The 72,089-nt window shown below is 39.1% G+C and overlaps 2 pseudogenes; one reads left to right on the top strand and one right to left on the bottom strand.

Moving 5' to 3' along the window:
• Positions 1 to 8,838: 8,838 nt before the first annotated feature.
• Positions 8,839 to 8,956, bottom strand: LOC137501128 (5S ribosomal RNA; annotated as a pseudogene).
• A 49,571-nt stretch (positions 8,957 to 58,527) lies between these two features.
• LOC136874699 (uncharacterized) lies at positions 58,528 to 60,781 on the top strand (annotated as a pseudogene).
• The last annotated feature ends 11,308 nt before the right edge of the window (positions 60,782 to 72,089 follow it).

Genomic DNA, 72,089 nt, shown 5'->3' with positions numbered 1-72,089 from the left:
ATCATGAGATTCTAAGCCCATAGACCAGCGTCGGCAGTGGGGAAATACAAGGACTTCAGCCTTAGAACGTGTGATTGAGGACCCTAGAACTTCGACATGAAGACAACAAAATAAGTTAAGTCGACAACGTCTTATTTATATCTGTTCTATGTAGCTCTTTATTTCTACCCTTAATCTTTCTTTAGATTTGGTCTATAATATCTAGTTGATTTATTTTTCATGGTGTTTCACTGGTTATTTCTTATATGTGAGATAGGACTTGTAGCTTAATTTGCATACTTGCTTGATTCATGACCACGTGTTGTTGAATTCGAAGATGATGGATCAGTTGAAGTTATCCATGTGTTATCAGAGCCATTCTTTCTCATTGTACGAATTTCATGATGATAGTGATTTAATCTGTGTTAGATGAATTTATCGAGGTAATATTTTCCCAATATTTTTAGCATTTTCATGATAAATTGGATTTTTACTCGTACCTCGTGGTTACGATAGCATGTCATCAGGATATTAATTCCGAATCGAGTGTATGGATTTATTTAGAGTACATGCGTTGTGGAATATGATGACTAATGGATTATTTAATCATCGAGACAAATTTAATGAGGGGGCCGATGACCTTCGAAGTTAGGCCCCTTTAAACAAGAAGCATCAATATCATCATCAAATTTAATGAGGATAAGACTTGTTTTGGGACGATAACAGGTTCTTATAATTTTCCTGACTACACATTGCGTGATAAGTGGTGATAAGTGGTTACGATGAGTTATTGTCGTTATTATGATGTACCGTACGTGTAATTTATGTGGAATTGGTACGCGCGATAGGAGTCTTTATGATATTGGATTTTCACGTGTTAATGTAGTGATATTTTTATACATGATGTTGATCACGGTATAATGGAAATACTTAATCTTCGAGATTATACGAGGTGTAGTTAATGTAGTAATGTCTTCTGATGATAAGGATAAGTCCATGTTGATCGGTGTACTCCATAATTCAGGATAATATCCTAATAATGCTCATGAAAGTCAGTAATTCTAAGTTTAAGGTACGTGTAAAACTTTATGAAGGACCCTAGGTCTGGAAAATAGATCCTCAATTGAATATCCTAATAATGTTACAGTTCGGAACCAGGCGAGCTCACTTTTCGATGTCATATTTCGTACTCACGTGGAGACTTTACCTTTTAATATTTTGAAACGAGCTAATGGGAGAGTGGTGATATTGATTAATACCCGAATGTGACGTGTAGATATTGTAGATATTTCTTTCTTTGGTATTTTTCCGTAGCTAGTCGTAGATTTAGAGATTTTCTAGTGTTAAGACATTTATTTTCTGTGCATTTGTGTTGTGGTGATGGGTGACACTTTGATGGTGTTAATTCATTGTGTGGACAGGATTTCCACGTTGAGGAAATATTTGTTTATTTATTTATTTTTCCGAGGAGTCATGATGCTAATTTTTGTTCGTATAATGACCAAGAGATAATACGTTTTGTTGTTAGTTCTCACGAGGAGATAAGTGGGAAGACGTGAACAGATATACTCGAAGTCTCGAATTAACTTTCAGAAAACAAAGGCAAATTCAAAGTTTCATTTAGATGTTAATAAAATTTTGATGAACAGAATTTCACTAATATTTTGTCAAAGTAGTAAACTTACTAATCTTGGATATTTTCTCTTATACATTTCATTAAAATTTAATGCATTTTTCCAGATTGTTCGTGGAATTCTACGCAAGAACTCATTTTTCAAATATATTAAATTTTAAATTATTAAATGAATATTTTCAAACAGAAAAAATAAAGTTATATTCAACACTCTGTTAGAGTAGTATGGAAACTAAGTTACGTGTACCATCCCATTTGTTAGTATTTTTTGTCATATCAAGATCAGTAGTAAATTAACGTAACGTAGCGATCATTTTTCATCATCATAGATGTCAGGATGGCAATTTTTTTATTTTATTTGAATAAAAGTGTGATATATTCTCTATACTTAAAACATTCTTATTTGCCGAACCTTATGTCAATCCTGCCACTTGCATTTAGTAAGTCAGCAGCCCTGTCGAACTGAGCACCCCTGGGGTGTCTCTTGTACACCGGCAGACCTAGTACGGGGACAGTATGTATGTATGTATGTATGTATGTATGTATGTATGTATGTATGTATGTATGTATGTACTGACATCACGAGAGAAGAGAATTTACTGAAAATCGGTATGTAAAGTCGCGGAATAAGGCACTACAATCTAGGCTATAAATAACTTTATTCACGCTGAGTAAAATCGTAGTACAGGGCAAAGCCTAAAATTAAATTCTCAAATATTTATGTTTATAGTAGTCCTATCGATAAATACTACATAACTAAAGTTATATAGAGTTAAATTTCCGCTTGTTTTTATCTTGTACTCTTTCCCCGTACAGTAACAGGAACGTCTGTACTTAAGCTTTATCGAAGAGCATGGGTCGACGCCAGGGCGCGTACGGTCCATGCTAGCAATCACAGAGAGAAGGGTATTTGAATTTTGAAATTTTTAAGTTTAAGTCTTTTTTTATTCAAGTTAGACAAGAAACATATCACCTTTTACAGATGTGAAGAATGGATTTAAGAAAGTCCAAACAGTGGTTGGAAGCGACGCTGTCTCTGGCGTCGGCGATATCCCACGTCGCCGGACTCCATCCCCCTCACCATGCATCACCCCTCAGCACCATGGCACCACGTTATCCCACGGCGGTTGACAGGTCTTGAAGGTTCGAAGAGGATCGGGATCGAACCCGAGAGTCTGACGCCTAATGATCGATTACGTGCAATGTGGAATTATTGATTTAGCATTTAATTACATTTCGGTCCCGTGAAGGAAGTAAGGAAGTGTATAGGCATAGCACAGAATGTCAATGAGATCTGATACGACACTTCTTTACTGCACTGCACAAATTGGCGAATTACTACCTTCACTGAATATTACTACTCAACACAGTTCGTAGAATTCACAAGTTCGACAGTTCATAACGAAAGAAGAAGATTAACACAGTTCAACATAAATGAAATTATTGTCGTTCGATGCACTATTCTAGTACGCCAAGCCTACTTAGCGAACTCAGTTCAAAAACCTCGAGTCTATTCTGTCACTGAGGCGAAGTTACATGAATATAAACTATGTTATTAAAGCACAATTTTTTCGAAATTAATTCTTTCACTAGGGCACAGTTTTATGAAAATTAATTCTGTTATTAAAGCATAATTTTTATGAAGGCACAGTCTCATATAAATTAAAGGCATGATTATAACGTGATCAGCATGGTTCGAAGGAAAGAAATTAACACTGTCCACTAAATAAACGACACGGTCTTTATAAATTATTATGATACAGTATGATGCACAGATACTGATTTAGGCTAACTGAACTAGCTCGTTTTATACCCGTAGTCCGGGCATCGTGGCTCCTGATTCGTTAATCTTCTACTTTCGCTGTGACGTTCCTGTTTCAGTACCGACTATGATAATATAATTATTCATGCATTTAGACTTTTGTTACTGAGTCCATATAAACGCGAATCATTGCTAACATGGAAATATTTTTTATCGTGTTAACTGGCGATTTTTTCATGATTGTCTTAAGGTGTAAAACTAAGTGTTCATCGGTCCGTATCGACAAGGAAAAATGTGACAATAATTATAAAAAACGAGAAAAATCGAGAAGGAGCGGTCGCTTGGGGAATAAGACTAGAGCGTGTCATGAAGGAAGGACTCGCTCACATTAGATGCCCTAATATCCCAGAGTCGGAAGAAAACTGAATGTGATGGCCTGAAATATCGAGAGCTCATAAAACTGATGCACAATAACATTACACTGACCATTGTTGTGATGTGATTTCTCACCTCTGTTGCCACTCATCTCCGATAGATGGAATTACTGCTGCGTCCCGAGTGAATCGGCATGCCTGAATATTGGCGGGAAGTATCTTTGCACATTGTATATGATTGTCCACTCGACGACGGGTACTGAAGATGGTACCTTTTAAAAACCACCAAATTTTGGTTAATATTTTGCTCCACTTGTTAATTCAACTCATGAGGGTTTTAAACATACATTCATTCAAACATTTTTCGTAAGATATCTGTGATACATACACTGCTATCCTCAAATGCAAGGATCATATGTATCAAATATATAATTATGTAATGATTCATACTCCATTATAGCACCCTACAGATCCTTATCTACAAAACATGATAAGACGATTATATATATCCCCCGAATAAACACGCGATAATCGATATCTGTATCTGAATACATCGTATAACTAATCTGGTAAAGACTAAATTAACGCAATGTGCAAAAGCGGATTCCTTCACTACATAAATATTCCCACAAGCATAACAATTCACACCAAAACATGTATAGATCATATTTATTTAAAAGCTCTCTGTAGCAGTATTGAGAACTCGCATCAGTAAGCCTGATCCAGTATTTCTCTTAATTTACGAGACAGAGGAAAGATAATCAATATTGAATGACGCGCTGGTGTCCACCATCCAATAAGCAAAGTTTTAAAAAGAACGAAAAGATGAACACTGGATTACGAGAATACAAGAAGCCGATGTGAATGTGGCCGCAGGCAAATATATTTATCATGATCATAAAATATATTTATTATTATTATATTTATTTATATATAATACTAGCATATGTACCCGTCCTTCGCATGGAAATTGGTAATAGATTCAGGTTCCTTTATGAATTTATGTGAAGTTATATGCCTGTAATACAGCATGTTAAGCAACATGCCCAAAGGATGGGGTAAGCTGCTAAAGCCTTGGGATATTACCGGAGAGGGCGCTGGAGGGTCAGGTGTTTCGAAAGCGGCATTACTAATAAAAATAGTGGAGGATGTTGTGGATTGCCTACAGTATTGGCTATCTGTTCAGATGGGGCAGAAGCTTGTTGTTGCTGAGCAGGTTCCTCACTATCAGAAGACTTATTCGGGTCCTCTTACGTACTCATAGTTAATGGAGCAACACAGTCACTCTTCCCAGTAACAAACCCAGGTAACAACTGGTTCACCTTACTGGACAGCTCGGAAATATGTTGACAAAAGGAATGTTCTTCACTAAGCTTAAGAGACAACAGATACCCCACTCTATTACAAAAATGAAACATACTAGCCTGGGCACGTTTAACTTGGATACCGGAGGGCTCACCTCCATAAAAGAAACTCACAACAAATGCAATGTAAGCAGTATTTTTGGTGATCGCGGATAAAGTCTCACCAACTTCCTTCTCTCCACAAACAGGAATACAAATAGGTAACTCTAAAGAATCTTTGAGTCTAGACGCATCTGTCGCAACCATGCCACCAGACTGAAACTTTCTAATAGCTAATTCATAAATGATCTCTTCCTTGCGCAAATAGAAATGCGCAAGAACCTATCTAGGGCCAGACGTAATGAAATAAACGTTGAAAAACGTTTGAAAAATCGGAAAATCGAAAAAAATCTAGTGTTCAAATCCAAATGTTTGAAAATACCGTCGAAAGGGGCTTTGTACAGGCCCATTCAACCACGTTGTGCTACCACTTGTTAAGACAATACCGTGGCTCGCAGTGGGATGAGAAGCGTGAAAGTTGAATGGCTGGACAAGAAATTAACTAGAGCAGAATTGACACAACACTTTTTAGGTTTTATTTCTATCCTTTTTTTCTAGTTTAGAATTTGCAAAATAGAAAATCTGATTAAGTAACAACAATATTAATGAGCTGGTGACCTCTAACAATATAGGGGACTTGAAGTCCAAACGTCAGGTACAGAACTTGAGATAATTATCAATTTGTTGAGTTATATAGGAAAGAGCCTTATTGCTCTTGACAGGAACAATATTCTACAATAGCATCTTTTGCTCAGATCATTTACACAACACAGGGATCTGCGCTCCAAGTATACCAGAGTCCCCCCTCGCAAAGGGATTAGTTTATTATTGCGCACTTCAACTCCGCTTTATAACCTATCATTGGCCACAGTTAGAGTATTTGTTCACTGCTGCCCCGATGTGAACTTATCTATTGCTCAACAGTTATCCAGTTCACTGTTCTCAAAGGGAACTAACAACAGAAGCAATTACCGAATAAACAGGGGCATGATTGCCCATACTAAATGGCAAGGAAAGGGTTTTTAACAAGGCAAAAACAAAATGCAAGGAGGCAAATCCCCTGAATTCCTTCTAGAAATAATAAAAAATGCTAATTGGGCTCATGGCTCAAAGATACGGAAGCTAGTCCTATACTACACCAGGGTCACTGAATGAGAAACGTCAATGTCAAATGCGTTTTCTGAAATTTAGAGGTTTTAAAACTTTAGTAACCCCATGCCAAGTTAGATGGGAACCAACGGAGGGTAATCAATATTTTCTCCCTTACATTACATATTTCCCAGTAGGGAATAGAACAGAGTTCACAGGCTTCCAAAAACTTCTACATTGAAATCACCAAATTTAGAAATTTATATTAAATTAAACAGGTTGAAACCTTCCCCTCAAGCTATCTGCAGGAGCTATTACTTATCTATGAACATTCTGCCCCTACCTAGAGTGGCTGGGCCTTCCTCACGCAGGCCGCGCCCCTGCCTCCCTGCACTCAAATTACTGGAACAATTAAGACAATACGGCTCAAAGCGCCCTGCTTTTATAGTACTTTCAGGGGAAGTTTCCAGAACTCTTTACTGAGGGGCTGGTTTTAATTGGCTTAAGAGGATACATTAAAAATCTGATAGGTTGATTACAATTAAAGGGGACCAGAAGAAATGTTGACAACTTCGGTACATAAAAATACAATCCTAAGAACCAGGTTAACAAACAACAAAAATACAAATTTCTTTATAAAATCATTAGAGTTTATCCTGTTAGAGGGAGCAATTAAACCTATGGTAGAGACATCTAACAGTTGAAGACCAAAGGATCTTGTAGTAGACCAGTTCAAGTTTGTTTAGATAGATGGCCTTAGAGAAAGCGCGAAGTTTAACCGGCAGGGGAAGATGTACCACCAGTACTCAAAACCCGATCGTTGGCTGCAAGAATAAACCAGATACTCACGTTTCATAATATCTGTATTTAAAAGTTTTCTTTCAAACAGCACTTTTGTCAGAATTCGCTAATTATCTTGATACATTTTTATAGAATTACAGAAAGTATCCTGATTCTGTTTCACTCCACTTTTAGCATAGTAGTCCCTGATAATATTATTCATAAACCAAAAATAATGGCAATCGTATGGTTTAAAATGTCTTCTCTTGGAACTACATCATCTTCACAATTCTCACTTACAGTTCCAAGAGCAGACCAAAGAAACGCAACTAAAACTGTGCGTACACTCATGAAATTTTTCTGTGCCGTTACCATAAATTTTATTTTCGTCATTGCATGAAATGAATTTGTTTTAGTTTTAGTTTGGATGCTATGGAAAAATAAGCCTAAATATTGTGTCTGGGACACAATTCACGTTCTCGCTTCTTATTATCTTCTGCTAATCTGCGACAATTTGCGCCACTTACCGTAATCGTTTTCGACCACCCTTGTTGTGTACGTAACATGAAGAAATCTTCACAAAACTCTCAAAAAATGAATAAAAATGGCCTTCACTTTCATGGACTTCTCCGAAAGTCTTGGTATTATGGGAAATTAGCGCACTTCCCGTTGCGATGTAAGATCTGGGCCTTTTATCATCTGACCATCGTAGCGACCGGTCCCCTCGTGGGAAAACCTGGTCTCAAGGTAAGCACTGTTTCTACGTTTATTCCGGATTTCAGCTTCATTCAAACGTAATAATTTCTTTTTCTTACACAGGAGTTTATCCTCGAGATTCACGTCCACAATCTACATTTAATGTTATTTTCTCCAATAAAAGTATCTTTATTTTTACTGACACACAGATAAATGTTCGAGAAAAGTCTTTTGCTTACGCAACAGGAAGCGTACTTCCAGAACTGCACATGAAGGTACACACCGTTTCACAAATTTTGACAACAAAATAATACAAAAATATTAAATTCACAGAAAAATGATAATTTAGATACAACTTATAGAAAGAGTTTCTAAAACAGAATTCACTCATGTCCAATATTTTTGTTATTGACTCAGATTTTCTATTTTTAAATTTTTAAACTTGAAAGAAAAGGAAAGAAATATAACTTTAAAATGTGTTGTGTTAAGTTCTGCTCTTGTTAATTTTTGTCCACCGATTAAATCCCATGCTTCTCATCCCACTGCGAACCCCGATACTGCCTAAACAAATGGTAGCACAGCGTGATTGAATGGGACTGGACAAAGCCCCTTTTGACGGTATTATCTAAAATTTGGATTTTTCGGTTGTCCGATTTTTCAAATTTTTTCAAAATTTATTTCATGATGTCTGGCTCTAGAGAGGTTCTTGCTCCTTGCTATTTGCGCAAGGAAGAGATCATTTATGAATTAGCTATTAGAAAGGTTCAGTCTGGTGGCATGGTTGCGATAGATGCGTCTAGACTCAAAGATTTTTTAGAGTTACCTTTTTGTATTCCTGTTTGTAAAGAGAAGGAAGTTCGTGAGGCCTTATCCACGATCACCACCAATATTGCTTATCCTGCATCTGCAGTGAGGTTTTTTTTTATGGAGGTGAGCCCTCTGGTAACCACGTTAAACGTGTTTAGAGCAGTCGGTTTCATTTATATTACACAGTGGGGCATCTGTTGTCTTTTAAGCATAGTGAAGAACATTCCTTGTGTCAACATATTTCCGAGCTGTCCGGTGAGGTGAACCAGTTGTTACCTGGGTTTGTTACTGGCAAGAGTGACTATGTTGCCCCATTAACTATGAGTACGGTGTTCCCAAGCGGTCACCCATCCAAGTACTGACCACGCCCAATGTTGCTTAACTGCGGTGATCGGACGAGAACCGGTGTATTCAACATGGTATGGCCGTTGGCAACTATGAGTACGGAAGAGGACCCGAATAAGTCTTCTGTTAGTGGGGAATCTGTTGAGCAACAACGGTCTTCTGCCCCATCTGAAGAGATAGCCAATACTGTAGGCAATCAACAGCATTTTACACCATTTTTTGATTAGTAATGCCGCTTTCGAACGACCTCACCCTCCGGTAATATCCCCAGGATTTATCAGTTCACCCCGACCTTAGCATGTTGCTTAACACGCTGTATTAAATGTTTGAATACAGGCATGCAACTCGCATAAATTCATAAAGGAATCGTGAATCTATTACCAGTTTCCGTGCGAAGTACGGGTACATATGCTAGTCTTCAATATATTTTATGATCATGATAAATTTGCCTGTGGCCACATCGTAATCCAGTGTTAAACTTCTTGTTCTTTTTAAAATTTTTCTTATTGGCTGCTGAACACTTGCGCGCCATTCCATATTGATTCTCTTCCCTTTGTCTCGTAAACTAGGAGAAATACTGTATAGTGCTTACTGATGCAGAGTGGGTGTGCAATTAAGTGATCTATACATGTTTTGGAGTGAAATGTTATGTTTTTGGGAATATTAATATAATGAAGGAATGTAGTTTTGCACATTACGTTAGTTTAGTATTTACGACATTAGTTACACAGCGTATTCAGATACATATGTCTATTATTGCGTGTTTATTCGGGGGATATGTATAGTCGTCTTATCTAATTTTGTACATGAGGATCTGTAGATTGCTAAAATGGGGTGTGAATCATACATAATTATATATTTGATACATATGGTCCTTTCATTTGAGGATAGCAGTGTATGTATCACAGATATCTTATCGTAAATGTTTGAATGAATGTAGGTTTAAAACCCTCATGAGTTAAATTAACAAGTGGAGCAAATTGTTAATTAGAATTTGGTGGTTTTTAAAATGTACCATCTTCAGTACCCGTCGTCGAGTAGACAATCATATACAATGTACAAAGCAACTTCCCGCCAATATTCAGGCATGCCGTTTCACTCGGGACGCAGCAGTAATGCTATCTATCGGAGATGAGCGGAAGAGACAAATCACATCACAACAAAAATGTAATGTTATTGTGCATCAGTTTTATGAGCTCTCGATATTTCAGGTCATCACATTCAGTTTTCTTCCGACTCTGGGATATTATGGCATCCAATGTGAGGGAGTCCTTCCTTCAAGACTCCCTCTTGTCTTATTCACCAAGCGACCGCTCCTTCACGACTTTTTCTAATTTTTTATAATGATTGTCATATTTTCCTTGTCGATACGGACCGATGAACACACAGCTTTACACATTAAGGCAAACATGAAAAGAAATCGCCAGTTAACGTGATTAAAAGTTATTTCCATGTTAGCAATGCTTGGCGTTTATGTGGACAAAGCAACAAAAGTCTAAATTCATGAACTCTATTATCATAGTCGGTTATGAAACGGGAATGTCACAGCAAAAGTAGAAGATTGACGAATCAGAAGCCACGATGCTCGGACTGCGGGTATAAAAGTAGCTAAACAGATTTCACACTGAGAACCAGTCGTGGTGTAAACATGAGCACGTGATTGCGTGAACGTTTATTGGTTTGTGCTGCCGCGGGATTCCTACGCGGACAGATAAAACTAGTTCGTAAGCCACATCATGGCTAATGCGATCCTACACGCAAAATGTCCGAAATGTAATTCTTCGAATAATTTAAGTCAGAAATATATACAAAAAACTATTTGTATTGATTGTTTTTCAATATTAACAAGCATTTCGAATTCAGGAGCGCCTGGGTGTATGCACTCATGCTTGACCCGCCATTTCCTAAGCTGTGAGGTAGGGAAGCGAGCAGATACAGTGAGTTAGACATTAGTTGCTCTTGTGCAATACCCATTGCCGAGTTGAATTCATTAAGCATCGCAAAGTGACGAAAAGACAATTGTATTGTATGTGTTTCATAAATGTTGTGAAAATACCAGGCTTTAGCTTTAAAGGATATTGCGATATTGATATCCGAGTTCACTGGTCTTTCGGAGTGGAAAATTCCGCGCGCAGCGAACGGCTGCACCAAAGATTCTTAACAACACCACCGGAAAAATCGATGAAGCGCCGACTAGGAAGGAGTCCATCCTTTATCATATTCTGATGGGGTAAAATACTGCACTTTTTATTGTTAAAGATTGTCTTTTCTATGCTATAAGTTCCCCTCTAGAATTGTATTTTATTGACATATTAAATGTTGTCATTGATTTGTATTTACGTTTCCAGATCAAATCTAATTTTCTTTTCTGATACGGTAAATATCCAGATATCATTTGCCATTCCACTGTTGATTATTTGTAGCGGACAGTGATTATAATTTGTCTCGTAATCCGCATCACAACTGTGTGTCAACTACATGTTGACATCAGTGGTATCTGGCAACAGTCTGTGCAGAACTAACTCTGATGTAATCGCCGCAATTAAGTGATGTAACAACAGTTCCAAGACAACCCACGTTCTTCCTGCCATGCGCTCGGGAGTAGACCAGTGATTCTCCAATCAGAGTTCAGAAGGCGGGTGGATATATACACAATATTCTTTCTTTACATATGGTTCGGGTCTCTCGGTGATGGCAGAATAGTTGAGTTAGCTTAAATCAGTGTCTGTGTGTATTTCCGGTTGCCAAGGTGTGCGGGCCAGCTGTGGAAGATATCGGTTAGAGATCGTTACTGTGTTCGGCAGACTGCCAATGGTAGTTGTGTTTACGGAAAGTACAAGTGTTCGCGTCTATTGAGGTACAAAATTCTAAGTGTAGGAAGTGGAAACTTTGAACTCTATTTTTTGCGAGATAGGAAGTGATGCAATATTTTGAGTCGTCAACAGCTGATAGACTTGTGTATTAAAACTTTGAACAGTTCGAGTAATTAACTTTCTTGAAAACAGGACTAGAGTCTCGGAGTGAATAATCATAAATTATCAACTTGCATAAATTGGGCGAACTCACCACATAATAGTTTATCGTCGTATTATTGTACATATTCAGGGAACTGATAGTTCAGTTACAAATGAGACCATTTGACTCATATCAATCTTTTGCAACGAACAGTGTCATAATAATTTCTGATCCGGGAGATAGTAGGTTCGAATCCCACTATCGGCAGCCCTGAAGATGGTTTTCCGTGGTTTCCCATTTTCACACCAGGCAAATGCTGGGGCTGTACCTTAATTAAGGCCACGGCCGCTTCCTTCCACCTCCTAGGCCTTTCCTATCCCATCGTCGCCATAAGACCTATCTGAGTCGGTGCGACGTAAAGCCCCTAGCAAAAAAAAATAATTTCTGAAGACTGTGTCGTTTATTTGGTGGACAGTGTTAATTTTTTTCCTTCGAACTATGCTGATCACGTTATAATCATGTCTTTTATTTTCATGAGACAGTGCCTTAGTGACAGAATAACTTGAGGTTTTTGAACTGTGTTCGCTAATTAGGCTTTGCGCACTAGAACGGTGCATCGAACGACAATCATTTAATTTATGATCAACGGTGTTAATCTCCTACTTTCGTTATGAACAGCCGAACTTGTGAATTCTAAGAACTGTGTTGAGTAGTAATATTCAGTGAAGGTACTAATTCGCAAAACGTGTTGCACCAGATCTCATTGCATTCTGTGCGCTTCCTATAGACTTCTTTACTCCCTTCATGAGACCGAAGTGTAATTCAATGCTAAATTAACAATTCCACATTGCACGTAATCGATCATCAGGCGTCAGACTCTCGGGTTCAATCCCGATCCTCGTCGGACCTTCAAAACCTGTCAACCGTCGTGGGATAACGTGTTGCCATGGTTCTGAGGAGTCATACAGACTCAAAGATACTTTAGTGTAACCTATTTGTATTCCTGTTTATGGAGGGAAGATTGTTGGTGAGGCTTTATCCACGATCACCACCTTTATTGCTTATCTTGCATATGCTGTGATTTTGACCATGTTAAACGTGTTCAGACAAGTCTGTTACACTTTTGTAATAGAGTGGGGGATCTTTCGTTCCTTAAGCTTAGTGAGGAACATTCAAGTATGGCTGACTCCTTGTATCAACACATTTCCGAGCTGTCCAGTCAGGTGAACCAGTTGTTACTGGGAATAGTGACTGTGTTGCTCCATTAACTATGAGGACCCGAATAAGTCTTCTGATAGTAGGGAATCTGTTGACCAACAACAACGTTCTGCCCCATATGAGCAGATAGACGGTACTGTAGGCAATCCACAGCATTTTCCACCCTTTTTTTATTTAGTAATGCCACCTCGAACCACCTCACCTTCCAGCGCATTCTCCGGTAAGTTCCTAAGGCTTTAGCAGCTTACCCCGTCCTTAGGCATGTTGTTTAACATGCCGTATTAAATGTTTGAACACAGGCATGGGACTGTGCATACATTCGTAAAGGAATCGTGAATCTATTATACAATTCCTGCGAAGTACGGGTACATATGCTAGTGTTCAATATATTTTATGATCTTGATAAATTTGCCTGTGACCACATTCACATCAGCTTCTTGTATTCGCGTAATCCACTGTTCATCTTTTTTTCTTTTTTAAAATTTTTCTTATTGGCTGCTGAACACTTGCACGCCATTCAATATTGATTCTCTTCCCTTTGCTCGTAAACGAATATAAATACTGCATCGTGTTTTACTGATGCAGAGTGGGTGTACAATAAATGTGATCTATACATGTTTTGGAGTGAATTCTTATGCTTGTGGGAATATTTATATAATGAAGGAATCCAGTTTCGCACATTACGCTACTTTAGTATTTACCAAATTAGCTATACGGTGTATCGAGATGCATATGTCTATTATCGCGTGTTTGTTCGGGGGATGTGTATGATTGTCTTATCAAGTTTTGTAGATGAGGATCTGTAGAGTGCTAAAATGGAGTATGAATCATTACATAATTATATATTTGATACGTATGGTCCTTGCATTTGTGGATAGCAGTGTATGTATCACAGATATCTTACCGTAAATGAGTTGAATTAACAAGTGGAGCAAATTGTTAATTAAAATTTGGTGGTTTTTAAAAGGTACCATGGGCGAGTTGGCCGTGTGCGTAGAGGCGCGCGGCTGTGAGCTTGCTTCTGGGAGATCGTGGGCTCGAGCCCCACGGTCGGCAGCCCTGAAGATGGTTTTCCGTGGTTTCCCATTTTCACACCAGACAAATGCTGGGGCTGTACCTTAATTAAGGCCACGGCCGCTTCCTTCCAACTCCTAGGCCTTTCCTGTCCCATCGTCGCCATAAGACCTATCTGTGTCGGTGCGACGTAAAGCAACTAGCAAAAAAAAAAAAAAAAAAGGTACCATCGGCAGTACCCGTCGTCGAGTAAACAATCATATGCAATGTGCAAAGCTACTTCCCAGCAATATTCAGGCATGCCGTTTCACTCGGGACGCAGCAGTAATACCATCTATCGGAGATGAGCCGAAGAGACAAATCACATCATAACAAAAATGTAATGTTATTGTGCATCAGTTTTATGAGCTCTCGATATTTCAGGCCATCACATTTAATTTTCCTCCGACTCTGGGATATTAGGGCATCTAATGTGAGGGAGTCTTTCCTTCATGACTCGCTCTTGTCTTATTCTCCAAGCGACCGCTCCTTCACGATGTTTTCTCACTTTTTATAATCATTGTCACTTTTTCCTTGTCGATACGGACCGATGAACACACAGTTTTACACACTAAGGCAAAATGAAAAGAAATCGCCAGTTAACGTGATCATAAGTTATTTCCATGCTTGGGGTTTATGTGGACAAAGTAACAAAAATCTAGATTCATGAATTCTATTATCATAGTCGGTTCTGAAACGGGAATGTCACAGCGAAAGTAGAAGATTGACGAATCAGGAGCCACGATGCCCGGACTACGGGTATAGAAGGAGCTAAACAGAGTTCACCCAGATAACCAGTCGTGGTGTAAAGATGAGCACGTATTTGCGTTAACGTTTCTTGGTTTGTGCTGCTGTGGCCCGCCTACACGGACAGATAAAACTAGTTTGGTAGCCACATCATGGCTAATGCGATCCTACACGCATAATGTCCGAAATGTAATTCCTCAATTAATTTAAGTCAGAAATATATACAAAAAACTATTTGTATTCATTCTTTTTTCAAAGTAAACAAGGATTTCAAATTAAAGAGCGTCAGGGACGCATGCGCTCATGATTGACCCGCCTTAGTAGCATAATTTATTTGGTAAAATCTGGGGTTTAATAACAGAATTTATTTTCATGAGAATGTGCCTTAGTGACAGAATAACTTGAGGTTTTTGAACTGTGTTCGCTAAGTAGGCTTTGCGCACTAGAACGGTGCATCGAGCGACAAAGGGTACAGATCTCTGCACATGGTTATGTGGGTGTTTAGGGGTTGTAGTAAGGATGTAAAAGAGAGGGCATATAAGTCTCTGATAAGACCCCAACTAGAGTATGGTTCCAGTGCATGGGACCCTCACCAGGATTACCTGACTCAAGAACTGGAAAAAATTCAAAGAAAAGCAGCTCGATTTGTTCTGGGTAATTTCTGACAAAAGAGTAGCGTTACAAAAATGTTGCAAAGTTTGGGTTGGAAAGAATTAAGAGAAAGAAGAAGAGCTGCTCGACTAAGTGGTATGTTCCGAGCTGTCAGCGGAGAGACGGCGTGGAATGACATTAGTAGACGAATAAGTTTGAATGGCGTTTATAAAAGTAGGAAAGATCACAATATGAAGATAAAGTTGGAATTCAAGAGGACAAACTGGGGCAAATATTCTTTTATGGGAAGGGGAGTTAGGGATTGGAATAACTTACCAAGGGAGACGTTCAATAAATTTCCAATTTCTTTGAAATCATTTAGGAAAAGGCTAGGAAAGCAACAGATAGGGAATCTGCCACCTGGGCGACTGTCCTGAATGCAGATCAGTATTGATTGATTGATTGATTGATTGATTGATTGATTGATTGATTGATTGATTGATTGATTGATTGATTGACAATCATTTAATTTATGTTCAACAGTGTTAATCTCCTACTTTCGTTATGAACTGTCGAACTTGTAAATTCTACGAACTGTGTTGAGTAGTAATATTCAGTGAAGGTACTAATTCGCAAAACGTGTCGCACCTGATCTCATTGCATTCTGTGCGCTTCCTATAGACTTCTTTACTCCCTTCATGCGACCGAAGTGTAATTAAATGCTATAATAATTTTAATTTCGTTTGGCTATTTCTAGCCGAGTGCAGCCCTTGTAAGGGAGACCCATGAGGGTGGGCGGCATCTGCCATGTGTAGGTAACTGCGTGTAATTGTGATGGAGGATAGTGTTATGTGTGGTGTGAGACTTGCAGGGATGTTGAGGACTGCATAAACACCCAGCCCCCGGGCCATTGGAATTAACCAATGAAGGTTAAAATCCCTGACCCGGCCGGGAATCGAACCCGGGACCCTCTGAACCGAAAGCCAGTACGCTGACCGTTCAGCCAACGAATCGGACTAATTAAATGCTAAATCAATAATTCCACATTGCACGTAATCGATCATCAGGCGTTCAATCCCGATCCCCGTCGGACCTTCAAAACCTGTCAACCGTCGTGCGATAACGTGTTGCCATAGTACTGAGGGGTGATGCAGACTCAAAGATACTTTAGTGTAACCTATTTGTGTTCCTGTTTATGGAGGGAGAAGGTTGGTGAGGCTTTATCGACGATCACCACCAATATTGCTTATCTTGCACCTGCTATGAGTTTTTGACAATGTTAAGCGTGTTCAGACCAGTCTGTTACATTTTTGTAATAAAGTGGGGATCTATTGTCTCTTAAGCTTAGTGAAGAACATTCTAGTATGACTGACTCCTTGTGTCACCGTAGTTCCGAGCTGTCCAGTCAGGTGAACCTGTTGTTACTGGGAATAGTGACTGTGTTGCTCCATTAACTATGAGTACGGAAGTGGACATGAATATGTTTTCTGATAGCGACTTATATGTTGAGCAACAACAGTCTTCTGCCGCATCTGAACAGATAGCCGATACTGTAGGCAATCCACAGCATCTTCCACCGTTTCTTTAATGGTAATGCCGCTTTCGAACCACCTCACCCTCCGGCGCCCTCTCCGGTAATATCCGCAGGCTTTATCAGCTTACCACGTCCTTAGGCATGTTGCTTAACATGCCGTATTAAGTGTTTGAATACAGGTATATAACTTTGCATAAATTCATAAAGGAATCGTGAATATTTTACCAAATTCCATGCGAAGTACGGGTACATATTCTAGTCTTCAATGTATTTTATGATCGTGATAAATTTGCCTGTGGCCTCATTCACATTGCTTCTTGTGCTCTCGTAATCCAGTGTTCATCCTTTTGTTCCTTTTTACATTTATCTTATTGGGAGGTTCAATATTGATTCTCTTTCCTTTGTCTCGTAAACTAAGAGAAATACTGGATCGTGCTTACTGATTAGAGTTCTCAATAGTGCTACAAAGGAGATTTATAATAAATGTTATCTATACATGTTTTGGTGTGGATTGTTATGCTTGTGGGAATATTAATATAGTAAAGAATCCAGTTTTGCACATTACGTTTTTTTAATCCTTACCAGATTAGTTATATGGCGTATTCAGATACCGATGTCTATTATCGCGTGTTTAGTCGGGGGAAATGTATGATCGTCTTATCATGTTTTGTAGATAAGGATCTGTAGAGTGCTATAATGGAGTATGAATCATTACATAATATATATATTTGATACATATGATACTTGCATTTGAGGATAGCAGTGTATGTACCACAGATATCTTATCGTAAATGTTTGAATGAATGTAAGTTTAAAACCCTCATGAGTTGAATTAACAAGTGGAGCAAATTGTTAATTAAAATTTGGTGGTTTTTAAAAGGTATCATCGGCAGTACCCGTCGTCGAGTAGACAATCATATGCAATGTGCAAAGCTACTTCCCAGCAATATTCAGGCATCCCGTTTCACTCGGGACCCAGCAGTAATCCCATCTATCGGAGATGAGTGGCAACAAAAGGGAGAAATTACATCACAACAATGGTCAATGTAATGTTAGTATGCATCAGTTTTGGAAGCTTTCGATATTGTAGACCATCACATTTAATTTTCTTCCGACTCTGGGATATGAGGTCATCTAATGTGAGGGAGTTCCTCCTTCCTTCCTTCCTTCCTTCCTTCCTTCCTTCCTTCCTTCCTTCCTTCATGAATACACCTTGTCTTAATCATCTAGCGACCGCTCCTTTACGATTTTTTCTCATTTTTGATAATCATTGTCACATTTTGTCTTGTCGATACGGACCGATGAACACACAGTTTTACACCTTAAGGCAATCATGAAAAGGAATCACCAGTTAACGTGATTTAAAGTTATTTCCATGTTAGCAATGCTTGGCGTTTATGTGGACAAAGCAACAAAAGTCTAAATTCATGAACTCTATTATCATAGTCGGTTATGAAACGGGAATGTCACAGCAAAAGTAGAAGATTGACGAATCAGAAGCCACGATGCTCGGACTACGGGTATGAAAGTAGCTAAACAGATTTCACACTGAGAACCAGTCGTGGTGTAAATATGAGCACGTGATTGCGTTAACGTTTATTGGTTTGTGCTGCCGCGGGATTCCTACGCGGACAGATAAAACTAGTTCGTTAGCCACATCATGGCTAATGCGATCCTACACGCAAAATGTCCGAAATGTAATTCCTGAAATAATTTAAGTCAGAAAATTATAAAAAACCGATTTGTATGCATTCTTTTTCAATATAAACAAGCATTTGAAATTGAAGACCGCCAGGGAGTCATGCGCTCATGCTTGACCCCCCATTTCTTAACTCTGAGTTTGGGAAGCGAGCAGATACAGTGAGTGAGACATTAATTCTTCTTATGCAATACGGATCACCGAGTTGAGTTCGTTAAGCATCGCAAAGCGACGAAAAGACAATTGTATTGAATGTGATTCATTTTTTTTTTTTAGAAATACCCGGCTTTAGCTTTAGATAATATTGCGAAGTTGATATCCGAGTTCACTGGTGTTTCGGAGTGGAAGATTCATTCCGCGCGCAGCGGAAACGACAACACCTGGGAAATTGATGAAGCGCTGTCTTGGAGGAGTCCGTCCTTTATCACATTCTGATGAGCTTAAGTACTGCACTTTTTTATTGTTTTAATATTACCTTTTTTATGCTATAAGTTCCCATCTGGAATTGTACTTTATTGAAATATTAAATGTGTGACGTTTTACTTACATTCGCTGGTGTCACTGATTTGTATTTAAGTTTCGGCCATAAATTCAGATCAAATCTACTTTTCTTTTCTGATACGGTAAATATCCAGATATCATTCACCATTCCATTGTTGATGATTTCTCGCGGACAATGACTATAATTTGTCTCGTAATCCTCATTATTATTGCATGTAAACTACATGTTGACATCAGTGGTATCCGACAACAGTCTGTGTAAAGCTAAGTCTGATGTAATCGCCGCAATCATGCGAAATAACAGCAGTTCCAAGACAACCCACGTGGTTTTCGCCATGTGCTAGGGAGTAGACCAGTGATTCTCCAATCAGAGTTCAGAAGGCGGGTGGATATATACACAGTATTCTTTCTTTACATATGGTTCGGGTCTCTCGGTGATGGCAGAATAGTTGAGTTACCTTCAAGCAGTATCTGTGTGTATTTCTGGTTGCCAAGGTGTGCGGGCCAGCTGTGGAAGATATCGGTTAGAGATCGTTACTGTGTTCGGCAGACTGCCAACGGTAGTTGTGTTTACGGAAAGTACAAGTGTTCGCGTCTATTGAGGTACAAAATTCTAAGTGTAGTGTACCAGGAAAAGTTTGGGGCGTAAGGCATGAGAAGGATCTCAGGTAGTGGAAGTTGGTTTGGAGCCGGTACAGAGCAGGATAGACTCGCAGGGCGAATAATAGATGGTTATACCTTTTTCAAACAATTTATTAATAATGTTAATTAATTCACCACCCTGCAATGTTGATATAGGATTCAAATAATATGTCGAAATCAATAGGGTTAACGTAAATCTTCTTGAGTGCAATTTGTAAAAATAAATAAATCTCAAAGATCCAATAGTCTTTTGCGAAAACACAAAGTGTCAGTTTTTCACCTAAAGTCTTTCTAAGTATTATGACATGACATGAACACATTTATAATTGAAAATAAGAATTTGAAGTTCTGTTGAGAGTTTCTCAGTTTGTTAGCCTTAAAACTTAGAACACTTGAAACTCCTATTTCTTCTGTGAAGTAGATTTTGAAAATAGATTTATCATTAAAAGAAGATGTTTGAGTAATGATGGAGAACTACAAAGTATCGTCACACGCAGCACTGGGTAAACCACTGTTCAAGATTGGTAAGAGAAAAAATGTCAGTCAGTTTGTGACTACTCACTTATTAAAGAAAATTTGGTTTACAAATACTGATGAGAATCTGGAACATTCCGCGGGTGCGGATGATGACTCGAACTTGAAGTTCCACGAAGAAACCACGTGGACGTCATAGATGAAATGATGTTGAAGGTAGCTGGATCTTGTAGAATTTTCTCAAGATTTCTGCTGCTCGTGGACATGATTTTAACACACGGAACATGCAAGTAGTATTGACAGATGCTATCGTTCACTGTTAAACACAGTCCAATTTGTATGTTAATTTTAGGACGTCAATTGAATGATCACAGTCCTTGTTGCAAAAAAAAACCACTATTTTAAATCGTCACTGAGAACGTCCAACACAGTGCAAATACGTAATATTTCTCATTACCGTCTCTGACCACAGTCTTTGAATCGTCATCCTGACAGATAACACTGATTCTCTAATGTTGATAGAAGTATATTATTTTAGAAAAGGTTGTTAACTTTCACTAAGTTTATCACTGTAACACGCCATGTCCTAATATGGCACATAAATAAAGAGACACAGTCCAAGGATGTGCTATGTTAGAAAATAAGTTCTAGAGTAGTTAGAGTTACTGTACACGACAATTTCTGTTGGTAATTTAATATTGTGTGAAATTAATTAAGTCCACACGTCATGTTCTAGTTTGTGAATGTCCAATATATAACTTCGAACTTCGTACGAGTTATACTTCGAAATGTCTGTAAATTATATCGTAGTCGCGGCACAATAGACTACTTACGGTGTGACGTTCTTTTTCAAATACGATGGCGATTTACTATCTCGTAATTTCGTCTCCGCGAAACATGACGGAAAGTACTGTCTTCGAGACTGCATGAACATACTATGCGAGGGCCAGTCTCCTTACTCATACACATACTATACTGCTAGACTGGACTGCTTGCAATGAACTGAACTCAAATCAACACCACCTGTTAACCTTGACCCAGTGGCATATATAGCTGGCGCTGGGAGGGGTAGTTTCTCTCGGCCATGTGACCGTGAGTGCGTACTTTCTGTTAGATTTTAAATCATTATAACTCAGCAACCATGGGATGGATTAATTTGAAATTCACAGGGATTAATTTTTATGACGTCCGCTACAATTTAGCGTTTGTTCCATTAAAATTGGTACAGGCGTTGAAAACTTGCGAAAAGAAAGATATTTTCGAGAAATATCTCTAGGGGAGGTGAGCTTTGAACGATAGGTGACGTCACTTGACTCCGCCTAGCGTACTCGTGGAGTCTGGTACATACTGGAACATTATTTTACTTAGATGTTCATACGTCGGACGGATCTTATATGCTGGAACAACATTTCTTTTGATAAATATGGACCAGGACCTAGGCTTCCTGGTACAGTAGGAAGTGGAAACTTTGAACTCTCACCAAAATGCAGCAACTGGACCATAAAACAGAGGCACCTCGGATCGTAACCTAGCGGTTTTCGCGGTGGTAAATAATAGAAGAATGAAAGAACAACACTGTTTAATTTCTTTTTTAAAACTAGATTATTTAATTGCTGTGGTTTCAAAACATTAACACATGATAACAGAACAAACCTACATTGACTAGGACGTGCACCTCTAAAACTCTATCGAATGTCGTCAGATAGAAAAGCAGCTTACTTACATACTTGAAGAGCTCAAAACAAGTTAATTAAATAATGCACGTCCACTCCAGTGAAGAAGATAAAAGTAAATTAAAAGAATAAAGCACTTTAGGACCATAGCCCGTATCCATTAAATGCTACCCAGGCATATTGCGGTGGGTAAATGCTCTTATGTAGAGCGACCGCTCTATGCTTGCAAACATCATGGCTCACGACAATGCACTGAACACACGCCACCAAGGCGAGGCACACCATCAGAGCACAGGGCTCGCTAGCGGACCAAGTAAGACTCGCTCTCTAGCCGGCCTGAGATCAGACCAGTAAACAAGAGACATAAAATCAGGGAAGAAAATAAAAGGAAACACATCGTATGTATCGATGGCAGTTACAATTAGCGACCTAAGTTGCACCAAAAAAATTAAAATAGAGTAGGAATAAGATTACAAAGTGATACACATTTCAATGGCGAATTGCCCAGGTCTAAAATGTTGAAGGGAAAGGCTTAAAACGTGTCCCCACTGGGACATCGTTAAGTAGGCTTTGCGCACTAGAACATTGCATCGAACGACAATCATTTGACTTATGTTGAACTGTGTTAATCTTCTTCTTTCGTTATGAACTGTCGAACTTGTGAATTCTACGAACTGTGTTGAGTAGTAATATTCAGTGAAGGTACTAATTCGCAAAACGTGTCGTACCAGATCTCATTGCATTCTGTGCGATTCTTATGGACCTCTTTACTCCCTTCATGGGACCGAAGTGTAATTAAATGCTAAATTAAATCAATAATTCCACATTGCACGTAATCGATCATCAAGCGTCAGACTCTCGGGTTCAATCCCGATCCTCATCGGACCTTCAAAACCTGTCAACCGTCGTGCGATAACGTGTTGCCATAGTACTGAGGGGTGATGCAGACTCAAAGATACTTTAGTGTAACCTATTTGTGTTCCTGTTTATGGAGAGAAGGGGGTTGGTGAGGCTTTATCCACGATCGTCACAAATATTGCTTATCTTGCACCTGCTGTAAGTTTTTGACCATATTAAACGTGTTCAGGATAGTCTGGTGCATTTTTGTAATAGAGTGGGAGATCTGTTGTCCCTTAAGCTTAGTGAGGAACATTCTAGTATGGCTAACTCCTTGTGTCAACATATTTCCGAGGTGAACCAGTTGTACCTGGGTCTGTTAGTGGGAAGAGTGACTATGTTGCCCCATTGACTATGAGTACGGCAGAGGAGACAAATAAGTCTTCTGATTGTGAGGAATCTGTTGAACAACAACAACGTTCTGCCGCACCTGAATAGATAACCGATCCTGTAGGCAAACCACAGCATCTTCCACCGTTTGTTTATTAGTAGCGTAAACTTGGCAAATATGGGCACTAAGGTAATATGGACATATTTAATAAATTGGTCATATTTCACGCGATGGTAGCGAGTAGTAGCATGCTCTCTGCTAGGTTGGTGATCCTGAAGTGTCATAGCTGCTCAGTGTGTTAAAGATTGTTTTCTATTGTGTTAAAATAAGCTGAAAAGAACATGTTTTGAGGAAAGTGAACCAGTATATTCCTACAAAATTGAGCTGTTATAGTAACTCAGTTAAATAAGTTAAAGCACTACGCGCAAAATAGTTCATTTTTCAGGAAATGTTATTACGGGTTGCTTTCAAGGTCAGTGTAGCATATGTTGTAGCGAGTGGATAAGCGCTTGGGAGTTAATTCTTTCCCAGTAATGCCAACTTCTGAAAAGTGTCATTACGGCAAAATGGGCAGTAACATTGTGGATAACATGGGCATCATCAAATTTCATTGTATTTACGTGACACGCTCTGAGTGAGACTTATTATTCTTTATTTTTACCACAATCTTTAAGTTTTATGCTAATCGATTAATATAGGCCTACCCTATAGCATGAAGCTGTTTCACAAAAACTATATATATTTTTCCAGATGAGGATGCAAATTAGGAATGAACGAGCGGATATCCGCCAGAAATGGGATAAAGAGGCTATTTCACGTGCTGTAATAGACGCAAAAATGGCCATTGTAACCAGTTACATCCATCTAGAACTTATAATGTGCCTAGACAAACTTCGCAGCGGTATTTGTCGAAATATGAGCGGACCACGTCCGTTCAGGGACAATCCTAACTTCCTCCACGTTCCCCTATCTCCGCGCCAGTGAGAGCAGTACCTAGCCCTTTTAAGGAAATTAGTCCAGTTCCAGAACTGAAGATGACGACTAGCAACTGGGGAAGACGTAAGTGTTCTGCAAGAGAACTTACTAGTGAAGAAAATCTGGCTTCAGCGCAGGCCCATCGCGGGAAGGAGGTATAGCAGCAAAGCGTAAATCCAGTTCCCTATATTTGTCCTCTACGTAAGGAGAATTATTATGATGAAAATGAAGGGCAGAAGTGAGGAATGCGTAGAGATGGAATGTAATTCTTCCTATTGTGACGAGTGTAGTTAATACAATTGTCAGTATTTATGGCTCAGATAGCTCTCATGTGATTAGTTTTGTTGTATTAATACTTTTTATTTTTATATTACTCACACTTTGGGCCAGTTTTATGTTATTTACATTTAGTAGTACAGTACAAGTGATTATTAGTTGATAATTAAATAATGGTACTTCCTTGGTACCGGTAGCATTTGTTCATGATCCGTGCTTAATTATAATATATATTTAACCCTTTTTCATATATATGTATGTTCAATAGAACCACCTTCTTATAATACAAAATTAATGTAATCATGTCTGTTACTCTAATTATCATTCAAATCTTGTGCCCGTATTCCCAACAAATATGCCCATATTACCTTAAGAGTTTGGCAAATATGGGCAGTTGCAGGGTTTGTTGCGAAGCTGTGCAGTACGTAAACCACTATGGATTGGAGGCTGGTTCAAGCTTTAAAAGAATGGGAATGGTCGTAAGTTTTCAAGGATTTTTTTTACCAGAAAAATGGAAGTTGTTTTAGTGCTCCTTTTTCATGATACATCTTGTGGTGCCCATTTTTGCCAAGTTTACCCTAATGCCGCTTTCGAAACTCCTCACCCTCCGCCGCTCTCTTCGGTAATAACCCAGGGCTTTAGCAGCATACCCCGTCCTTAGGCATGTTGCTTAACATGCCGTATTAAGTGTTTGAATACAGGCATATAACTGCATAAATTCATAAAGTAATCGTGAATCTATTACCAAATTCCGTGCGAAGTACAGGTACATATGCTAGTCTTCAATATATTTTATGATCATGATCAATTTTCTTGTGGCCTCATTCACATCGGTTCCTTGTATTCTCGTAATCCAGTGTTCATCTTTTTATTCTCTTTTAAATTTTGCTTATTGGCTGCTGAACACTAGCGCGTCATTCAATATTGATTCTCTTTCCTTTGTCTCGTAAACTAATATAAATACTGGCTCGTGCTTACTGACGCGAGTTCTCAATACTGCTGCAGAGCGGATTTAAAATAAATGTTATCTATACATGTTTTGGAGTGAATTTTTATGCTTGTGCGATTATCAATATAGTGAAGGAATCCAGTTTTGCACATTACGCTAGTTTAGTCTTTACCACATTAGTTATACTGTGTATCGAGATACATATGTCTATTATCGCGTGTTTGTTCGGGGGATGTGTATGATCGTCTTATCAAGTTGTGTAGATGAGGATCCCTAGACTGCTATAATGGAGTCTGGATCATTACATAATTATATATTTGATACATATGATACTTGCATTTGAGGATAACAGTGTATGTATCACAGATATCTTATGATAAATGTTTGAATGAATGTAGGTTTAAAACCCTCATGAGTTGAATTAACAAGTGGAGTAAAATATTGACTAAAATTTGGTGGTTTTTAAAAGGTACCATCTTCAGTACCCGTCGTCGAGTAGACAATCTTATACAATGTGCAAAGCTACTTCCCGCCAATATTCAGGCATGCCGTTTCACTCGCGACGCAGCAGTAATACCATCTATAAGAGATGAGTGACAACAGAGGTAAGAAATCACATCACAACAATGGTCAATGTAATGTTATTGTGCATTAGGTTTATGAACTCTCGATATTTCAGGCCACATCATTTAGTTTTCGTCCGACTCTGGGATATTAGGGCATCTAATTTGAGGGAGTCCTTCCTTCATGACTCGCTCTTGTTTTATTCTCCAAGCGACCGCTCCTTCACGACTTTTTCATTTTTTATAATCATTGTCACATTTTTCCTGGTCGGTACGGACCAATGAACACATACTTTTACACCTTAAGACAATCATGGAAACAAATCGCCAGTTAACGTGATTAAAAGTTATTTCCATGTTAGCAATGTTTCGCGTTTATATGGCCAAAGCAACAAACGTCTAAATTCATGAATTCTATTCTCATAGTCGGTACTGAAACAGGAATATCACAGTGAAAGTAGAAGATTGACGAATCAGAAGCCTCGATGCCCGGACTACGGGTATAAATTGAGCTAAACAGAGTTCACCCTGAGAACCAGTCGTGGTGTAAACATGAACACGTGATTGCGTTATCGTTTATTGGTTTGTGCTGCCACGGGATTCCTACGCGGACACATGAATCTAGTTCCTTAGCCATATCATGGCTAATGCGGTCCTACATGCAAAGTGTCCGAAATGTAATTCCTCATATAATTTATGTCAGAAAAATACACCAGAAAACTAGTTGTATTCATTGTTTTCCAATATAAACAAGCATTACAAATTGAAGAGCGTCAGGCTTGGCTCACCATTTCTTAAAGGAGAACACAACACAAAAATCAAGTTGCTTCAGAATCAAAGAGTGTATCGGACAGTGTTTAACTATATATTTGCTTTTGCTGTGCGCCGCTCCGCAGGCCGCTGAACTAAGGAAACACGAGTAGCTGTGACGTCACTGCGCTGTAAGCGCTGAGCGAGCCATACAGTTTATTATTGCAGTACGCGCTCAGCCGCTCTTCCGTTTACTTGAAGTGTTGTTTATTATGATTGTGCGGTGACTGTTTATCGAAATGCCTTTCTTTAGTGTGTACGGCTGTAACAACACAACGAGTAGAAACCGAAAGTGTAGAGAGAAATAAATACATTTCGATAAGTTTCCAAATCGAAGTAAGTCGCCTCGAAGGTTTAACAGTTGGGTACAATTTTTCAAGAAGAAACACCTTTCTCCCGGTAAGGGAGCTACTGTGTGCTCAGTGTATTTTAAAAATGCAGACTATGATGAAACGCAACTTTTGAAAATGAAGGTGATGCCTACGGAAAAGCTGCAAAGTCCGAAATTGAAGCCAGGGTCTGTTCCTTCAATAAGATGTCTGGCGTCGACAGATGGAGATACGTATCAGGCAGGAATGCTAATTCATACGGAAGCCGCTTCATAAAATACACTGTGGGAGTACTCGTCAGAAACTAAAAAGAGCAGGGTGGAAAGGTATGAGGCTAAAAGACGAAGGGCGTTTGTTGACACAGTATTAAAGGAAAGTGATAACGATAATGATGTACATGACCTTCAGAATGATATCAGTGAAAATATTTCACCAGACACGAATGTAGTGTAGAAATAGTGTGAGTTAGGAAGTGAAATAGCTACAAAATACTTCGACGTTGCAACTTCCGGCACAGCCTTGAACAGTGACGTAATGGGAGAACAGTTTAATGACAGTTTCTATGAACCAGATGAAAGTGACAGTAAAAGTTATATTAGTGGTACTGATAACGAACACACTCAGGACGATGTACATATTACAGGTTCATATTTCTTTGTAGCGGGGACAAGTTTGCTCACACTCTTTGAAATTTGTTACATTTGTAAAAGTAAATTGAAAAACATTTCACATTACATGGTGAAGGGTGATCTTGAAAGGTGTTGTGCGTAAAAGGTGTTGTGCGTAAAATCACTTTGCAATTGTGGTAATAAAGTCCGTTGGTATTCTCAACCTATGGAAGGAAAGAAACAGGAAGCAATTGCCCTAATATCATCAGCGTTATTGTTGTCAGGCATTCTGTTTGAACCTTTTCGGTCATTCTGCAAGTCCATTTACTTACAAATGATGTCATGAACTGTATATGATAGAATTATTCATAGAGTAACTGGTCCGATAGTGGAGGGTGCATGGGATCAAGAAAGGACTAATGTTATTGGTTAGCCGGAGATGGCCAGTACGATTCTCCAGGCTTTTCAGGCAAATATTTAGTGTATTCACTAATGGATATAAATACAGGCCGCAGAGCTCATTTGGAACTTGTTCAGAGAGTGATGGTAAAAGGTGATCTTGAAAGGGCTGCGTGTGAAATCGCGATGAGGAAGATTGTACAGGAAGAAAATTGTAATATAAAACTCTTCCTTTCCGATAGACACAAAGGAGTAAGGTATTTACTGAGAACGCAGTATCCTGATATTGAACACGAATTTGATGTTTGGCACATATCAAAAAAGTCTAATGAAAAATATCATAAAAATCATCCAGAAGTTCAAGCGTGGAAGGCCAGTATAAATAATCATTTATGGTGGGCAGCACAAGCATGTAATGGAAACAGTTCTGTGTTAATCGATGAATTTACGTCAATTTTGTACCACGTAAAAAATGAGCATAAGTGGTTAGAAAACGGTGAATGGAAATCCTGTGAGCGCGATACATTAACGGAGGAGGAAGAGAGAAATAAAGTGTGGATTAAAGGAAATTCAAGTTCATATGAAGCCTTGAAGAAAATAGTTTTAGACAAATCTTTTTTAAAAGATGTGGAACATATAAAACACTACGTTTACACCGGAAGCCTAGAAAGTTATCACAACCTTCGTTTGAAATACGCGCCTAAAAGAGTTCATTTCTCGTACAGAGACTTAAAGCTGAGCTCAGTGATTGCTGCATTGGACTATAATTGGAACATTAATAAAATGAAAGCTGGTATCAAAACTCAGTACTCAAAATCAACAGAAGCCTGGGTGATAAAACAGAAATATGAGGCGTCAAGCGATGGATGGAAGAAGGCAATAATGAACAAAATAAATCTCTTGCAAACTATCGTAGAGCCTCACCTGAAGATCAAGCAATGGATCTGTCACTGCCTAAAAACATCGCTCCAATACCTCGACCTTCCAATGAGGGCCTGATCAAGAAGCACTTCTCACGATTTCACTCGCAACAATAAATGAGGTACTGTACTTTATGTCAAAATAACACATTATCTATATTTATCATACAAACAAGCTTAGCAAACTCTTACATAATTCTACTGTTTTAATTTCATTTTTTAATTTATAGCTTGAAGCCCACATAGGTGCCATCGGGTTCCGGAAATGTCTTCCTTATGGTGTTGACAACACATGATGGTATGACAACTATGTTCTTTTTACCAATCACAGTCCATGAATTTACCCACGAAGTGAACTGTTAGTAAAAAATAAAACGCCAAGTTCTATTTGATGGATTTAAATTTGTCAGTAAACGTTTCCTTGCCATGTTCCTTGTTTTTAAGCTCATGTTTGTGACGATTTATAGTAGCAACAACGTATTGGTTGATTAAGATTCTTTGACAAGACGTTCAAGGAGAAAAGAGCTGGGACCAATTGGAGGTTAGTGGATGTAATAATAAGAAGAAAAAAGGTTAATCAAAACAGTATATTGTTTCTACAAAGGAAATCAATTTTAAATTTTACAACTCAAAATTTTGTAACCTGACACACAAAAGAAAACACTCATCGTGAATGACGTACATTAGAATAGAATCCCTAGACCATTTACAAGTTATAATATGTGACTAATCAAATGAACATGGTAACCTATAAGCCTTGGAGAATATGGACACAGATTTCCAAAAAAGTAAACAAAGGGAGAAGAAAGGCACGGGAAGGACCAAGGACGGGGATCACAATAATGGGAGTCGCCTGAGTATAAACATTGCCAAATGCAGGAACAGTTTTATGTGATAAGTTGTACCGTCCAGGCCACAAGTTTAATCACTCACCAACTCTTGAAATTGCATATTACTCGATGTTCATTTGTTAAGGAACAATATCACTCATATCAGGCTTAAAAGAAAACCGGCCACAGAAATGAAGATAACTCCAAAATCCATAGGAGAAGAATAATAGTGGTAATTATAAAATAAATACTCTGTTGCTCACCCAATACAGCAAATAAAAGAAGTGGAGCTTCCCAGCAAATACTGGGAAGTCCTCAGACGACCCTCCAACCACACTCGGAATCAGTGCTGGACTGAAGACCGAGTATGTGGGGGAAGCCTTTATACCGCTGCAGAAAGTTCCGGAAAAAAGTACACAAAACGTCGAGAAATATCGGACACTGACGTAGCGGATGACGTAACCCAGAGGAGACTCAGTGTGTAGTCAGCAGTTCACCAGGACGGATGCACGGCGAGGCAGCAGAGAAAGTCCAAGGCCGGTTAGATGAATGAAGTATCGGCGAGTATATGAACATATATGGAGTTCCAGATAACGGTAGCCGAAAATAGGTGAGTTACCGTTACATGTTATGCCTTATCATTGTCAATACTTCACGGTCTAAAATAAGCCTTGTAAACGAGGAATTTCTTGTTTTACACATACATTTCTCAAATATCACTGCTTTTACATTGTCTAATTCACAACAGCATACACTTTCTTCATCCCTATGCTTGATGGTACACTCGTTACATTTACACCAAATTCGCGTGCCGGCACGGCCTGTAGTGTTTAGCATATCCATGTCAAGATCGCTATTTGAATGGACATCAGCAAACGCCGTTCGTTCTGGCTCATATTGATACGGACGAATGATATTTACATCCATTATAGATAAAAATAAGCCCACTAACACTGGCAACAGAAGAACACGGCAGTAGCAGATGGAGTGCGGGAAAAGACTGCGCGAGTTTACTCCCAGCGTCAAGGCTGCCAGGTAGACTCTACAGCGCAGTGACGTCACGACCAGTTACTACTTCCGCACATAACTTGAGAATGGTTGGACAAAGAGGGACCGGATTAACGGCATTGTTATTACATTCCCATAAGACATATTTAGCAATGATTAACGAAATATGCGTTTTTGTGTTGTGTTCTCCTTTAAGCTGTGAGCTTGGGAAGTGATCAGATACAGTGAGTGAGACATTACTTGTTCTTCTGCAGTATCGATCACCGAGTTGAGTTCGTTAAGCATCGCAAAGTGACGAAAAGACAATTGTATTGAATGTGTTTCATATGTTTTGTGAGAAATACCCGGCATTAGCTTTAAAGGGTATTGCGAATTTGACATCCCAGTTCACTGGTGTTTCGGAGTGGAACATTAATTCCGCACGCAGTGAACGACTGCACCAAGGATTGGTAACAATAACAACTGGGAAATCGATGAACTGCGGACTTGGAAGGAGTCCATCCTTTATCAGATTCTAGTGATGTAAAATACTACACATTATTGAAATATTAAATGTGTGTCGTTTTACTTACATGCGCTGTTGTGATTGATTTGTATTAAAGTTTCGGCCATAAATTCAGATCAAATCTACTTTTCTCTTCTGATGCGGCAAATATCCAGATATCATTTGCCATTCCATTCCTGATTATTACTCGCGGACAGTGAGTATAATTTGTCTCGTAATCCCATTCACAGTTGCATGTCATCTACATGTTGATATCAGTGGTATCAGGCAACAGTCTGTGTAGAGCTAACTCTGATGTAATCGCCGCAATTAAGTGATGTAACAACAGTTCCAAGACAACCCACGTTCTTCCTGCCATGCGCTCGGGAGTAGACCAGTGATTCTCCAATCACAGTTCAGAAGGCGGGTGGATATATACACAATATTCTTTCTTTACATATGGTTCGGGTCTCTCGGTGATGGCAGAATAGTTGAGTTAGCTTAAATCAGTATCTGTGTGTATTTCCGGCTGCCATGGTCTGCTGTGGAAAATATCAGTCACAGATCGTTACTGTGTTCGGCAGACTGCCAACGGTAGTTGTGTTTACGGAAAGTAAAAGTGTTCGCGTCTATGGACGTACAATATTCTAAGTGTCGAAGGTGGAAACAGTGAACTCTATTTTTTTGCGAAATAGGAAGTGACATAATACAACAACAGCTGATAGACTTGTGTATTAAAACTCGAACAGTTCAAGTAATTAACTTTCTTGAGTACAGGGCTAAATTCCAGGAGCGATTAATAATATATTATCAACTTGCATAAAGAGGGCGGAATCGCCACGTACTAGTTTATCGTCGTGTTATTGTACATATTCAGGGAAGTGATAGTAATTTATTTTCATAAGACTGTGCATTAGTGACAGAATAGACTTGAGGTTTTTGAACCGTGTTCTCTAAGTAGGCTTTGCGCACTAGACCAGTGCATCGAACGACAATCATTTCATTTATTTTGAACTGTGTTCATCTTCTTCTTTCGTTATGAACTGTCGAACTTGTGAATTCTACGATCTATGTTGAGCATTAATATTCACTGAAGATACTAATTCGCAAAACGTGTAGTGCAGTAAAGAAGTGTCGTACCAGATCTAATTCATATTCTGTGCGACTCCTATACACTTCTTTACTCCCTTCGTGGTACTGAAGTGTAATTAAATGCTAAATCAATAATTCCACATTGCACGTAATCGATCATCAGGCGTCAGACTCTCGGGTTCAATCCCGATCGTCATCGGACCTTCAAAACCTGTCAACCGTCGTGGGATAACGTGTTGCCATAGTACTGAGGGGTGATGCAGATACAAAGGTACTTTAGTGTAACCTATTTGTGTTCCTGTTTACGGAGAGAAGGGGGTTGGTGCGGCTTTATCCACGATCACCACAAATATTGCTTATCTTGCACCTGCTGTGAGTTTTTGACCATGTTAAACGTGTTCAGACCAGTCTGTTGCATTTTTGTAATAGAGTGAGAGATCTGTTGTCTCTTAAGCTAAGTGAAGAACATTCTAGTATGGCTGACTGCTTGAGTCAACATATTTCCGAGCTGTCCAGTCAGGTGACCAGTTGTTACCTGGGTTTGTTAGTGGGAAGTGTCGCTATGTTGCTCCATTCATTATGAATAAGGAAGAGGATCCGAATAAGTCTACAGATAGTGGGGAGTCTGTTGAGCAACAACAACTTTCTGCCGCATCTGAACAGGTAGCCTGTACTGTAGACCTTCCACAACATTCTCCACCATTTTTTAAATTCGTAATGCCGCTTTCGAACCACCTCACCATCTAGCGTCCTCTCCGGTAATATCCCCAGGCTTTAGCAACTTACCCCGTCCTTAGGAATGTTGGTTAACATACTGTATTAAATGTTTGAATACAGCCATGTAACTTTGCATAAATTGGTAAAGGAATCGTGAATCTACTACCAAATTATGTGCGAAGTACGGGTTAATATGCTAGTCTTCAATTTATTTTATGATCATGATAAATTTTCCTGTGGCCTCATTCACATCGACTTTTTGTATTTTCGTAATCCAATGTTGATCTCTCTGTCCTTTTTTTAAATTTTCCTTATTGAGAGGGAGAAACTAGCCCCTCATACATTATTGATTCTCTTCCCTTTGTCTCGTAAACTAATATAAATACTGGATCGTGCTTACTGATGCGAGTTCTCAATACTGCTGCAGAGGGGATTTAAAATAAATGTGATCTATACATGTTTTGGAGTGAATTGTTATGCTCGCGGGATTATTAATATAGTGAAGGAATCCAGTTTTGCACATCACGTTAGTTTAATCTTTACCAGATTAGTTATAGGCGTATTCAGATACAGATGTCTATTATCGCGTGTTTATTCGGGGGATGATTATGACCGTCTTATTAAGTTTTGTAGATGAAGACCCCTAGACTGGTATAATGGAGTCTGAATCATTACATAATTATATATTTGATACATATAATCCTTGCATTTGAGGATAGCAGTATTTGTATCACAGATATCTTATGATAAATGTTTGAATGAATGTAGGTTTAAAACCCTCATGAGTGAATTAACAAGTGGAGCAAAATATTGACTAAAATTTGGTGGTTTTTAAAAGGTACCATCTTCAGTACCCGTCGTCGAGTAGACAATCATATACAATGTGCGAAGATGCTTCCCGCCAATATTCAGGCATGCCGTTTCACTCGGGACGCAGCCGTAATCCAATCTATCGGAGATGAGTGGCAACAAAAGAGTGAAATCACATCACAACAATGGTCAAAGTAATATTATTGTGCATCAGTTTTATGAGCTCTCGATATTTCAGGCCATCACATTTAGTTTTCTTCCGACTCTGCGATATTAGCACATCTAATGTGAGGGAGTCCTTTCTTCACGACTCCCTCTTGTCTTATTCTTCAAGCGACTGCTCCTTCACCATTTTTTCTGATTTTTTATGTTCATTGTCACATATTTCCTTTCCGATACGGACCGATGAACACATAGTTTTACACTTTAAGACAATCAGGAAAAGGAATCACCAGTTAACGTGATTAAAAGTTATTTCCATGTTAGCAATGCTTGGCGTTTATGTGGACAAAGCAACGAAAGTCTAAATTCATGAATTCTAATATCATAGTCGGTTATGAAACGGGAATGTCACAGCAAAAGTAGAAGATTGAGGAATCAGAAGCCACGATGCTCGGATTGCGGGTATAAAAGGAGGTAAACAGATTTCACCCTGAGAACCAGTCGTGGTGTAAACATGAGCACGTGATTGCGTTAACGTTTATTGGCTTGTGCTGCCGTGGGACAACTACGCGCGCACATGAAACTAGTTCCTTAGCCACATCATGGCTAATGCCATCCTACACGCAAAATGTCCAAAATATAATTCTACAAATAATTTAAGTCAGTAAAATATACGAAAAAAGATTTGTATTCATTGTTTTCCAATATAAACAAGCATTTCAAATTGAAGAGTACCAGGGACGCATGCGGTCATGCTCGACCCGCCATTTCTTAAGCTGTGAGCTTGGGAAGCGAGCAGATTCAGTGAGTTGTTCTTGTGCAGTATCGATCACCGTGTTGAGTTCGTTAAACATCGCAAAGTGACGAGAAGAATATTGTATCGAATGTGTTTCATAACATTTCTGAGAAATACCAGGCTTTAGCTTTAAAGGGTATTTGTCATCCGAGTTCACTGGTCTTTCGGAGTGGAACATTAATTCCATGCGCAGCGAACGACTGCACCAAGGATTGGTAACAACAACACCTGGGAATTTGATGAAGCTCTGTCTTGGAAGGAGTCCATCCTTTATCACATTCTGATGAGCTTAAGTACTGCACTTTTTTATTTTTTTAATATTGCCTTTTCTATGCATCTGGAATTGTATTTTATTGAAATATTAAATGTGTGACGTTTTACTTACATTCGCTGTTGTGATTGATTTGTATTTAAGTTTCAGCCATAAATTCAGAACAAATCTACTTTTCTTTTCTGATACGGTAAATATCCAGATATCATTTGCCATTCCATTGTTGATTATTTCTCGCGGACAGTGAGTATAATTTGTCTCGTTTTTCCGCATCACAATTGCGTGTCAACTACATGTTGACATCAGTGGTGTCCGACAACAGTCTGTGCAGAGCTAACTCTGATGTAATCGCCGCAATCAAGCGAAGTAACAGCAGTTCAGAGACAACCCACGTGGTTTTCGCCATGTGCTAGGGAGTAGACCAGTGATTCTCCAATCAGCGTTCAGAACGCGTATGGGTACATAGGCCTACACAATGTTCTTTGTTTACATATGGTTCGGGTCTCTCGGTGATGGCAGAATAGTTGAGTTACCTTAAATCAGTATCTGTGTGTATTTCCGGTTGCCAAGGTGTGCGGGCCAGCTGTGGAAGATATCGGTTAGAGATCGTTACTGTGTTCGCCAGACTGCCAACGGTAGTTGTGTTTACGGAAAGTACAAGTGTTCGCGTCTATGGACGTACAAAATTCTAAGTGTTCTACTCCACCTGCGTCCAAGTCGGAGTGTAGATAATCCTGGTAACATCTCAGGGAAGAAATTTATTTCGTCAATATTCTAATCATTCACCGTAGATTCCGAGGATGATCGCTTGCAAGTCCTCTAAGTATCGCTCACTCAACCAATTCTGCCGGTGGACATCGCCATTCGACATTCAATGTGAATAATCATTACCACAAATGGTTATATTACCTTATCGCTATATACCTTATCCTATTTTCAAAAATAATAATTCCAACTTGTTATTATACTAATTTGTTAGCATGATAATCGGAAGAAAAATAGGAATAAATTGTTATAAAATGAGAAAAGAACAAGATGCTTCATACAGAATCAAACATATTTTACATTTCTGTCTGACAATGACATAATTGAAATGGAGTCAACTCTTTTACACTTACTCATTCATTCAATACTGAACTTAGTTTTGTTGAATTATTTAACATCATCTTGTGGCATCCAAACCACGATTCCACTCCTCTGTCGAAAAATTTAAGTTTAATGATGTGAATAGGATGCCTTACTGAAAATATAATTCTCGCAAATTGATTAGTTTCCACGTAAATTCATTCATACTTGATATTTCTGTTGTCCCTATACAAGATCTTCATCTTTATTTTTTCATTGTGGAGAAATGTTCATACTTGGTCTCTTATGACTTTATATGATTTGGGAGATCCAAAATATTCGATACGTTTCCTTAATATGGTTAAAGATTGTTGCCATACCATCAAAAATATTGTTAAAAGTGAAATATTTATATATTTCTCTTATGTTAACTCATTTGCAATACTAGCAATTAAACAAGATAAATATACCTTTCATTAATCTTCCACTAGTATAGTAAACGTAAGGATGTGCCAAGTATTCATATATTATTCTACCATCAGTTATAGTTTAAATTTTTCATATTCCGCCGTGCCATTAATTCGAATTATCTCAATCTACTGTTTCCTTGGGAAAGAATGATCCTAAATACGTAGATAACTCTTGACATAAATCCTTATATCTTCACTATTAAGGATACGGAGGCTAACAACTACTCATATTCTGTCATAATGTGTCTCAGAATGACATAGAATCAGCTGGTCTCTTGCTAATGACTCTTCTCAACATGAACCTAGCCCTATAATAGCCATTCAAATATGATCCTCTATCAACATGTATCATACAACTTCGTAACATCCTCTTACATATAACCTCTCGAAAAATAAACATTAAATCTCAGCATCATTATTAACACACAATTCAAATCTATTTCTTCTTAGTCATCATTCTTCTCATATAACATCTCATTTCGTACGATAATAATCTACGTCGACGATATTACTTCTACAAATTTCTTATAATTCAAATAGGATCCATCTCTTCCCTTGTTTCATGTAGGTTCGGTCGTGCTTGTCCACCTCCTAGAGCTCATCTGCGTTTCATAAGACACGCATTCTTCCCAATGTTTCCAGATTCATAACTGAATAGCCTTTCCGAGTAGATTGTATGATAAATCGATATACACTCACTACAAACTTCAACATAACCATGTCACTTCACACGTGAGTATACATGTTACTTAAAATAATTAATATTCGCGGTTGTTATGACCAGAATCTGCCGCTAACGGTTAGAAATTTGCACGTAGGATACATCTAAACTAAATATTTCACCGAATGAAATTATTTCTAGCAAATGACATAACTATCTTTACACAGGAAACTTATATCTCGTCTCTCCTCTGGGACTGCTGTCTTCTCCCCGAATGTAACACGTGCTCCATACGGCTGAATTCCACCTTTCCAGGCGTCATCTCTTGTCCCAATACATGCTGCTGCTCAGCTTCGTTATGGCATCCCAGGCAATCTTCTCCCTCAGCTTAGGCGGATTTCATGATGTCACAGTCGCTCATGAAAGTAGAAATTAACATGGGATTGGCAGAATGTAGTACATATTTGAAATATTCATTTAGCCTCTCAATATATTTATATTTTATTGTTTCTATGTAGAATTGCGTCTCTTACTATGAAGATATGGTTTCTTGTTAATAAATATATTTTTGTCAGGCTAATTATGGATTCCAATTGCTAATTTAATCACTCTTCAGTGTACTATATTGCCTGTAGTACGGTGTTCTGCCTTCTCGCCTCTTCTCATCAGCGGTCTCAAAATCACCTTTCGTCCATATTTAAGTTTAAAGATCTCCGACCTTTTTCGTATCTCGATTGTTTTTCTCTGTCATCTAGCTCGAAATTTTGCCTCAATCATCTTATTTAAATTATTATTTCGTTCCACAACGACGACAGATTCCGTCTTCTTTCTTCTACGATGACTTATTCAGTGCAATTTTTTTCTTCAAGTAAAGAATGAATTATGTTTCAATTACTTTTTAAAACAATATCTGTTCTATCACAAAGTTCCTTTGCATGGCCTTTATAATTCTGCGCCTTCTAAAATTAGATTGATCTGAGTTCCGGTGCCAATTTTTATGTATTTGTTCTGCCTGAAGTTGCCGCGCGCCAATTTGTCTGCCCCTTTTCCTTTCGTATTAGCGCCTCGAATGTAACGTTTGGTACGTACAATATTTTAAGTGTCGAAGGTGGAAACTTTGAACTCTATTTTTTGCGAGATAGGAAGTGATATAATATTCTGAATCGCCAACAGCTGATAGACTTGTGTATAAAACTTGAACAGTTCGAGTAATTAACATTCTTGAGAACAGGACTAAATTCCCTGAGCGAATAATAATAAATTATCAACTTGCATAAACAGGGCGGACTCGCTACATAATACTTCACAGTCGTGTTATTGTACATATTCAGGGAAGTTATAGTTCAGTTACAAACGAGACCATTTGATCACGTCAGTTTTTCGCAACCAACTGTGTCATAATAATTTCTAAAGACTGTATCATTTATTTGGTTGACAGTGTTAATTTCTTTCCTTCGAACTGTCCTGATCACGTTATAATCATGCCTTTTATTTTCATGAGACTGTGCCTTAGTGACACAATTTATCTAGTAAAAACAGTGCTTTAATAACACAATTTATTTTCCTAAGACTGTGGCGCAATGACATACTTTATTTCGTAAAAACTGTCCTTTAATAACAGAATGTATTTTCATGAGACCGTGCCTTAGTGACAGAATAGACTCGAGGTTTTTGAACTGTGTTCCCTAAGTAGGCTTCGTGCACTAGAACAGTGCATCGAGCGACAGTGATTCCATTTATGTTGAACTGTGTTAATCTTCTTGTTTTGTTATGTTCTGTGATATTCTATTAAATTGAGTTACGTCAACAAGTGCATCGAACGACAATCATTTAATTTATGTTGAACAGTGTAAGTTTTTTTGTTATGATCTGTGGAACTTCTAAATTCTACGAAATGTGTTAGTAGAATAATAGGACAGTTCGGCGGCCACCTCCTCCTTCGGCTCTCGGGAGAGGCCTCCGCCTCCCGCGGGAATTTGAATTTTGGCGGGAAATTTGAATTTTGGTGCGAGATTTGAATTTGTAAACAAAGCCATGTGCTTCTTGACAGCTGTCATCGACAACAACGCATCGCTAACCTCACTGCTGCCATCTTGACGGGCCTAAACGTCAGTGGTACCAACTTAACCTTACTAGCGCGAGATTTGAATTTTTAAACAAAGCCACGTGCTTTTTGACAGCTGTCATCGACATCAACGCATCGCTAACCTCACTGCTGCCATCTTGACGGGCCTAAACCTCAGTGGTACCAACTTAACCTTACTAGCGCGAGATTTGAATTTGTAAACAAATCCACGTGCTTTTTGACAGCCAACAACATATTGCAAACCTCAGTGCAGCCATCTTGACGGACCTAAACATTAGTGGTAACAACTTAACCTCTCTAGCGCGAGATTTGAATTTGTAAACAAATCCACGTGCTTTTTGATAGCTGTCATCCGCCATCTTTAAACTACAGAGCACCGTGCTGCCCTCTTTATCGCAGTAGCTGCAAATTCGTCACCTGTCATCCGCAGTGCTGCCATCTTGGCGGGCATAAACCTTAGTGCTACCATCTTAACCTCACTAGCGCGAGATTTGAATCGGTAAACAAATCCACGTGCTTTTTTGACAGCTGTCATCCGCCATCATTAATCAAGAGAGCACAGTGCTGCCCTCTTTAGCTACTTACCTTTGAAATGTGGTGGGGGATAATTTTAAAAATGTTTTTTGACAGCAGCTATCTTTGAGCACCGTGCTGCTCTCTTTAGCTAGATACCAAAGAAATGTGGTGGCAGGCAATTCCACGTGACAGCAGCCATCTTTGACCACAGTGCTGCCCTCTTTGTGGTGGTGGAAAATTCCACGTGCTCTTGTTTGGAAACAAAGTCACGTGCTTTTTTCTGACAGCTGTCATCCGCCATCTTGCATCACAAACCTCAGTGCTGCACCTTTAGGTAGATACCTTTAAAATGTGGTGGCGGCAATTTGAAAAATTCTACATTCTCTTGTTTGGAAACAAACCCATGCGCTTTTTTGACAGCTATCATCCGCCATATTTAATCCAGAGAGCACCGTGCTGCCCTCTTTAGCTACTTACCTTTGAAATGAGGTGGCGGCAAATTCTACGTGCTCTTGTTTGGAAACAAACCCATGTGGTTTCTGACAGCTGTCATCCGCCATCTTTAATCCGGAGAGAACAGTGCTGCACTCTTTAGCTAGATACCTTTGAAATGTGGTGGCGGATAATTTGAAAAATGCTTTTTGACAGCAGCCTTCTTTGAGCACCGTGCTGCTCTCTTTAGCTAGATACCTTTGAAATGTGGTGGCAGGCAATTCCACGTGACAGCAGCCATCTTTAAGCACCGTGCTGCCCTCTATGTGGTGGCTGAAAATTCTACATGCTCCTGTTTGGAAACAAACTCACGCGCTTTTTTGATAGCCGTCATCCGCCATCTTTAATCAACAGAGCACAGTGCTGCCCTCTTTAGCTAGATACCTTTGAAATGTGGTGGCGGCAAATTCCACGTGCTCTTGTTTGGAAACAAAGCCACGTGCTTTTTTGGACAGCTACCATCCGCCATCTTTAATCAAGAGAGCACTCTGTAGTTGAAATATGGTGAATACTCCATAATTAATCAAGAGAGCACCGTGCTACCCTCTTTAGCTAGATACCTTTGAAATGTGGTGGAGGTAAATTCCACGTGCCCTTGTTTGGAAATAAACACGTGTGCTTTTCTGACAGCTACCATCCTCCATCTTTAATCAACAGAGCACCGTGCTGTACTCTGTTGTTGAAATGTGCTGGCGGCAAATTCCACGTGCTCTTGTTTGGAAACAAAGACACGTCCTTTTTGTCATCCGCCGTCTTTAATCTAGAGAGCACCGTGCTGCACACTTGCGTCAGCTGACAACCGCCATCTTTAAACTACAGAGCACTATGCTGCTCTCTGTAGTAGCGGGTAATTTGAAAAGTTCTGTCAGCTATCATCCGCCATCTTTAATCTAGAGAGCACCGTGCTGCCATCTTTGTGATGGTGACAAATTCCACGTGCTCTTGTTTGGAAACAAACTCACGTGCTTTTTTGAAAGCTGTCATCCACCATCTTTAATCTACAGAGCGCCGCGCTGCACTCTGTGGTGGCGGACAATTTGAAAAGCTGCCAAGAGAGCATCGTGTTGGCATCTTTATTCTTTGACATGTGGTGGTGGCAAATTCCACATCCGCCATCTTTAATCAAGATAGCGCAGTGCCGCACTCTTTGTGGTGGCGGCAAATTCCACATCCGCCATCGAGCATCGTGTTGCTATCTTTAGTTGAAATTTAGTGGCCCACAATTTAAAAGAATATGTCAGGGAATACCTTTGATCTAAGAGAAAAAAAAATAGAAATCTTTCAGCGTCAGGAAGGGCATCTAGCCGTAAAACAATAGTTCAAGAAACTTTGATTTAACATCCGGCTGTAAAACAGATTCTTGCGTTAGGAAGGGGGTAGCATCCGGCTGTAAAACAGGTTCTTACGACTTAAAATCTCGTGTCAGGAAGGGCATCCGGTAGCAAAACGGGACTAGGAGTAAGAGAGCAGCAGCTACTGTAGCTGCTTCCTAGTGCATTTAAGGCGTTATACCTTGCGAGTAGGTATGTACTTGCACCGGGTTTCGAATAAGCAGACTTTAGAGTACCTGAACAAGAAAAATATCTGGGATTGTGTTTTTTAGATGGAGTTTGAAGCAAGCCTACACAGACACACACACACAAGCTACATCCGGCTAGCCAGCTCCTACCGGAATATGTTTGCCTCAGCAGAGTACGTAGTTCACCGCACGCGTCTTCATTCTCGATATCCGCTTGGTAACAAGGAGCATATTTACTCGCTGCAGTCTGCGTGAAGCGCTCACAGTTCTTTGTGTGTGTTTATTACGTGCACATGCCCGTCTAAGTACTGTCTGCTGTGAATATTATTCTTCAGCCTTCATCTTAAGGTAAGCCTGAACTGTTAGTTACTGTTTGCAAAGCAACTTCTACGCTAGGTAATAAACATCAACATTCATATATATTTTCTTTTTCTTTTTCGGTACAAGTAGAATATTATCGTTCGAGTTACAGGCCTGAAAGTACGCATTTTATTCATCCGAGTAACAGTTTGCAGCGCGAATATTTTAAGGTATGTCTGACCTCTATAGGTTGAAACTTGGTTTCTTCCGAACATTGTAACTTTAGTCTATTGATAAATAGTTGTTCTCTTCAATCCACATGCTGTAGAAGATGTTAATCTTATAAGTCTAAACTTACAGCTATATCTGACCTCTAAAGGTTCAAACTTGGTTTCATCTGAACATAGCAACCTTAGTCTATTGATAAATATTTGTTCTCTTCAATCCTCATGCTACAGAAGAGGTTAATCTTATAAAATCAAACTCACAGCAATGTCCGACCTTTATACGTTGAAACTTGGTTTCTTCCGAACATCATAACTTTAGTCTGTTGATAAATAGTTATTCTCTTCAACCTACATGCTCTAAGAGAGGTTAATCTTATAATTTCAAACTCACAGCTATGTCTGACCTCTATAGGTTGAAACTTGGTTTCTTCCGAACATCGTAACTTCAGTCTATTAGTAAATAGTTTCCCTCTTCTATCCACATGCTATAGAAGATGTTAATCTTATAATTTCAAACTTACAGGAATGTCTGACCTCTATAGGTTGAAACTTGTTTTCTTCCGAACATCGTAACTTTAGTCTAATGATAAATAGTTGTTCGCTTCAACCCACATGCTATAGAAGATGTTAATCTTATAATTTCAAACTCACAGCAATGTCTGACCTGTACAGGTTCAAACTTGGTTTCTTCCGAACATCGTAACTTTAGTCTATTGATAAATAGTTGTTTTCTTTAATCTGCATGCCATAGAAGAGGTTAATCTTATAATTTAAAACTTACAGAAATGTCTGACCTCTATAGGTTGAAACATGATGTCTGACCTCTAAAGGTTCAAACTTGGTTTCTTCCGAACATCGTAATTTTGTCTATTGATAAATAGTTGTTCTCTTCAATCCACATGCTGTAGAAGATGTTAATCTTATAATGTTAAACATACAGCAATGTCTGACCTCGAAAGGTTCAAACTTGGTTTCTTCTGAACATAGCAACTTTAGTCTATTGATAAATAGTTGTTCTCTTCAATCCTCATGCTATAGAAGAAGTTAATCTTATAAAATCAAAATCACAGCAATGTCCGACCTCTATACGTTGAAACTTGGTTTCTTCCGAACATCATAACTTTGGTCTATTGATAAATAGTTATTCTCTTCAACCTAAATGCTTTAGGAGAGCTTAATCTTATAATTTCAAACTTACAGATATGTCTGACCTCTATAGGTTGAAACTTGGTTTCTTCCGAACATCGTAACTTTAGACTATTATTAAATAGTTTCCCTCTTCTATCCGCATGCTATAGAAGATGTTAACCTTATAATTTCATACTTACAGGAATGTCTGACCTGTACAGATTCAAACTTGGTTTCTTCCGAACATCGTAACTTTAGTCTATTGATAAATAGTTATTTTCTTCAATCTGCATGCCATAGAAGAGGTTAATCTTATAATTTCAAACTTACAGAAATGTCTGACCTCTATAGGTTGAAACTTGATGTCTGACCTCTAAAGGTTCAAACTTGGTTTCTTCCGAACATAGCAACTTTAGTCTATTGATAAATAGTTGTTCTCTTCAATCCTCATGCTATAGAAGAGATTAATCTTATAATTTCAAACTCACAGCAATGTCCGACCTCTATACGTTGAAAGTTGGTTTCTTCCGAACATCATATCTTTAGTCTATTGATAAATAGTTATTCTCTTCAATCCACATGCTGTAGAAGAGGTTAACCTTATAATTTCAAACTTACAGCCATGTCTGACCTCTATCGGTTGAAACTTGGTCTCTTCCGAACATCGTAACTTAAGTCTATTGGTAAATAGTTTCCCTCTTCTATCCGCATGCTGTAGAAGATGTTAATCTTATAATTTCAAACTTACAGCATGTCTGACCTCTATACGTTGAAACTTTGTTTCTTCCGAACATCATAGCTTTAGTCTATTGATAAATAGTTATTCACTTCAATCTACATGCTGTAGGAGAGGTTAATCTTATAATTTTAAACTTACAGCAATGTCTGACCTCTATAGGTTGAAACTTGTTTTCTTCCAAACATCGTAACTTTAGTCTAACGATAAATAGTTGTTCGCTTCAATCTACATGATATAGAAGATGTTAATCTTATAATTTCAAACTCACAGCAATGTCTGACCTGTACAGGTTCAAACTTGATTTCTTCCGAACATCGTAACTTTAGTATATTGATAAATAGTTATTTTCTTTAATCTGCATGCCATAGAAAAGGTTAATCTTATAATTTCAAACTTACAGAATGTCTAATCTCTATAGGTTGAAACTTGATGTCTGACCTCTAAAGGTTCAAACTTGGTTTCTTCCGAACATAGCAACTTTAGTCTATTGATAAATAGTTGTTCTCTTCAATCCTCATGTTATAGAAAAGGTTAATCTTATAATTTCAAACTCACAGCCATGTCCGACCTCTATACGTTGAAACTTGGTTTCTTCCGGACATCATAACTTTAGTCTATTGATAAATAGTTATTAACTTCAATCTACATGCTGTAGGAGAGGTTAATCTTATAATTTTAAACTTACAGCAATGTCTGACCTCTATAGGTTGAAACTTGGTTTCTTCCGAACATCGTAACTGTAGTCTAACGATAAATAGTTGTTCGCTTTAATCTACATGATATAGAAGATGTTAATCTTATAATTTCAAACTCACAGCAATGTCTGACCTGTACAGGTTCAAACTTCGTTTCTTCCGAACATCGCAACTTTAGTATATTGATAAATAGTTATTTTCTTTAATCTGCATGCTATAGAAGAGGTTAATCTCATAATTTCAAACTTACAGCAATGTCTAACCTCTATAGGTTGAAACTTGGTTTTTTCCGAACGTCGTAACATAAGTCTAATGATAAATAGTTGTTCCCTTTATTCTGCATGCTATAGGAGAGGTTAATCATACAATTTCACACTCACAGCAATGTCTGACCTGTATAGGTTCAAACTTGGTTTCTTCCGAACATCGTAAATTTAGTCTATTGATAAATAAATATTTTCTTTAATCTGCATGCCATAGAAGAGGTTAATCTTATAATTGCAAACTTACAGCTATGTCTGACCACTATAGGTTGAAACCTGGTTTCCTCCGAACATCGTAACTTTAGTCTATTAGTAAATTGTTTCCCTCTTCTATCCACATGCTATAGAAGATGTTAATCGTATAATTTCAAACTTAAAGCAATGTCTGACCTCTATAGGTTGAAACATGGTTTCTTCCGAACATCGTAACTTTAGTCTCATAATATATAGTTGTTCTCCTTAATCCGCATGCTATAGAAGAGGTTAATCTTATTAATTCCAACTTACAGGAATGCCGACCTCTATAGGTTGCAACGTGGTTTCTTCCGAACATTGTAACTTTAAGCTAATCTATATTGATAAATAATTATTCTCTTCAATCCGCATGTTGTAGAAGAGGTTAATCTTATAATTTTAAACATACAGCAATATCTGACCTCTATAGGTTGAAACATAGTTTCTTCCGAACATCGTAACTTTAAGCTAATCTTCACTGTTAAATAGTTATTCTCTTCAATCCGCATGCTGTAGAAGAGGTTAATCTTATAATTTCAATCTGACAGCAATGTCTAACCTCTATAGGTTGAAACTTGGTTTCTTCCGAACGTCGTAACTTTGGTCTAATGATAAATAGTTGTTCTCTTCTATCCGCATGCTATAGGAGAGGTTAATCATATAATTTCGAACGTACAGCAATGTCTGACCTCTATAGGTTGAAACTTGGTTTCTTCCGAACATCGTAAGTTTAAGCCAATCTTCATTGATAAATAGTTATTCTCTTCAATCCGCATGCTGTAGAAGAGGTTAATCTTATAATTTCAATCTTACAGCAATGTCTGACCTCTATACGTTGAAACTTGGTTTCTTCCGGACATCGTAAGTTTAGTCTAATCATAAATAGTTGTTCACTTTAATCCACATGCCATAGAAGAGGTTAATCTTATAATTTCAAACTTTCAGCAATGTCTGACCTCAATAGGTTGAAGCTTGGTTTCTTCCGAACATCGTAACTTTAGTCAGTCAATCAATACTGATCTGCATTTAGGGCAGTCGCCCAGGTGGCAGATTCCCTATCTGTTGCTTTCCTAGCCTTTTCCGAAATGATTTCAAAGAAATTGGAAATTTATTGAACATCTCCCTTGGTAAGTTATTCCAGTCCCTAACTCCCCTTCCTATGAATGAATATTTGCCCCAGTTTGTCCTCTTGAATTCTAACTTTATCTTCATATCGTGATCTTTCCTACTTTTATAAACGCCATTCAAACCTATTCGTCTACTAATGTCATTCTACGCCATCTCTCCGCTGACAGCTCGGAACATACCACTTAGTCGAGCAGCTCTTCTTCTTTCTCTCAATTCTTCCCAACTCAAACATTGCAGCATTTTTGTAACGCTACTCTTTTGTCGGAAATCACCCAGAACAAATCGAGCTGCTTTTCCTTGGATTTTTTCCAGTTCTTGAATCAAGTAATCCTGGTGAGGGTCCCATACACTGGAACCATACTATAGTTGGGGTCTTACCAGAGACTTATATGCACTCTCCTTTACATCCTTACTACAACCCCTAAACACCCTCATAACCATGTGTAGAGATCGGTACCCTTTATTTACAATCCCATTTATGTGATTACCCCAGTGAAGATCTTTCCTTATATTAACACCTAGATACTTACAATGATCCCCAAAAGGAATTTTCACCCCAATTGATAAGTAGTTATTCTCTTCTATCCGCATGCTGTAGAAGAGGTTAATATTATAATTCAAACTTACAGCAATGTCTGACCTCTATAGGTTGAAACTTGGTTTCTTCCGATCATCGTAACTCTAGGCTAGCACACTTACCCTTTTATATCCTATTATTACTATGTGTGAAGCAAGTGCTAACGCTGCATTTATATATTTGTTCTTTTTAGAAAACTATAGAGAAGATTAACTAGCTAGGTCATATTTCAACACCAACTACCAAGCCGCTAACAAGTCTACCGCTAAATGAGGAATTTAAAGTAATTTCACTACGAAGATTAAAAACGCAATTTGGAGAGAGGATTTTATGCGTCAGCAAAGACTTTCAAGTTTTTTTACCTAATAGATTTAGCGTGCTAACTGATTTAGAAATAGAAGAAGTAAATCAACGTTCTATTTTCATTATATATCGCGGGATAGAGAACAAATCTTGTGTTATTAGTTGTATTGACGCGTAAAAGCATGTACATACAAGAATTACATCGAGAGAGCAAAAGTACGCAAACATCACTACAAGTAAAATCATTCATGATAAAACTAGTACATACAAGATGTAAATAAATTCTGTAGAATTTTTATATTCTTTTATTTTAGATTAGGTATTACCTTCTCCTCCTACTCCTTCCTCTCGAAGAAGAATAAGAGCAAGAAAGAAGGTGTTGATTAAATTCGTAAGTATGTTATCGTCTAGCACAGTAAGTATGTTGAGAAGATATTGTTTTTTCTAAACAGTGCTTGATTCTAGTCTTGCAATGCAGTGTACTACAATATCGCACTATAGTATGTATATATATATATGGTTTTTTGAACGGTAGTATGTGTTCAAGTCTAAACTTGCACACTCGCTTTTGCAATGCATGTTCGATAAAGATGTACCTTGGCAGAGTAAGTAAAGGTAAAGGAAGTTATGCACATCAATTAATGTTCTGATCACATGTTAAAGTTAACAACATCGAGTGCAGTGTTCGATTCTAGTCTTGTTATGTTTCAAACTGATTTTCTTAGAACAAATGTATCCCCTAACATGTTCTAAATACATGTTGTATCGAGTACAGTGTTCGAATCTAGTCTTGATCACATATCTAGTGTTTTGAACACATCAATTAATGTTCTGATCACATGTTAAGGTTAACAACATCGAGTGCAGTGTTCGAATCTAGTCTTGATCACTTATCTAGTGTTTTGAGCATATCAATTAATGTTCTGATGACATGTTAATGTTAACAACATCGAGTGCAGTGTTCGATTCTAGTCTTGCTATTTTTTAAATCTCATTTCATGTACTAATCACATGTTGAAGTTAACAACATCGAGTGCAGTGTTTGATTCTAGTCTTGTTATGTTTTACAATCTTGTTTATTTGCAATGCATGTTCGATAGAGGTGTACCTTGAAAGAGTAGGAAGAGTTCGATTCTAGTCTTGCTATGTTTGAACCTGATTTAATGTTCTAATCACATGTTGAAGTTAACATCGAGTGCAGTGTTCGATTCTAGTCTTGTTATGTCTTACAATCTTGCTTTTGCCATGCACGTTCGATAGAGATGTATCTTGACTGAGCAGGAAGTAAGCTCAGTAAGTATGTTGAGAAGAGAATTTTTTGTTTTTCTAAACAGGGCTTGATTCTAGTCTTGCAAAGCTGTGTTCTGCAACATCGAACTACAGTACGCGATTCTAGTTGTAATAGGTTTTAAACAGCAGTATGTGTTCAAGTCTAAACATGCATCACTGCAGTTACGCGATATGTATAAAGGTATTCTCAAACATGTCGTATCGTGTTCTATTCTAGTCTTGATCACTTATCTAGTGTTATGAACACATCAATTTATGTACTGATCACATCTTAAGGTTAATAATATCGAGTGCAGTGTTCGATTCTAGTATTGCTATGTTTTAATGTTCTAATCACATGTTGAATTAACAACATCGAGTACAATGTTCGCTTCTAGTCTTGTTATGTTTTACAATCTTGCTTTTGCAATGCATGTTCGATAGAGATGTACCTTGACAGAGCAGGAAGTGTTCGATTCTAGTCATGCTATGTTTTAATCCGATGTAATGTTCTAATCACATGTTGAAGTTAACAACATCGAGTGCAGTGTTCGATTCTAGTCTTGTTATGTTTTACAATCACAGAGCAGGACGAGCAGCTCAATAAGTATGTTGAGAAGATAATTTTTTCTTTCTAAACAGTGCTTGATTCCAGTCTTGCAATGCTGTGTTCTACAACATCGAACTATAGTATGCGATTCTAGTTGTAATAGGTTTTCTAACAGTAGTATGTGTGTTCAAGACTGAACATGCATCACCGCTGGAATTTGCCACCACCACATGTCAAAGAATAAAGATGCCAACACGATGCTCTCTTCGCAGCTTTCCGAATTGTCCGCCACCACAGAGCGCAGCGCGGCGCTCTGTAGATTAAAGATGGTGGATGACAGCTGTCAAAAAGCACGTGAGTTTGTTTCCAAACAAGAGTACGTGGAATTTGTCACCACCACAAAGATGGCAGCACGGTGCTCTCTAGATTAAAGATGGCGGATGATAGCTGATAGAACTTTTCAAATTACCCTCTACTACAGAGAGCAGCATAGTGCTCTGTAGTTTAAAGATGGCGGATGTCAGCTGACGCAAGAGGGCAGCACGGTGCTCTCTAGATTAAAGATGGCGGAAGACAAAAAGCACGTGGCTTTGTTTCCAAACAAGAGCACGTGGAATTTGCCGCCACCAGATTTCAACTACAGAGTGCAGCACGGTGCTCTGTTGATTAAAGATGGCAGATGGTAACTGTCAGAAAAGCACATGTGTTTGTTTCCAAACAAGAGCACGTGGAATTTACCGCCACCACATTTCAAAGGTATCTGGCTAAAGAGGGCAGCACGGTGCTCATAGATGGCTGCTCTCAAAAAGCATTTTTCAAATTATCCGCCACCACATGTCAACTAAAGAGGGTAGCACGGTGCTCTCTTGATTAAATATGGAGGATGACAGTTGAAGAGCACGTGGAATTTGCCACCACCACATTTCAACTACAGAGTGCTCTCTTGATTAACGATGGGGGATGGTAGCTGTCAAAAAAAGCACGTGGCTTTGCTTCCAAACAAGAGCACGTGGAATTTGCCGCCATCACATTTCAAAGGTATCTAGCTAAAGAGGGCAGCACTGTGCTCTGTTGATTAAAGATGGCGGATGACGGCTATCAAAAAAGCGCGTGAGTTTGTTTCCAAACAAGAGCATGTAGAATTTGCCGCCACCAGATAGAGGGCAGCACGGTGCTTAAAGATGGCTGTTGTATCGTGGAATTGCCTGCCACCACATTTCAAAGGTATCTAGCTAAAGAGAGCAGCACGGTGCTCAAAGATGGCTGCTGTCAAAAAGCATTTTTCAAATTATCCGCCACCACATTTCAAAGGTATCTAGCTAAAGAGTGCAGCACTGTTCTCTCCGGATTAAAGATGGCGGATGACAGCTGTCAGAAACCACATGGGTTTGTTTCCAAACAAGAGCACGTAGAATTTGCCGCCACCACATTTCAAAGGTAAGTAGCTAAAGAGGGCAGCACGGTGCTCTCTGGATTAAATATGGCGGATGATAGCTGTCAAAAAAGCGCATGGGTTTGTTTCCAAACAAGAGAAGTTAGAATTTTTCAAATTGCCGCCACCAGATTTCAAAGGTATCTAGCTAAAGAGTGCAGCACTGAGGTTTGTGATGCAAGATGGCGGATGACAGCTGTCAGAAAAAAGCACGTGACTTTGTTTCCAAACAAGAGCACGTGGAATTTGCCACCACCACAAAGAGGGCAGCACTGTGCTCAAAGATGGCTGCTGTCACGTGGAATTGCCTGCCACCACATTTCAATGGTATCTAGCTAAAGAGGGCAGCACGGTGCTCAAAGATAGCTGCTGTCAAAAAGCATTTTTAAAATTATCCGCCACCACATTTCAAAGGTAAGTATCTAAAGAGGGCTGCACTGTGCTCTCTTGATTAATGATGGCGGATGACAGCTGTCAAAAAAGCACGTGGATTTGTTTACCGATTCAAATCTCGCGCAAGTGAGGTTAAGTTGGTAGCACTAAGGTTTATGCCCGCCAAGATGGCAGCACTGCGGATGACAGGTGACGAATTTGCAGCTACTGCGATAAAGAGGGCAGCACGGTGCTCTGTAGTTTAAAGATGGCGGATGACAGCTGTCAAAAAGCACGTGGATTTGTTTACAAATTCAAATCTCGCGCTAGTGAGGTTAAGTTGTTACCACTAATGTTTAGGTCCGTCAAGATGGCTGCACTGAGGTTTGCGATACGTTGTTGTCTGTCAAAGAGCACGTGGCTGTCAAAAAGCACGTGGATTTGTTTACAAATTCAAAACTCGCGCTAGTAAGGTTAAGTTTGTACCACTGAGGTTTATTCCCGTCAAGATGTCAGCAGTGAGGTTAGCGATGCGTTGATGTCGATGACAGCTGTCAAAAAGCACGTGGCTTAGTTTACAAATTCAAATCTCGCGCTTGTGAGGTTAAGTTGGTACCACTGAAATTTAGGCCCGTCAAGATGGCAGCAGTGAGGTTAGCGATGCGTTGTTGTCGATGACAGCTGTCAAAAAGCACGTGGCTTTTTTTACAAATTCAAATCTCGCGCCAAAATTCAAATCTCCCGGCAAAATTCAAATTTCTCTCCAAAATTCAAATTTCCCGCGGGAGGCGGAGGCCTCTTCCGAGACCCGGAGGAGGAGGTGGCCGCCGAACTCTGCTATTATACTACTTGTGTTGAGTAGTAATATTCAGTGAAAGCACTAATTCACAAAATGTGCAGTGCAGTAAATAAGTATCGTTCCACATCTAATTAACATTCTGTGCGATGCCTGTACACTTAATTATTCCCTTCATAGGGCCGAAGTGTAGTTAGATGGTAAATCAATTATTCCACATTGCACGTAATCGATTATCAGGCGTCAGGCTCTCTGGTTCGATCTCCATCGTCATCGGACTTTCAAAATATGTCAACCGCCGTGGAATAACATGGTGCCATCGAACTGAGGGGAGATTCGTGGTGAGGGGGAAGGAGTCCAGCTACGCGGGATATCGCCGACGCCAATGCCGAGAGACAGCATCACTTACAACCACTGTTGGGACTTTCTCACATCCATCCTTCACATCTGTAAAAGGTAATATATTTCTTGTCTAACTTGAATGAACAAAGACTTACGTTTCAAAAGAACTTAATCAAATGCCCTTCTCTCTGTGGTTCCTAGCATGAATCGTACACACCTTGGCGTCAACCCATGCTCTCCGATAAAGCCAAGGTACGGGCTTTCCTGTTACAGAAAGAGTGTATAGAAACGTGTCCCCCAAAGGCGTGGGGCAGATTAACTAGCACCTCGATTAACTACCACCATGATTAACTGGGAATACTGATAAAATCGATAGCTTTACATTTGAACTCCATTCATAAGAAACAGACTTTAAAAATAACTTTAATTGATTTACTCCATTCTAAAGACAGTTCAGAGTGAATTTTGTATAATAAGCACGGAACCGAGATTAACTTTCGAATCTAATGGCACAAGTGATACTTTTTTGCAAGTGAACTTTATTTTTATATAAACAGGCATTTAAACTTTTAAAAGCCACAATAATAGACTAAGAGCAAGAACAGTATTCAAACTTTGATTATGCAGAGTGTAAATAATGGTTGATCATACAAGTGTTTGATACTTTTTTGATATTTTAAATTTTGAACATTGAACTGTACCATTGGAATGATAGTGAATGAATGATGAATGACTGAATGATAGTGTTTTCCACTTTTTGTGAACATAAAAAATAAAAATGGATAATATATTAATTGCTATTGAGGCTTTAAAAGTCAGTCTAAATGACAGGATTTTAGATTCTAAGGCTAATTTATGACGTAGGATTGCTGAATCCAATGTTAAGTTAGAAACTCAACTTAGAGAGTTAAGTGCTAGTATTACCACAATGAATGCTAATATAACTCAGCTTCGCGAAGTTAATGAAGCAACCAATGTTAGTATTACACAATTAACGGAATCTGTTGACAAAAATGGCAGAAATTAACCGTAGTTTAGAACGTAGACTCAATAATGAAGGTGCCCAAATAAAAAAATTTTGAGACTCTAATAAAAATTAGAATCTAAGTTCACAGAAATTAATGAAAGATTTATACGTGACTTAGAAGCCATAAAAAGGGAAATCAAATCACAAGTAGGAGAGGTATTGACATTTTTTTCTACTTCCCAGGATGTTATCAAAGAAGTAGAAAATCTAAAAGGAGATGTTAAGGTGTCCCATGGACAGTTATCACATGCACATGCTAGGATGCCTTCTATACAGGACAACCTCCATTAATATGTCAAAAGAAATTTCACTAAATTTGGAAATGAGATTAATTTGTTAAAAACTCAGCAAGAAGTAGCTGATAAACGTTACAAAACGCAATTAGATAGTGCTCACACACAGATTACTCGCATAGGGCGTGGTGTAGTTTAGGCAGACTTGGAGAAGGAAGTTAAGGAAGTGAGAATTCCACACGAAGGCATGTTAAAATGAAACTTGAACTCCGGAGAAATATGGAATCTCTTAACAAAAGGGTCTCTCAAATAGAACAAGATGCCTTATTATCCGGTTTACAAACTGTTACTGGAGAAACCCTAAACATTTATACACCTAAGATAACTGAAGGAAAATCGACCAAATTTTCAGGGAAAGAGGAGTACACGCTTGAAGAAAGCCTCCTCAATCTCGAGGATTATAATCAGGAAAACCGTATTCAACCATATCGTCAGTTACGCATGTCGTCCAGGTATTGGAAGGAAGGGCGTTAATGTGGTATACTGCTTTTGAATTTAGAATTAGGACTTATGAAGAATTCCAGGAAGCCCTACTCAAGCGATACTGGAACGATGGTAGATCACATAACCGAAAATTTTAATTGGGAAACCAGATGACAACGTTCTTTTCACAGAACCTACATGCCTTGCTATCAAATTACACCCTAGAGATATTCAAGATTCTCATTCTATTATCGTTACATTTATTTGTAGCTGGCGCCCATCAACAATTGTATGTGTAAGTAATCAGTTAAGTACTAAGTGAAACTGCATAGTCCGACGATTGAATATTTTATTTCATGAATATTTTAATTCAGTTTCATTTTAAATTAGTGAGCAGTCACAAAGGTAACGTACTTGGAAAGAGACCCAGGGGACGACCAAAGATGTCATACATCAGGAACTCCGTCGGTAAACTGGCATGTGGTTCACATAGCAACATGAAGAGGCTGGCAGAAGATCGTCATATGTGGCTGCAGCGACAAGGCATGTCCTTTAATAGATGACGATAATGAATAATATTACAAGTAAAAGTAAGATCGATAAATGAATTGTCCAATGTGCTGTGATAGCTGCTCGGAATAGCACTGAAATTAAAGTGATGTTTGAAATAATCAAATGCCTTTTCATTCCTTTAGATATCTATATAAAGATCGGCCATCATGATGACTGACACATCAACATCAAACTCGTCGTCAATCATTAAACTTCTTTCAGAGAAACCCATGAGTGCGCTAAAGAGAAACATTTTCAAATCGCCAGAATTGATGGAAGGATGAATTTATTAGGGGGCTAACATAAATCGAGAACATCCATTAAAATAATTATATACACATAACCCAGCGGGGGGTGGGAGGTTAGGTGGGTTCAAACCCTCTTCGAAACAAAAGTAAACTTCACAAATATAAACAGCACATACGGGTTTTGAAATAGTCTACAATAAATTCGAAATATTATAAAAACAAGCATTTAAAAAATAAACAAGTGAATTTAACTTATAAAATATGCGCCATCTGTAAATATTACTCTTTGGATATAGTTAACAAATTTTCCTAAAACATAAAATGAAATTCGTTTGGTGAGGTATATGGATTCTTTGTTTCTTATGTTCTTAATACATTTTACACCATAAAAATCAATTTCAGTAAACACACAGAGATATTCTTCATGTTAAAGAGCCTCTACAAGATTTAGAAAATGATTCAAACCGCTAAATATTTTAATACTTAGATTGAAACATATTGTTACCTCCATTATTAAACAAATGACCCGGCGAGTTGGCCGTGCGTTTAGGGGCGCGCAACTATGAGCTTGCTTCCGACAGATAGTGGGTTCAAACCCCATTGTCGGCAGCCCTGAAGGTGGTTTTCCGTGGTTTTCCATTTTCACACCAGACTAATGCTGGGGATGTACCAAAACTAAGGCCACGGCCGCTTCCTTCCCACTCCTAGGCCGTTGCTATCCCGTCGTTGCCATAAGACCTATCTGTGTCGGTGCGACGTAGAAGAAATTCTAAAATAAGTTTTAACAAATGACAGAAATCTTCGTGTCGCACTGCATGCACGTGTTACAGCGTGTTCTGCCCGCCAGACCGATGTGAATTTATCGTTCTACTTGGCCTGTTGTCTGACGGTCATGAGTAAATAAGTGTGTGTAAGAATGAAGGTAGAGGAGTTCAGTGTAAGTTAGTCATAGTGAGGCGGGGGGGGGGGGGGGCGCTCACATTGGGATTGGTCTCCGCCCATGTGAGCGTCCACATAGTAGACTTTGTATTTTTTTTAGAAAGGGGGTGTGAGGGAATGACACAAGTGGCAGGGATAGGACGGGCCTATCCCAAAGGTTGTTGACAAAGGTGAATAGATGGAGGTCGAGAGGGAGTGCCTGGGGTGCTGGATTGCAGCACACGTGTGACCTTTAATCAAACGGAATGGTGAGGATATAGCTTTGTCAATTGTGTAGAGGGGCGGACGTGTCGTTCCAGGGAGGGCGGCTCCTTTTGTTTCCTCACCAGGGGGGGAGGGGGGGACACGGCACGGCCGGTCAGTAAGGTAGTTATAAGGGTAGTGCTCACATGTGGATAGGTTTCCCGCCCATGTGAGCGTCCACATTGTAGACTTAGTTTATTTTTATTTTGCGTCCACATGGTAAATTTAGTTCATATTTGTTCTCTTTGTAACGGGGACGTGTATTTGGGCCGAAAGCCTGTAATGTTCTTCCATAAATATCAATATCATAACTTGACCTATTGAGTTGTAAAAGACACTGCTATAAAACTATTTCAAACTTTTCTTTCTGTAAAATGTGTCTGAAAGTAAGAAAAATATTTGTTACTATAGATTTTGTTTTAGGAAAACCCCTCTTCTCCCAATCGCAACTCCCTCCAAAAAAGTTGCTGGGTCCGGCTTTGCAACTGACCACGATGTACTACCTGCGTCTCACGAGAAGTCACGGAAGCTTGTAGGTACGGCATAAGTAAACAGTGCGAGCTCTGTGAAAGAGATGCGTGTTCATTATTAAACTGTTCATTGCGCAGTACTTACAGTAAATGTGTAATTGAGGCACAATTGCACTACCAGCAGCACCTTAGTCCACAAGAAACACCGCGGACGGAAACGATGTTTGTTGTCAAGCCTTGAGACTTGAGATTAACGCATGCGCAGCGACCATGCTTACCCTGGGCTCCCTTTACTCCGTATGCACGTGACTTCTCCTAAGACGACCGTAGTATTCACAACGATAGGTAACCTCCAACTGAACGCGGAAGTCAACACAGCGCCATCTTATAACGGGTGTGACGTCACATATTTAGCACAAATTTTGCCTTACTTTGAAGCACTATTTCAGAAAAACTACATTTCAGATTTTCAATTTTTCCTTTCTTAACTGTCAATTGAGACATTAAACATAATTGTAAGCTAAATACTCTTGGTGATATAAGCGTTCTAACCAAACACTAAAAGCGTCTTACACTTTTCTTTCCGTGTACCCGTTGTCGCGAAACGTAAGTCTAAGGCCGCGTGCACACTGAGCGCGCTTCGCACAGTGTGTCGCGTGTAGCGTGAAATGCTATGCATACCGCAAGGCGTTATCCAAGTACACTAGAAACAGTTTACTGGTGGATAAAAGTTACCTAAAATTGAAAATTAGAAAGAAGAATCGAAAGTGGGTTCATGAATTTAATGAAGAACGAATTACATTCGGAGAATTCTATCGTTTGTACAGAGATGCAAGACTTTATCGCGATAAATTTTATGATTACTTAAGAATGACAAATATTACCTTTGAACTTCCAAACCTTGCAACTGAAATGTAGCGACAAGTAGCAGAGAAGTATTGGGAGAAATTCAATTTTCCCAATTGTCCAGGAGCACCGAGCAGCAAACACGTGGAAATTAAATTTCCGGCTAAAACACGCTCTTTATATAATAATTATAAATGGTATTTTGCAATATTGTTACGCAATTAGCATACACAATTTATCATCGTAACAAAAGTGGAGTAAATGTGTCACAAATATAATTCATAAACAGAAATATTTACTTCCAAACCCACTACTAGCCTGCGGAGTGATATTCTTCATGTTACCATCCTCCATTGGCGAAATTATAAACCGATATGACAGAGTCTGGGAAATTCTATGCACTTTGTCACAAAGTGTCCGGCTACATGGCTAAATGTTTACCGTACTGGCCTTTGGTCACAGGAGTCCCGGGTTCGATTCCCGGCAGAGTCGGGAATTGTAATCATAATTAGTAAATTCCATTGGCACGGGGGATGGCTGTATGTGTGTATTCATAATCATTTCATCCTCATCACGACACAGATCACTTACGGGCGTCAGCTCAAAAGACCTGCACCTGGCAAGCCGAATTTCTCCTCGGACACTTCCGACACTAAAATCCATACGCAATTTCATCCTGTCACAATGTTAACCCACTAAAGTGTGTCAGTAGAAGTAATATTACTGAATATTTTTACTGTAGGAATGCGATAAAACTGCTGTAGATACTTAAGTCTACTTATTTTGCAAAACGGTTACATTTTTATAGTTTTTGCGTCTTGGGTTACATATTTCTTCTCTTTGAAACACTGCATGAATAATTCCTTCTTTCATAGCTTCAGAAAAAGCTATGTAACGCTAAGTAATTAACCAACACTGCTATTTACCTGGCGCTTCTCTTAGCTGTAAGGTAGGTGTTCAGCGCAGCAGGCGCGGACGGTGTGAACACCTGGCTTAGGAACAAAGTACTGGTTATGCTTAGCGTGACGCTTAGCGTTGAGCAACACACTACGCTGAACGCCTACCGTACAGCTAAGCGAAGCGCCACATAAATAGGAGTGTTGGTTAATTACTTAGCTTTACATACCTTTTTCTGAAGCTATGGAAGAAGAAATTATTCATGCAGTGTTTCAAAGAGGAGAAATATGGAACTCAAGACATAAAAACTATATAAATGTAACTCTTTTGCAAAAGAAGTGGATTGAAGTATCTGCAATATTTGGCAAAGACGGTAAGTTTTATTGCATTCCTACACTAAACATATACAATAATATTACTTCTAATCTCACACTACTGGGATTAACATTGTGGCAGGATGGGTAACTTTGTGACACAGTGCATAGAATGTCCCAGACTCTGTCATATCGGTTTATAATTTTACCAACGGAAGGTGGGAACATGAAGAATTATATCGCTCTGCAGGTTAGTAGTGGGCTTGGAAGTAAATATTTCTATCTATGAACGATTATATTTGTCACAAATTTACTCTCCTTTGGTTACAGCAGTAAAATGTATATGATAAATGTAATTATTCTACCAAGCTACAGATCCAGTGCCATTAAAGAAATCGGAGAAAGTATCTCGGATGTTTTTAACTCTATCCAAAAAACGTCACTGTGTTGATGTGTTAGTCCGTAATGAATCACCAAGCTAAGCAATCAGGTTCCCATTATTTTCCGTCTGGAAAGGTTCGTGTTGTGAAGGCCGCAAATTGCTTTTACAATATCAGGTTTTATTGCTTTCAGTAAAATCCACCACTTACTGTACATAATACCAAAGGCACATTCTACACTTCTTCTTGCCCTTGAGATTCGATAATTATCAATACGTTTCTGATTGTCTAAAATTCTTTTGGGATATGACCTTATCAAGTACTGCAAAAGAGGGTAAGCTTCATCACCAATAATGACAGAAGGAGCGATATCCTGAATCTGTGGGAGTTCTCGTGCTGGTGGAATATTTAGTGTGTTATTTTCCAATAATGTGTATAACGAGGTAGTTCCATCTCTTTGACGTCCAACTGCCCCAATATCAACAGATTGCAACCTGCATCAACAAGAGCTTGTAACAATATTGAAAAGTACTGTTTATATTTATAATATAAAGAGCAGGATTTAACCATTACATTTCTATGTGTTTGCTATCCAGTGCTCCTAGACAATTGGGAAAAGTCCATTTCTTGCAATACTTTTCTGCTACTTGTCCTAATATTTCAGTTGTAGGGGTTGGAATGTATGTCACCTGTAAAACATTCCATATTATGAAACACATCTGTTTAATAATTTAAGAAACTGTCGACAAGCCCAATCTTAAGTGAAGCGCTAAAAAATGAAATGACTCTCCAGTGGCAAAACATCTGAAAGAAATAGCAAATAGGTTCATTTAATTATAAACAGTTGTGCAGAATCTTTGTAATAAATAAGAAGATTGGTTACATCTGTATATCACATTCTTTCACAAGTACCGGGCGAGTTGGCCGTGTGCGTAGAGGCGCGCGGCTGTGAGCTTGCATCCGGGAGATAGTAGGTTCGAATCCCACTATCGGCAGCCCTGAAGATGGTTTTCCGTGGTTTCCCATTTTCACACCAGGCAAATGCTGGGGCTGTACCTTAATTAAGGCCACGGCCGCTTCCTTCCAACTCCTAGGCCTTTCCTATCCCATCGTCGCCATAAGACCTATCTGTGTCGGCGCGACGTAAAGCCCCTAGCAAAAAAAACTTTCATAAGTATTGTCTAATTTGAAAAGTCAGTAAAAATTACTTATTTTCTTATTCAGGTCTATATTTTGTTTATATTTCAGTTAAAAGTCACCTGGAAATATCTTAGAGATTACTTCCAACGAGAGTGCAAGGTTTGGAGTAGGAGCCGGTGATGAGCCGAAGGGGTCATCGTGACAATATCTTGACGCGATGCTCCTTATTAAAGATGTTTCGACTTCTGACAAAGTCGAATCAAGTGTACGAGAGGAACCTGACAGACAAGGAGGAATATCCGAGGACTCTACTGAACATGAAATAATACAGTCACCGCAACCACAAAGTGAAGCTACTCTTCGTGTTCACCGTTACATGATGAAAACAAAAGGAAACACAAGAAGATGAAATACTGGGTGTTGAAAAAATGGATTTGTTATTGAAAGAAGCTAAACAGGAAGAATATGCTGATTTGCTCTTTCATAACACTGCCTCTGTGGCGAAAACGTCGTTTGCGACTTAAGATACATGAACTTGTCGTCAGTGAGATTGAAGATAACGAAAGACAGAATACTTCACTTGAAATTACTTTTGTGGTACCGCCCTAAGCATCTATTCAACCCACATTTTTATTATTTACTTATCTAGATTCTTTGCCTTAAAGTTGTATTTTTTTCTTTACTACTTTGCTATCTGCTTAGGTAAAGTGTTAAATGCTGTGGATTATTTCTGTATCACCTTCAATAATAATACTAATATAATTTCGTTTTTAAATGTGCGTTGTCATTCCACTTTCCATTATTATTATTATACGTACTTGACTGTTAAAAATTGCTCTTCGGGTGATATATTCCGTCTGAAGTTAGTACCAGGTCCACCAATATGATTTTCTAACTTCCCTAAGAGCACCTCAAAGGTATTTTTTGTCATTCTTAAGTAATAATAAAATTTATCTGGATGAAGTCCTGCATGCCTGTACAAAATGCTAGAATTCTCCGAAAGTATTTCGTTCTTCATTAAATTCATGAACCTTCCTACGATTCTTCTTTCTAATGTTCAATTTTAAGTAGCTGTTATCTATTAAAAGAGTAATTTCTAGCGAACTTAGATAAGTCAAAAGCGCCCCGCATCAAACTACGCTGACTGCACAGCTTAGAGAATTCGGTGTGAGCAGGAAGCACGCCTTGCGCTATGCGTAACACTTCACGCTACACGCGACACGCTATGCGAAGCGCGCTCGGTGTAGGTTTGGGTCCCTTGACTCGTACCGTACTCGTAGCTGCTACACAGAAATGGTGCTGAAAGTGTAACAGTTTAATAACAATCTGTGTCACGCGTCATTGTCCAACAGAGCGTCGCTCTCTCTGTCTTGTAGCAAAAAATGTGCTCAAAGGAAAATTGGTGAGTGCACATGAAGAGATGAGATCAATAGAGGAACTGTCTCTTTGTTGTTAACGAGACGAGCGGGGATGTCCAAGGCTCGTTCAAAGCGGGCTATGGTCGCTCTGTGCTGTCATATTTCCACAACAGAATCAATGCATATTAATTGGACTGTGACCTGTCAAGTATAATATCCCACTATGCAGCCAACAGTGCGTCAAGATTACCAGACATAAGCACCCAACTATGCTGCAAAAGGTGGTGAAATACGCGTTTAAACATGCACTTATTTTCATGCTATTAAACACTTGTATGAAATGCAAACGTAACATTACTTTACTTACGCGATTCACCCAGACCAATACAGAAAACAACTGATTGAAAAACAAAAAATCACACTACCTACAGTTGCGACTGTTCCACTGGTACAAACAATACGCTCATGTTTTGTTGTTTTGTTTTTTACAAGTTGCTTTACGTCGCACCGACAAAGATAGGTCTTATTGAGACGATGGGGCAGGGAAGGGCTAGGAGTGGGAAGGAAGCGGCCGTGGCCTTAATTAAGGTACAGCCCCAGCATTTTCCTGATGTGAAAATGGGAAACCACGGAAAACCATCTTCAGGGCTGCCAACAGTGGGGTTCGAACCCACTATCTCCCGAATACTGGATACTGGCCGCACTTAAGCGACGAGACATATCAATCTGTCATTGTTCGCACACGTCTCCTAGATATGACACGGTGCGTTAATTAATACACATGATTAAGGCTCGGGTGTTTATGACCAAAAATGTATTAAAATATGACAATAAATATGACTTAAAATTTTTTGGGGCACATTTTCGAAATCTTCAAATTTTTGCAGCTATTGAAAATATACTTTTAAAACCTAGAACATTTAATAATAATAACTAAGTAATAATATTAATTTCATTATCATATTTTGATATTGCGGGGTGAGGGATCCTCCGACTGATCCCAACATGATGGTGCAAGGCCACCAGAATCCAATGCCCTGTTTAGACCAGACTCTAACTGGCCCCAGATTTTACCGGCTGGGGTAGTTTCCGATGTGCGTTTTACCATAATGGTAGATTGTGTGAATCATTTCACACGAGGGTGGAACCCGTAGGTCCCACAAAAATTAGAACAAGATTGGTAAGACCTGGAGCATGCTTAAACAACCAACCCTGACCTGGATACAGACGCTGGCCACAAAACTGCCCGCTGCGGGATCAACATGTGTGCATTTACATTTCAAAGATAGTTAGTTCTTCCACCTTCTTCACCGTTGGGATCCAAATTCCTCATCCGCTGCTGAAGCTGTTGACTGTATCTTTGTGAATGCTTTTTATTACTATCCCAAAAAGCAAGGATGCCTCTTCCGCTAGTAGAAAGAATCACGAATGTGATGAGGAAAATGAGACTGACGTTTTATGGGCAACAGGATACTTCTTCTGCAGGAAAAGTGGAAAAAACAACCGGGATGGCTTACACAGGTGCACAATGACTTGGCAGAAATAGGTATCAAGGAGGAAGATATCAAAGAAAGGACATCATTTAGGAAGAAGGTGCGGAGTGAGGGATGCGTCTGAAGAGCAACATGCGAAGCCACGGAACATCTAGGTGGAAGAGCGAGCAAGAAGAGGTCAAAGACTCAAGAATCTTTGGCGAGAGTGCAAAGAGAAGGGTATCAGTCTGCGTGACAGAGGGAAGATTGTGTAAGCGTCGCCCACAGGTGGCCGTATAGATAAATAATAATAATATTAATAATTATATTTTGAATGTATTTAATTACTCATTCCAGAGCTAACTCTCGACTCTGCACAGTATGTAATAAATGTCACATTTTGATGGGCGATCAGAAAGAATTATAATAGCAAATTACATATGTTTTAAAGTTTTCAAAAGAAGACGATCTGCTATTTTCACGCAACATTGACTTTTGACGGGAAGAAGACCGCTCAACATCGCAGTGTGTTATTGGGCCATTGAGGCTCACTATTCTGTCTCTTTCTATATAGCTTACTCTCGTGATTAACATAAATGTATATTTCTAAGAAGGTTCATGTTACAGAATAGACAACAATTAGGAGATGTGAAAAATCCGTATATGGGACGACTGAAGGCAGGTGCGCGAAAATGGAATAAAACGAAAAAAAATGATAAAAGCACAAAAATTCACGGGGAAATATGACCATAATACGAAAAATTACCGGAAAATTACAAAGAAGTTAAAAGAGCCAAAATAGACTTTATTTGACCCGTGAAAATTGCATAATTCTTTCCGTAGATAAACATCATGCTTAACTTGTATTTTCCATGGAATTAATATAAAGAAATAAAATATAGCATGTCGCAAACATTCGGGCCTTAGACATGATAAGTCAATTAGTAAGGTTTCTCAGCAAACTGAGTAAAAAGCAACACACACACACACACACACACACACACACACACACACACATTTAAATACACATCTTTCATTTTACACTGCGCTTTTCATTCCCTGCCCGTAATTTGCTCTGCAGTACACTACACTAGTCTTGGTTTAAATCAGTGGCGTCTATGTGTTAAAATGAGCTCATTATTATTACCGTATCAGAAATATCATTTACATAGTTCTGTTGTACATACTGAGCCCCATGTCTGTCTGTTAGTTCATCAGCCCAGAGGCTGGTTGGATCCTCAAATAACACCACCAAAAGCTATGCAGTTATAGGAAAACCACAAAAACCAATGGCAGCACCAAAATGAGGCGTACTAGGCAAGACGAGGAGTGAGGTAGTTTGTCATTGCTTTCCTCACTGGGCCAGGCAGTGCTATTGTAGCAAACTGACCTTATGAACAACACCTTTCATGACACTCAGACGCACTGGTTGTGTACTCTGAATGCCATTACTCAGCACCACCCATACCCCAGGGGCTTCCATAGTCACAGCCATTGATGAGACTGGGACTTCGGTGGAAGCTACACTTTGCTCTGGCCTAAAACAAACTATAATACATAAAAATCACAGCACTTCACACCAGTCTCGACCAGAACCTAGCAACATTCCGTATTGCAGGAAGATGGATACAATGAACACTGGAGCATATGCTGCATAGTTTAATCTTCACCACAGTGCAATTTGTTGTTGCCCCATCTTGCTAGTTTGACTTTGGACCTGCTCACTCCTGTCCTCAGTCTGTTCAAGGACTTCCAGACAGACCAGTCTTCATGAAATCCAGGTGGCGAACTTCCTGGGATGAGGGGGACCTTGCAGTGTCAGGTGATCGAGTTAGTCCCTCAGACGTTCGTAGGAAACTTTTCCTTGACTTCAGTCTCTGGGCCATGCAGGGGATGAGTACTTTGTTTCTCCACTCTCTCCTCTCCTTGTTTACGTTCCTTTAAAATCAGCTTCAATGCGAAGAATGATCTCCACATCTTTGGAGAGTACTTGAATTCGGGAGCAAGTGTTAAACCATCTTGTAGATCCATGTTATCAGTTCTAGCCAAATATTTATTTATACCTAACATGATGTTGTAGTCCGGATTTCGTTGAAGGACATCACTATATATATATATGTTTATTTGAATAGCAATTCAGTTTTGAATCCAAGCGGGCTACAGATTCGAATCCCATTTGGGGTGGCGATTTTTAATTTCCTGCAGCTCGAACGTTAGGTGTTATGAATTAAAATTTAGCACTTATGCTTTTGTGTCCAAGTAAGCTGCACGTTCGAATCCCAATTCGGTCGGTGATTATTTAATTTCTTGTAGCGTTAAAGCCAGGTGTTTCAATTAAACGCACAAGCGTTTAACGTACAGTCATGCATGTTTGTTGCCCACATAGAGGAGCCACGGGTTCGATTCCTAGTCAGGTCGGCGATTATTTACAGTTCCTGTAGCTCGAAGGTTGGGTGTTTTGAATTTAATGCACAGTTATTTACTTAGCATGATACTCAGCAGTCCAAAAGGGAGAGCCCTAGGTTCCATTCCCTAACATGTGTAGCGCGAACAGTTTTTTTCTGTTCTGAACGGTTTTTTGCTGTGCGGTCGAAACCGTGTAGTGTGAAAGGAGCTTGGCACAGCTGACAGCGCGACAGATTGGCGCATCAAGTGCTTCACGTCAAGGAGAAACAATCCTTTTTATCGTTTAGGTTTGAATTGCCCGACAAGTGCTGCGCTCTAGTGGACACTAGATAAACTACTACATCAAAGCAAGGGACGCGAACCGTAAGGGATACGTGTATGTATGTATGTTCATTCCTCAGCCCGAAGGCTGGTTGGATCCTCCACAGCTCCGCCATCAGCAGTCATAGATGGCCTAGGCACCACTGAGGAGGCGTACTAGGGAAATGAGGAGTGAGATAGTTTCCCATTGCTTTCCTCACTGAGCAAGAAGTTATTACATATCAGTCTGCCAAGCCCACTGAAACGTGTGCACCAACCGACCCTATGAGCAATATTTTCAAACCATTCATAGCGGGGACTGGCTGCAAAAGGAATGGCATTACTAGCATCGCTCATACCTCAGTCACTTTCATGTTGTCAAAGTCAAGCCTATACCACAGGACATAGTAAACAGTAAACACTACGTACGGGGTACGTTCAGCTATCTATAAACTTCTTCTTCTTCTTTATCTGTTTACCCTCCGAGGTCGGTTTTTGCCTCGGACTCAGCGAGGGATCCCACCTCTACCCACCTCTACCCACCTCTACCGCCTCAAGGGCAGTGTCCTGGAGCTTCAGACTCTGGGTCGGTGGATACAACTGGAGAGGATCACCAGTACCTCGCCCAGGCGGCCTCACCTGCTATGCTGAACAGGGACCTTGCGGGGGATGGGAAGATTGGAAGGGATAGACAAGGAAGAGGGAAGGAAGCGGCCGTAGCCTGAAGTTAGGTACCATCCCGGCATTTGCCTGGAGGAGAGGTGGGAAACCACGGAAAACCACTTCCAGGATGGCTGAGGTGAGAATCGAACCCACCTCTACTGAGTTGACCTCCCGAGGCTGAGTGGACCCCGTTGCAGCCCTCGTACCACTTTCCAAATTTCGTGGCAGAGCCGAGAATCGAACCCGGGCCTCCGGGGGTGGCAGCTAATCACACTAACCACTACACCACAGAGGCGGACCGCTGCCTATAAACACGCCCGTATGGTATAACTAGGAAATCAGTGCGCCCTTATTCCGTACGGGCATAGTGTTGTAAGTGTTAAGACTTCGTAGCGGAGTACCGAGGCATAGGATCGCAGAGAAGCGGTGACAGCGAGCGGAGTGACCGCAGTGGCGAGCGGCCTTAGTCGTCTCAAAGAAGCGGCGTGATTACGTCTATATAAACTAAACAGAACTGAACTCGCCAGTTATATAAATGCTCAGGACAAATAAATAAATAAATAAATAAATAAATAAATAAATAAATAAATAAATAAATAAATAAATAAATAAATAAATAAATAAATAAATAAATAAATAAATAAATCCAACTCGTTGGCTGAATGGTCAGCTTACTGACCTTCGATTCAGAGGGTCCCGGGTTCTATTCGCGGCCGGGTCGGGGATGTTAATCGCTTCTGAATAATTCTTCTGGGTCGGGGACTGGGTGTTTGTGTCCGTCCCAACACTTTCCTCTTCATATTCACACAACACACCGCACTACCAACCACCACAGAAACACGCAGAATAGTCATACATCCCTCCATATAGTGTTGGCGTCAGGAAGGGCATCCGGCCGTAAAACAGGGCCAAATCCACATTGCTACGCAGTTCACACCCGCGACCCCACAGTGTCGGAAAAGCGGTAGGAAAAGAATAAATAAATAAATAAATAAATAAATAAATAAATAAATAAATAAATAAATAAATAAATAAATAAATAAATAAATAAATAAATAAATAAATAAATAAATGAAAATTCACAGCCCGTTTCCATTCATTCGAGCTGGTCAGGAGTGGAATGAATGAATGAAGTCCCCATCTAGTGGCGAGGATAGGAATTGTGCCGGCTGCCGAAGCCTGTCGCACTCCTCTGGGGCAATGATTACTGAATGACAAATGAAATGAAATGATATTGGAGAGTGTTGCTGGAATGAAATATGACAGGGGAAAACAGGAGTACCCGGAGAAAAACCTGTCCCCCCTCCACTGTGTCCAGCACAAATCTGACATGGAGTGAGACGAATTTGAACTACGGAACCCAGCGGTGAAATGCCGGTGTGCTGCCGCCTGAGCCACAGAGGCTCAAATAAATAAATAAATAAATAAATAAATGAATAAATAAATAAATAAATAATAAATAAGTAAATAAATAATACACAAGGCCAACTCGTTCAAATATCTTGGAGAATGGATAACCCCAAATGTTAATGAGGACCTTGCAATGATGAGTAGATGCACTAAATTAGAAAGAGCTTATAATCTTTGTAAGAACATTTATACAAGTCTAAATCCTTCTCCTTGAATCTTAAACTTAGACACTACAACACCGTTGTAAGACCATCTGTACTGTACGCCTCAGAATGCCTAAACATTACCCGGAAAGGACAATTCAGAAAACTGGAAATGAAAGAGCGAAAGATTCTCAGAAGGATTATGGTTCCCATTAAAGAAGGAGATGGGTACAGAATCAGGCAAAACAAGGGACTGTACAATAAAATAGAGAGCATTACAAAAGCTATGAGGAAGAGAAGACTAATGTTCTATGGTCACGTAGCCAGGATGGACAGCCAGAGACTCACTTCAAGAATCTTCAACACTGAATCTAGAGGAAAAGCAACAAATGCCAAATGGACGAATTTAGTTCCGAAAGACCTACAATACCTAAACATTGATCACATTAACATTTACAACCGAGATAAGTTCAGAAAGTTAGTCAAGACATCTGACTCTCTCCAGTTACTAACAACGGAATCACTGCGTCCAGGAGGAGGATTGAAATGGACTCAAGAAAGAAAATAAATCCATAGCGCTAGAATGAAGGAATACTGGGCTAAGAGGAAGAAAAGAGCTCACCAGAGTTAAGGACCACATGGTCCATCGTAGGCCTAAACGAAGAAGGTTAAATAAATCAATAAATAAATAAATAAATAAATAAATAAATAAATAAATAAATAAATAAATAAATAAATAAATAAATATACCAGTAAATGAAACTGAACTCACCAGTATTTACAGAAGATGTTGAAAGTGATCTCTCTGAGCTGCAATGCAAGCTTCACATCTTGTAATGTGATTTCGGAACGCACTTCGCAGTTTACAGACACTGATGGAAGGCAGAGTGTTCCTAATTTAGATTGTTAATTCTTCTGCAGTTGGAAGATTATTCCTGTAACATTTTCCTTTGGGATTTCTCTATAGATAAAAGTCGCAGGTGTTTAAGTCAGGCGAACGAGGGGGATTTAATTCTTTACTAACGATCTGATCATTATCGAACTCTTCCTGCAACGTCGCTTCAGCTAAAAATATGAATCGAGAATGTTGTGAATACAATGGTTGGAAGAAATTGTGTCCTCGAGAAATACCGGACCGATAATTTGTCAGGCACTTAGCACAGATGTCTTGAAAATGTGCGGGTTTTCTGTATACCAGATACTATTGTTCTGTGAATTGACATATCGACTCAAACGAACCCACGCTTCGTCGTTCATAAAAAGAAAGTTCGGATCCACGATACGATCATGGACACTATTCATTAGCCAATTGCAAAATCTTATTCTTGCAATGGAATCTGTAGGCTGTATGTTATGGACTGAATGAGTCCGGTAAGATCACAAATATAACAATTTTGTTGCATTACTCGCTAATGAATGTGAAGTACCAGTTTCCTGAACTAATCTCCGAAGCGACTTATGGGGACTGACTTGTAGTCTTGTCTGTGTACGAGTATCTTCTAACATCTGTTGTGTGAGACATGTTCTCCTTCGCTCTTTTTCCTTATTAGTGACGGAACCATCACTACGCCACTTGTGAACGAGTTGATGCACATAACGTTTTGATGGTACTGTAGAACTGGAAAACTGTCTACGGAATTTTCGAAGGCACCTTTTCACTAGTTTCTTTTTCTTGTACAAATAACACTCAATGAAAAATATTCTCCGCGCTGTAGATTAATTAACAATAACCTTACAATATTCCTTGAAAGTCCAATCGTTACTAGCGAACTGAGCGACAGAGCCAAACATCCTGCTGCCTCAGCTTTCAACACTTCATATCACGCCAGGCTTGACAAAAGTCATATGGCACACTTTTGGGGATTCCCACGGCCCATGAAGTCTTAAATTATACTCCCTGTATAAGAATAAAGGTTAAAGAGAGAAGCATGACGAAAGTTCTTTACTCTGTGGAAAATCCATGGAAGAGGATCATCTATCGAGAGTATATTCACTTTGGGTTAAATATCTGGGTAGTGAATATAAAACAAAAAAATAGAAAGGAAGAAAGAATTCCGTACGATTGTAAAATTATTAAATAAAGAATTGATTGTACCGAGAGAACAGAACTTTTTCTGCATTCTTCTAAGAATATGTGGCAAAGGAAAACTAGAGAACCGGGCGAGCTGGCCATGCGGTTAGGAGTGCGCAGCTGTGAGCTTGCGCCCGGGAGATAGTGGGTTCGAACCCCACTGTCGGCAGCCCTGAAGATGGTTTGCCGTGGTTTCCCATTTTCACACCAGGCAAATACTAGGGCTGTACCTTAACTAAGGCCACGACCGCTTCCTTCCCATTCTTAGGCATTTCCTATCCTATCGTTGCCATAAGACCTATCTGTGTTGGTGCAACGTAAAGCAAAATAGCAAAAAAAAAAAAAAAATTGAGAAAACAAACGCTAATTGAACAAATGATGGGTAAGACACATGCTTGCCCTAAAATATACTTCCTCTGTTCCAAGATAACCGTCGCATTTCTTTAGAAAGTAATTTATTGACAATACACAATACGGAAAGAGCACTAATAAAATACTGCAAGTCGATGATATTAACAATACTCACAACTGCACCTGGCCACACAACACTGTCTAAAGTAACACGAGCTGAAATGTGAATGTCGGATTTACACTATGGAACCAGAGGTAAACACCCCTGTCGGTGCCTTCTCTGTTTCCGTATGCAAAGCAGTTTGTAGCAGTTATTTCCACTAGCTTTCATGAAATCATTCATGACTTTTTGCAGAATCAGAAAATCCTTGTTCAGTGTGTCAACAGGAATGTCTTTGAAGGCTTTTAAAACAGAAGCAATAAGTTCATCTACTGTCGATGAATCTACTTGATGTTGGGGAGACTGTATGGCATTCAAAAAGCCGAGATCGAGGACATTTAGATCAGGGCTATATGGAGGGTGACAATACAGACGTATGGTTAGACCAGTATTAGTAGCAGCAGCTATAAACTCAGGATCAGAAGGATCCGTGTGGGCTTTTGCATTATTCTATTGTATGTAGATGGGTTTCATGATGTCCACGAAGTCCAATTTGACTTGATAGCAGGGAGAACTTTCTCAATGACCATTTTTCTGTATTCGTGTTGTGTAACAGATTGGATAGGTTTTGTAACAATTGTCCCCCTAGACGCTGATATTTTCTTACAACACTTTATTCTGCGTACAATCTTATCTTAGTGGTCGTCAGCAGCGTGTACCAGTGGAAAACGACACAAATTCGTGGCAAACCACTAAGGTGGGCGTGGCACAGGATGGAATATTGTTACCGCTTCTGTTCACATTATACATGAACGATTTATCTGGGATGTTGACGAATTTTAAATATAACCTGTATGCAGATGATATTCAATTATATATTCACACAAAGCGTAATGACTTAAACAATTCAATCACTAACTGAAACGAAGACCTAGCAAATGTTAAAAACTGGTCTAGCAGACATGTCCTGAAAGTCAACCCATCAAAATCACAGGCCATCATAATTGGTACTTATGAATCACATGCTAAACTACAAAAATCCATAACCAGTGTTATACTCAGTGGAATAGCAATACCATTTAGTGATCATGTAAAGAACCGTAGAGTAGTATTCGATAAATATTTAACTTGGTCGGAACATCTCACAAACAATATCAGAGAATACCTATTCATTACATTCTGCAAAAAGGATGAGGTATATAATTCTAAGAAACAAAAGAAAATTATTACTTCAGACTCTAATATTCCTACTATTTGACTGCGGATTGTATGAGCACAACACTTTCATGTCGACTACAGCGAGCCTCCAATGCTTGTGCTCGATTCGTATTAAATATCCCAGTCCAAACTCATATTATCCTTTTCCTCTCTCAGCTCTCATGGCTAATATTGACCGAACGACGTAAATACCACGCTGTGTCCCTGTGTTCTGAAAAGAAGCAAACCAGACTATCTTCGTCTCCCTTAAGGTCATCAACATTGGCATTCATCTCAGTAACTCGTACAAGAGCTACCATGCGTTCCTGGAACTCAATCCCAGCTGAATTTAGAGGCATAGGCAGTCCGAGATATTTTAAAGGGAAATGTTTAATTTGGTACTGAAACCTGTAGAAAGAACGTGTCGCTGACGTAAAAAGTAGTATTTACTTAATTATCAATAAGGATATAAAATTCTAGAGGTTAAGTAAATTAATTGC

This window comes from Anabrus simplex, chromosome 5, assembly GCF_040414725.1.
Source record: "Anabrus simplex isolate iqAnaSimp1 chromosome 5, ASM4041472v1, whole genome shotgun sequence".
In the NCBI taxonomy this organism is placed as follows: Eukaryota; Metazoa; Arthropoda; class Insecta; order Orthoptera; family Tettigoniidae; genus Anabrus; species Anabrus simplex.
Note: the sequence above shows the minus strand (reverse complement) of the source record. Positions and strands in the feature narration are given on the sequence as shown.